The 71,692-nt window shown below is 48.6% G+C and overlaps 1 protein-coding gene across 15 annotated transcripts; it reads left to right on the forward strand.

Annotated features, from left to right (window-relative positions):
• The first annotated feature begins 19,935 nt into the window (after positions 1–19,935).
• On the forward strand, positions 19,936–33,649 carry LOC109746790 (uncharacterized). 15 transcript variants are annotated; one of them, XM_073502499.1, is made up of 17 exons: positions 19,936–20,530; positions 23,710–23,826; positions 24,452–24,536; positions 24,633–24,699; positions 25,708–25,844; positions 26,792–26,885; positions 26,959–27,714; positions 27,804–27,851; positions 28,460–28,808; positions 28,929–29,030; positions 29,118–29,176; positions 29,273–29,382; positions 29,929–29,987; positions 31,085–31,274; positions 32,083–32,389; positions 32,465–32,688; positions 32,781–33,649. In XM_073502499.1, the coding sequence occupies exons 7-11, from the start codon at positions 27,641–27,643 to the stop codon at positions 29,130–29,132; spliced, it is 588 nt and encodes a 195-aa protein (XP_073358600.1). In that variant the 5' UTR covers positions 19,936–20,530; positions 23,710–23,826; positions 24,452–24,536; positions 24,633–24,699; positions 25,708–25,844; positions 26,792–26,885; positions 26,959–27,640; the 3' UTR covers positions 29,133–29,176; positions 29,273–29,382; positions 29,929–29,987; positions 31,085–31,274; positions 32,083–32,389; positions 32,465–32,688; positions 32,781–33,649. The 15 variants fall into 15 exon arrangements, with proteins under 15 accessions (XP_073358600.1, XP_073358589.1, XP_073358599.1 ...); XM_073502488.1 differs by lacking the exon at positions 31,085–31,274 and having other exon boundaries at positions 24,633–24,770; positions 27,804–27,985; XM_073502498.1 differs by lacking the exon at positions 31,085–31,274 and having other exon boundaries at positions 24,633–24,770.
• The last annotated feature ends 38,043 nt before the right edge of the window (positions 33,650–71,692 follow it).

Below are 71,692 nucleotides of genomic sequence, written 5' to 3' on the forward strand. Positions count from 1 at the left end.
CCAAACATACAAATGGCGCATCCTGCCCACGGTGCGCCATTACTAGTTGTAACTAGTAATGGCGCACCTGGCCCAGGGTGCGCCATTAGTATAAAAAGTTTTTTTTTAACTAGTGCGCCTGTCCAAACATACTAATGGCGCACCACCAGAAGGTGCGCCATTAGTAACCTGGATTACTAATGGCGCATCTAGAGTTGGTGCGCCATTAGTAAGTGGGCAGCAACAAGATATTTTGGACAGCCTCTCCTACCCACACTCACTTTCTCCCCACTTCATTCTCTCCACCTCCTCCTTGTCTCGGGTGCCTCCTCTTTTTCACCTCATTTCCACCATAGATTCATTCAATTTAAGTGGTTAAATTACCTTGTTTTGATAGGTAAGTAAGGGGGGAAGCTATATTTATGTTGTTCTCCCTACAACAATGTGCACATGCACTTTTTATGGCCTAGCTAGATCTATGTATGTTCGTGGTGTTGCATATGTTTGTGGTGTTGCATATGTGTTTGTGTTTGGAGGTGTACCGGTATTTGAAATGCGATAGTTGCCAATATTTTGCCGGAATGTTGATTCATTTCCGTTTCGGCGAGAATTTTGGCATTAAGCATTCTTTTTGGTCCTATTTTTAGGGAAAGTCATGCCAAATTTTTTCTTGGTTCTAAAATATCGTTTTGCTCTACCCCGCAGGTGACCATGGTCCGCATGATGACCGAAGGCATCGTGAATAGGTTTTTGAGGTCCGCGAAGGCCGAGATGCTTCAAAAGAACGAGACGGAGATAAGATGTCTGTGTCGAAGATGCAAGCTGAAGAGCCTTATTGCGGACCCGGAATCCTGGCAGGTGCGGGACCACCTACTCTTGCGTGGTTTCATGGATGGCTATCGGTGGCAAGGTGATGAAGATGACTACGAAGTCGTCCATGGGGGCCGGGCAAGAAATGAGGAAGGGCAGCAAGACAACCACCACGGCTCGGGCGGGCGAGAAGACGAAGAATCCCCAGGAGATGATCACGACGGTGATGCTGTACACAGTCATGATGTAGAAGATGCAGGACATGATGATGAGGAAGATGCCGGAGAAGACGACGGGCATGATCATGAAGATGATGATGCCGGCGGAGCAGACGACGCTGTACCATCGATGGGCTGGGTGCAGGACCCTCATATTCAAGAGCTGCTTCTCAAGCAGACGGATAACGCAAGAGCTGCCGCCCGAGAGAAAGCCAAGATGGATCAACTTGAGTTAGACGCGGTTACTCCATTGTATGAAGGATGCAGGCCCGAGGATACTCGCCTGAAAGTAACGCTCATGGCTCTGGAGATGAAGGTAAAACACAAAATGACCGACGCATGCTTCGACGAGAACATGTCATTCTGGCACGAACGTCTTCCCAAGGGGAACAAGTGCCCGACCAGTTTGGAGGAGGCGAAGAAAATCATGTGTCCTCTGGATTTACCGCACGTGAAATACCATGTGTGCATGAACAATTGCATCATTTATCGGGACGAGCACGCGGAGTCTACCATATGTCCGGTGTGCGGCGTCACTCGATACAAGAAGAGGAAGAAAGCTCCTCAAAAAGTGGTGTGGTACTTTCCGATCACTCCTCGTCTGCAGCGGTATTTCGCGGACCCTAAGGTAGCAAAGCTCCTGCGTTGGCACGCGTATAGGGAGGAGAAGAAGCGAGAAGATGGCGCAAATGATCCGGAGATAGATAAAAAAGACAAGATGCTGAGTCACCCTAAGGATGCGAGCCAGTGGCAAGCGTTGAACTTCGAAGACCTAGAATTTGGGAACGATCCAAGGAACATCATGCTGGGCGCGAGCACCGATGGAGTCAATCCGTTTGGCAGCCAGAGAAGCACACATAGCACCTGGCCTGTGTTTGTGTGGATGTACAACCTTCCCCCCTGGTTGTGCATGAAGAGGAAGTACATTCACATGAGTATGCTAATCGAAGGACCGAAACAACCAGGGAATGACATCAATCTATATCTGGGGCTGCTGAAAGAGGAGCTAGACACGATGTGGAAAACGCCAGCCAATACGTGGGACGCCGCAGAGAAAGAATATTTCCCTATGAGAGCCGCGCTGCTCACGACGGTGCACGACTATCTCGGTTACGGAAATCTCGCAGGGCAGGTGGTCCACGGAATTTCTGGATGCGTCAGGTGCATGGATGACACAACGTATCGCCAGCTAGATAGAGATCCCGGGTCTTCGAAAACCGTGTTCATGGGACATCGAAGGTGGCTTCGCGACGATGACCGGTGGAGAAAACGCAAGGATCTATTCGATGGTGAAAACGAACCCCGAGGACGCCCGCATACGAGGAGCGGCGAGGAAATAGACGAGCTGTTGAAAAATTGGAAAGACTGCCCACTGCCGGGAAAGAAGCAAAAGGCGCCAGAGCCGGGAAAGAAGCGAAAGGCGCCAGAGCCGCTGCTGAAGGTATGGAAAACGAGGTCTGTTTTCTGGGACTTGCCGTACTGGAAGATCCACCGTGTGCCTCATAGCCTTGATGTCATGCATATCACGAAGAACGTGTGCGAGAGTCTGCTTGGTACCCTGCTCAACATGCCAGAGAGGACCAAAGATGGGCCGAAAGCAAGGGCAGACTTGAAATCAATGGGCATCAGGCGGGAGCTTCACGCTATATATGATGATGATGATGATGAGGCGAAGCAGGACACGGAAAGTCGTCGCAAAGGCAAAAAGGCCAAGAAGACCGGAAATGACTACCCTCCCGCGTGCTTCACTCTAAGTCAGGAGGAGATCGAGCAGTTTTTCACCTGCCTCGTAGGAGTAAAACTTCCTTACGGTTACGCGGGGAAGATAAGCAGATACCTAGACCTAGTGAAGCTGAAGTTCAGCGGGATGAAGTCTCACGACTGTCACGTGCTGATGACGCAGATACTTCCAGTTGCAATCCGTGGCATCATGGACGCGCACGTCCGTGAAACGCTATTTGGCCTATGCAACTTTTTCGACGTCATCTCTCGGAAGTCTGTTGGCGTGAGGCAACTCAGAAGGCTACAGGAAGAGATCGTGGTGATACTATGCGAGCTTGAGATGTACTTCCCGCCCGCATTCTTCGACGTTATGGTGCATCTGCTGGTCCATATCGTGGACGATATCATCCAACTCGGGCCGACGTTCCTGCACAGCATGATGCCGTTCGAAAGGATGAATGGTGTCATCAAAGGATACGTTCGCAACATGTCACGTCCAGAGGGAAGCATAGCCAGGGGATTTTTGACTGAAGAGTGCATCTCCTACTGCACGAATTATCTAGGCATCGAGAACCCCGTTGGTCTGCCCGTCAACAGGCACCTCGGCAGGCTCGCTGGATGGGGTCACCGTGAGGGTCGCCGCGAAATGCATGTCGACTTCGAGGGTCGACTCGCCGACTTTGAAAGAGCAAACCTAGTCGCGCTACAACACATAGACGTGGTCGATCCTTGGGTGGTAGAGCACAAAACCTTTATTAAGAAGACGTACAATGACCGAGGCCAACAGAGGACGGACGGAGATATACTCAAAGAGCACAACTCATGTTTCACGCGTTGGTTCAAGCAGAAGCTTCTGTCGTACCCTTTACATGAGGATTCTTCCGCGGAAGAACAACTCATATTCGCCTTGTCATAGGGTGCCGAGCACAACCTGATGACCTATGAGGCGTACGATATCAACAGCTACACATTCTACACCGAGGCCAAGGACATGAAGAGCGATGGTTATCAGAACTCCGGGGTAACGATGGAATCCTACACCGGTAATGACAAGGACAGATACTACGGAAGGATCGAGGAGATCTGGGAGCTGAGCTACGCTGGAGAGAAGGTCCCGATGTTCCGTGTCAGATGGGCCAAGAGCGTCCTAAAAGAAGACCGGTATTTCACCACCATGGTTATACCCGAAGCCAAATCCAAGACCGCAGGCGCAAACGTCACCGCGAAAAATGAGCCATGGGTACTGGCTTCCCAAGTGGACCAATGCTTCTTCATTACCGACCCGTCAAAGCCCAGTCGTGTTGTCGTGAGGAGAGGCAAAAGGAAGATCATCGGAATGGATGGAGTAGCCAATGAGCAAGACTTCGACAAGTACGGCGACCCGAGAATCGAACATGACGACGATGATGAAGTACCAGCATACACCACAAGAAGAAGCAGGACCACCCTACCTAAAGGACGTCCGTTCCACAGAAGAACTCCATTTGCGAAAAAGAAGGGCAAAAGATTGTGAACAGATAGCTAGCTAAGAGATCGATTGTATTTAAATCGTAGCCTTCATTTCTCGATTGTATTTCATGGGCACTTTTTGAACTATCATGAGTATTTTCAAATTTCATGAACACTCGATCTCGATCCCCCTCCATCTCGATCGCTATCCCACCTCGCCAGATCCGGTCCCCCTCGCCGCCGAGCACCCCCCGGTCCACCGGCCCCCCGCACCCCGCGCACCCTCCCCCGCTCCACCGGCATTACTGTTTGATGATATTTTTTAAAAAAATATTACTGTCTTATAAAAAAATATTACTGTTATGATTTAAACAAGTTTGAACATATTTAAACACAAATAAATATGAAACAACATTTTAAATGCATAAAAAAAATTGTGGAGCCTGGGAATCGAACCCAGGACCTCCTGGTGTGAGAACTAGCTGCTAACCAGTCGAGCTAGTAGAGGGAACTTGGTGTGGACCAGGTCAGGTGGAAGATAACCTGTTGGCTCGAGCAGAAATAAAAAAACAATACTAATGGCGCACCAGGGTGAGGTGCGCCATTAGTATGGATGTACTTATGGCGCACCGAGGGGTGGTGCGCCATTAGTATTGTGCCCTCGCCCTCGCCTATCCCCGGCCCAAACCTATCCCCTCTCTCTCCCTCGCCCTCGCCCTCGATCCCCTTCCCCTCTCCTCTCCCGACGCCGCTGCCCCGCCGCCTCGCCACTGCCCCGCCGCCTCGACGCCGCCCCGTCGTCCTCGTCTCCGCCCCGACGCCCCGACGCCGCTGCCCCTTCCCCTCTCCTCTCCCGACGCCGATGCCCCGACCTCCTCCTCGCCCCTCGACGTCGTCCGCGCCACCGCCGCCCCGTCGTCCTCGTCCTCGCCCTCCTCCTCGTCCGCGCCACCGCCGCGCCGCTCCGACCTCCTCCTTGTCCCCTCCGGCCTCCTCCGCCTCCTCAGGTACTGCCCCACCTCTCCCTCCCCCTCCGGCCTCCTCCTTCCTCTCCCTCCACCACATTTGCAGGCAGCTACTGAGAGTTAGGTTTAAAGTTGTTGAACGCTATTGTTTTCATTACTTATCTCTATATAAATAGAGATTATTGATGGTGCTTTAAAAAACTCTAAGCATTTTGATTGATCACAAACTAAAAAAATAGACGATTATATATGTGAACCTCATGTAGTGGGAATGTCGCAAATAGCAAGTTATACATTTTCAAGGCAATTTTATTTCCAACCAAACGGCATGCACACTGGTTGGCTCATTTACCCTGGAGATGAATTCATCCAGATCATCTTGTAGACCATCCATCACTTTGTTTTGCCTACAGTTCCAGTATGTACAAGTACAACATGACACTGTTTTCTTTGCTTGAAACCATCCATCACTTCACTCAGCGGGATGAACATGCACATAGCAGAAGTAAAAGTCAAGTTGGGAGTTGTATATTTTAGACCAAAAAGGATCTTTATTTATTTTCTTAAAAGGTTCCTTTATAGTTTTTTTTGTCAGTAAGAGTAAGTAGGAAGACAAGATTATGGTGGAAGTTCTTTTTCTCTCTTTCTCTATTCTTGTGGACTGCAGGAGTGATAAATGGTTTCTTTTGTTTTAAGCACTAAAATATTACTTGAGCACACGAGCGATAATATTTTCATTTGGTTGATAAATCATCAAACTGTTTTCTTTGCTGGAAACCATGTGTGCAATGTAGGCCAATTTTACAACGTGAGCAATAGCATCAGCAAGGAAAGTAATATGTAATTACAGAGAGCTAAACCCATATATGTCCTCTCAAAATCTATATTCCAATGAACTGTCATTGTCTTACTATCCTTCCTGTAGTATTTATAATTATTTTGAAGGAAAGCTTCACTCAACAGTTGAGAAACTTGCATGTTCCATTTAAGGGAAAATTTGAGACATGGTTTTCTATGCATTGATCTATCAATGATGTTGACACCAAGGAATAGTGTTTCACCCAGTAGCTCAAGCTTATAGTGCACCTACATTGGACAATGAAACATTGGGGTTCCTAAGAACTTTCCATTCCGGAGCATACTAAGTTAAGACTAATTTGCACAAGCAGTATCACTAAACTATTACTTTAGAACCAGAGCATGCCTTGTGCACCCAATTTTATCTTTCCCAACGAGATGTTTCTCATTACCAACTATCATGTGAAATTTGAAAAGTTACACTATACTGCAGTCAAATATTCAGCAAACGAGTCCATCAAACAAAGATCCTCTAGTAGAAGAAACTCTTCTTTTTCTATCAGTACTAAGCTACTGTTCATGTAAGTAAAACCAGCATACTACTGTTCAGTTGTATAATTGCATATGTATCGAAGCACTAGGGGGTAAACCAAGAAGGTAGATAGCACAAAATTCTTCACTAGGACAGTGACAACAGTGACTTTCTGTTATCCCTACTGTTCCCTTGGTAAAACGTATAGGATGTACTTCTCACGATCAGGACTGCAGCTAAGATGAACATGCAATCTCTCTTTTCTTTTAATTTTCAGAACATTTACAGTCTTGCTCACTACTCTGATTCTTCTTTATCAGTGGATGCAAAGTCAAAAACAAGAGTTTTTAGGACTTCATGTTTTGAAACCAGTTAAATCATATAGTTTCTTTTATTTTTTCTCATGCTCCTGTTCTCTGAACATATTAGCTGGAAGCATCACATAGTTTGTTAGCTTTTTACAGACAAGTGTGCTTTGATTTTTGTTTAAGATTGCAGCTATCTTCATGTTGTTTGTTCCATAAATATTCTTATATACCATCAAAATAACTTCTGTTAATTATGTTCAGTACTGATGAATTTTTCATTGACTATTTTGAACACTGTCATTCTCAAGTTAAGTTTGTACTCTGTAACCAAGTCCATAAGAAAAATATATCAAGACCTACAACGCCAAATTAGTTTCATTACACTGAAAACTAAGTTTCTGATTTATTTTGTTATAGAAGTGTATTTAGTTAGTTACTTACTCCTGGTAGCTAATATTTTCAGTCATTACAAATATGATACTGCTTGGAGATGATACTGCTTGGTGTATTTTCCATGTTGTGATGGAGGCCTTTTTTGCCTTGTCCACCCGAGAGGCCCTTGAGTTTGCCGGAATGTCGATTAACTTCCGTTCCGGCAAATTCGGGTACTCCATATGTCCTATTTTCAGCAAAGGTCATGCTGAAATTTTCCGTGAATTTTAGCATGACTTTGCTAAAAATAGGACATATGGGGTACTTGTGACTAATGCATGGGCCGGGGTATCTTAGTAGTTAATTAAGTAGGATCAAGTGCCCCGGCGTACTTGTGACTAATGCATGGCTTTTAGGGTGCCTCGGTGTCGATAAAAACCGAAATGATGAAAGCTTAGGCTTTTAGGGTGCCTCGGCGTCGAAAAACCCTCAATGATAAAAGCTTAGCTTTTAGGATGCCTCGGTGTCGACAAACCCTAAATCATGAGACCATGATCTTGTTCCTTGACAATAACCAACTTTTTGACCAAACTTTGTTCCTATTTAGAGAGAAACATGGCCAACAACGATGAGGCCGGGGGTTCGAGCGTCAAGCCATTCTGGATGCTGTCCCAGGAGATGGAGGAACAACCTCACTTGTATGAGGACGCCGCCTTCCCCACCGATCCTGAGACCACTGATGGTACCGCCGAGGATGACCCCACTGATGCCACCACTGATGGTGCCGCCGAGGATGCCACCACTGATGGTGCCGCCGAGGATGCCACCACTGATGATGGCGGCGCACGCACAGATGGCAGCCAACCGAAGAGGCAACGGAAGGACCGGCGCCCGACCGTGCTCCGCACCCTCAAGGAGGAAGTTACTCAAGTGGACTCCGACGGGAATCCAACGGCGCCCGAACGAATAGTCAAGGGGTACTCGCTTCAGCTCGGGTGCATTCTCCGGAGCACCGTCTCGATCAACACCGAGAACCTGAGGCATCCTGACCGAGGGAATTTGCGCAACCTCCTCTTCACGAAGCTACACGAACGATACAAGTTCCCCGCTGAATTTGAAAACACAAGCCTCAAAGGGAATAAAGTGAACAATGCTGCCCTCACGAAGATGAGCAAGGCCCTGTCTACTTGGAAAAGCAATGTGAAGAGAATGATCGAGAAAGGTGAGAGTTATGAGAAGATCAAGGAGAAAAATCCTTCGATCACCGAAGATGACTACAACGACTTCAAGATCAATTGCTCGAGCACCGCAAACTCCGAATCAAGTAAGTGGGGGAAAGAAATGCGGGAGCTGAACTTAGGGGAACACACACTCGGTCCCGGCGGTTACAGAATGGCGGAGCCTATATGGGACAAGGAGGAGGCGGACCGTGCCGAGCAAGGCCTACCGCCCCTCTTCGATAAATACGGTGACAAGCAGACCAGGAACTTTGTCAGGGCCCGGTACAAGAAGGACCCGAAAACAAAGGAGCTTACCACGGATCCGAAGACCAGGGCGCTTGAGCTTGTTCTGGTAAGGAATACACCCCCTCGTAATTAGCTCCATATGGTTGCATTCTAATTAATGAAGCCAAATTTCTAAATGGTTCACATTCCTTCCGCAGGCGACTGAAAGCAGTAGCGCGGGGTCGACTAAGAGCAACCCTTGGGACACCACTCTAAATAGGGCGTTGAATGTAATGAAGAACAAGGATAAGCTCAGTAAGCCGACGTCAGCTGGTCGTGTGGCCGGCAAAGGCTTGTCGACAAAATGGTCGTCATACTATGACACTGCTGGGCGTAAGGAGAAAAAGACCAGCTCGGAAAGCCAGGCGCGCGAGGTTCAAGAACTCAGGGCACAGGTGGCGCGGATTCCAGAGATTGTCCAAGAGCAAGTGCAACAACAACTCGGAGCGACGATCACCGCCATTGTGCCTACCTTGATCCAGGGGATTAGTGCGTGGATTGCGGGCGGCCAACAGGGGCCGCCCCCGATTCCTAGCTTCACGGCCAGCAACTCGCTGAACGCGATGGAGGGGCCATTGGTGTCTCCGGCGGAGGCGGCATTGGTGTCTCCGACGCCGGCACGGGAGCTTAATGCACCCGGGTGTACGCCGGCCGGCACCTCTGCAGCAAGCGGCCCCTCCGTTAACTGCACGCCCGCCGTTGGCGGTGCCTCGACATTAGCCGAGCTCGACGCCATCATCACGGTAACTAATTAAGCCTCTCTCGGCCGAGGACTTCATCTCCTTGCCTTTGACTGGGCATCCCTAACGCCCTACATGTTTTCGCAGGGCGCCGCCGACGTTCCGTGCACTCTCCTGCACTTCGTGAACAACGAGTTGGTCGATGTCGCCAAGGGCAAAATCGTTCAACCGGGCAACCCCTTGTTCCACGGTACCCAGATGCCACCCAACTTGTTTAGGGTTCAACTGGTTCGGGTGCTGCCAGGCTGCGACGAGGTGTTACCTCCGATTCGACCCATGGGGGCCGACGATGATGACGTGATGAACCTCAGCGCCTGCCTGAGCTGGCCCCTGCTTTGGCCGAAGAGCCAGATTCGTTTGGGGACGGGGGACACCACCCCAAAGACAACACCGCCAGTCGTGCCGGCGCCAAGTCGGCCCCATGGCAAGACCGCCGCAACGGTGCCGGACATCCCTATGCCACTGGATCCAAACATGCATATGGCACAGGATCAGAACGACGACGACGACGATACATTTGCCAACGTCGATCAGTACTTTGCCGATCATGGGGACGGTGGCGACTTCATGGGGCCTCCTTCTCAAGAACCCAACCCAACAAAAGACGTGTGCGATCTAGCTGGTACCGCGGAGAAGCCAAGTTGCAACAGGCGTCGTCTGCAGTTCAGCTCTCAGGAGACGCCTCCAGCTGCCAACTTCACCGAGCCTCAGATAGGCGAGGTGCCAAATATGATCAGCCCCAACACACTCAAGAAGGCGGTCTGTGAGCAGAACTCGGTCCCATTACAGGAGATCAAGAAGAAGGCACGCAAAAGAAAGACTAACAAGGGTGCGGGCCAGCCGGCACCGAGTACGATCCGTGCTCAGGACGGGCCACCTTCAACTGCAGATATCTCGAGGAGGGTGCATGTGGCGGGTAGGCCGATGCTACCGAGAAATATGCTCGATGCTGCAACCGGTGCTATGCGGAGTCTGCATGACAGTGTGCTTTCTTTGGAGAAGCGGCGTCTCCGAGAGAAGGATGTGGCATACCCGGTTTTCGCGGCCAAGGTGCCAGAGGGCAAGGGCTTTGTGGATAACTCCATCGGGGGTACGATCGTCCTGCGGTTTGATGACATCCACGCTATGTTGAACCTTCATCCGCTGCACTACACCTTCGTTCGGCTATTTTCGCTGAGTATGGAGATGCGGATCATTCGCGACAAGACCCCGGACATCGTGATAGTCGACCCCTTCTACATGCGTGCCAAGATCTTGGGCAGCGCTGGGGACCGGCAAGTCGCGAGTTCTTACCTCAAAGGCGTCATTCTGGCAAACCAAGATAAGGACAACTTCCTCGTGCCTTACTTTCCCGAGTAAGTCCTCCCCTCAACCGCCCCATAACATATGAATTCTTAGATTTCGATCGTTTTTCTTTTAACATTCCGTGTTTTCTGCAGTGACACACATTGCACGCTCATCCTCCTAAGCCCCAAATATTCCATGGCCACGTATTTCGACCCGGACCGTCAGTCGAACGTAGACTACACAAATGTCAAGAAGGTTCTTGATGATGTTCTCCCCGGCTACGTCAAATCTGGAGGCACCTTCACCAGGCCTATTCGTAAGTACGGCAAGCACGTGTTCTCCCACAACACGACGTTCTACTGCGTCAAGCAGCCGCCTGGCGGTCAGAAGGATGCCTACTACGCCATCCATCACATGCGGGCGATCGTGCGGGACCATAATCACCTTCTCCTACCAAATAATCTCAAAGATTGGGCCACAAGCTTGGGGGCAATCCAGGACGCGGACATCAGACAAGAATTCTTTCGCATCCAGTCGGAGTTTGCGGAAATCATCCATCAAGATGTCCTTCATACCTCGGGGCAGTTCTACCTCAGAAATCAACCGTCCAACAGTGACATCGACACAATCCTACAAATGCAGGCTGACAACGCCCGTTGTTTCATGACTCCCACGATAGACGGCGGCTTCATCCATGCTCCGGTCCCTTGAGTCGAGTCGAAAGCAGTGATGCTGTGTCTAGTTCTGAAACATCGATTGGCTCATGTTGTAATTAAACTTTAATGAACTTGTAGTATGTCTCTTTGGTTTCGAGAGTCGTTCAACTTAGATGTAATCGATGCTATTAATGTCTTGCTTTTCTCTTCCGATCGTTCTGTTGCATACTTATATATTGCTTATGTATTGTCTGTGAATTGGTACTAACGTTTCGTTTGGCTACTGCATAGCGATGCCGTGGTATGTCGTGTACAAGGGTAAGGTTCCCGGAGTCTACGACGACTGGGAGGAGTGTCGGAGACAGGTTCACCGATTCAGCGGTAACAGTTACAAAGGGTACGCCACTAGGGCCGAGGCCGAATCTAGATACGACCGCTATCTAGCGGGAGAGGGGAGGGAGCGTTGGAGGAACCGGATGAAGACGAGTTTCATCGTGATGATGCTCATCGTGATGACCGCAGCTCTCTTCTATGTGATGGTAGTTTAGATGATCGATATCGACTTGTAATGTGAAGACAAACTCGCGGTCTCGAGACTTGTAATATAATGTTCTATCTTTGTTCGGTCTTTTCAATTCGGAGACTAATATGATGAATTGTATTCGGAGACTAAAATGATGAATTGTATAATCTTCTATTGTGTTCGATGAATCTGTTGTTGATGTGTGCTGTCTATATTTTGTCCAATTATACATTTTGTAACCTGTGCAAAAAACAGAAAATTAAAAAATAAAAAAACCTAATATTCATACTAATGACGCATCACATCATAGTGCGCCATTAGTATGCCAGAGCATACTAATGGCGCATCACTAAACAGTGCGCCATTAGTATGCCGAAGTTACTAATGGCGCATCCCGTTGCTGTGCGCCATTAGTATGCCAAAGCACCTGGGTATAGATGGCACCCTGGGAGGCATACTAATGGCGCACTGTTGTATATACTAATGGCGCATCTGGGGTGCGCCATTAGTATACCAGATACTAATCGCGCACCAGTGGTGCGCCATTAGTAAAATATACTAATGGCGTGCTACTAATGGCGCACCACTAATGCGCCATTAATGGCCAAATTAGGTGCGCCATTAGTAGGCCTTTTCCTAGTAGTGCCTATTTGGAGAGGGAGAGGGAAGGAAGAGGAAGGAGGGAGGAAGGAAAGGAGGGGCTGGCCCCCCTCCCAATTCGGATTGAGCTTGGAGGGCACGCCCCCTCCCTTGCTCCTTTCCACTAAAGCCCATTAAGGCCCCATATACCTCCCGGGGGGTTCCGATAACCTCCCGGTACTCCGGTATTATCCCGATCTCACCCGGAACCATTCCGGTGTCCAAATATAGTCGTCCAATATATCGATCTTTACGTCTCGACCATTTTGAGACTCCTCGTCATGTCCTTGATCACATCCGGGACTCCGGACTACCTTCGGTACATCAAAACACATAAACTCATAATGTAACTGTCATCAAACTTTAAGCGTGCGGACCCTACGGGTTCGAGAACTATGTAGACATGACCGAGACACGTCTCCAGTTAATAACCAATAGCGGAACCTAGATGCTCATATTGGCTCCCACATATTCTACGAAGATCTTTATCGGTCAAACCGCATAACAACATACGTTGTTCCCTTTGTCATCGGTATGTTACTTGCCCGAGATTCGATCGTCGGTATCTCAATACCTAGTTCAATCTCATTACTGGCAAGTCTCTTTACTCGTTCCGTAATACATCATCCCACAACTAACTCATTAGTTTCAATGCTTGCAAGGCTTATAGTGATGTGCATTACCGAGTGGGCCCAGAGATACCTCTCCGACAATCGGAGTGACAAATCCTAATCTCGAAATACGCCAACCCAACAAGTACCTTTGGAGACACCTGTAGAGCACCTTTATAATCACCCAGTTACGTTGTGATGTTTGGTAGCACACAAAGTGTTCCTCCGGTAAACGAGAGTTGCATAATCTCATAGTCATAGGAACATGTATAAGTCATGAAGAAAGCAATAGCAACATACTAAACGATCAAGTGCTAAGCTAACAGAATGGGTCAAGTCAATCACATCATTCTCCTAATGATGTGATCCCGTTAATCAAATGACAACTCATGTCTATGGTTAGGAAACATAACCATCTTTAATTAACGAGCTAGTCAAGTAGAGGCATACTAGTGACACTCTGTTTGTCTATGTATTCACACATGTATTATGTTTCCGGTTAATACAATTCTAGCATGAATAATAAACATTTATCATGAAATAAGGAAATAAATAATAACTTTATTATTGCCTCTAGGGCATATTTCCTTCAGCTCCTACTGTGTTGACTCGAGGGGGTCGTTTTTCGTGTCGTTTGTGCGGCACTAAGCAACGGCAGTAGAAGCGGTAGTACCGCTCAAGAGCGGTAGTACCGCCCTACCACCGCGGCAGTACCGCACTGGGTCCGTTTCCTGCTCACACGCTAGCCCTCCCAGACTGCACAGCAGTACCGCGAGGGGGAGCGGTAGTACCGCTGGTCCCAGCGGTAGTACCGCTGCCTCCTGCGGTAGTACCGCCCTCTGCGGGGCTGTTTTGGGGGGTAACGGTTGGATTGTTCCCCCCTCTATAAAAGGAGGTCTTCTTCTCCAAAGTTGACCCACCTCTTCCCCCAAAAGCTCCATTGTTGCTCCAAGCTCCATTTTCGCCCGATCTCTCTCCCTAGCCAATCAAACTTGTTGATTTGCTCGGGATTGGTTGAGAAGGCCCCGATCTACACTTCCACCAAGAGAAATTTGATTCCCCCACTAATCCCTAGCGGATCTTGTTACTCTTGGGTGTTTGAGCACCCTAGACGGTTGAGGTCACCACGGAGCCATAGTCCATTGTGGTGAAGCTTCGTGGTGTCGTTGGGAGACTCCAATTAAGTTGTGGAGATTGCCCCAACCTTGTTTGTAAAGGTTCGGTCGCCGCCTTCAAGGGCACCAATAGTGGATTCACGACATCTCGCATTTTGTGAGGGCGTGAGGAGAATACGGTGGCCCTAGTGGCTTCTTGGGGAGCATTGTGCCTCCACACCGCTCCAACGGAGACGTACTTCCCCTCAAAAGGAAGGAACTTCGGTGACACCTCCTCGTCTTCACCGGCTCCACTCTTGGTTATCTCGTGCCTTTACGTGTGCAAGCTTATTTGTGGTGTATCCCTTGCTTGCTTGTGTGCTTGTTGTTGTTGCATCATATAGGTTGCTCACCTAGTTGCATTTCTAAACAACCTACTTTGATGCAAAGTTTAATTTGGTAAAGAAAAGCTAAAAATTGTTAGTTGCCTATTCACCCCCCCCTCTTGTCAACTATATCGATCCTTTCACTAACACAATATATGAAACCCCTAAATTAACCCTACAAAATCCCCAACCCCCCCCCCCTTCAGAAAAAAAACAAAAATCCCAGCTCATAAACTGCTGATGCGTGGAAGCCTTTTGGTCCCGGTTGGTGGCACCAACCGGGACAAAAGGCCCCCCTGCCTGGGCAAGCCGCAGCGGCCACGTGGAGCCCCATCTGTCCCGATTGGTATAAGAACCGGGACTAAAGGTGTTGGGCTTTAGTACCGACCCTTTAGTCCCGGTTCCCGAACCGGGACAAATGGGCCTCATGAACCGGGACAAATGGCCCTTTTTCTACTAGTGAGATCATTCCAAGGTTTGATGGTGACGGTTGCAACTCTGGACATTTTGGTACTTAAGGTACGTGCACTAAGATTTTATAACTGTCATCGACAAGGTTAGACTGGCTCTTGCAGGGAGCAGCGACAATGGATCGTCGATGACTCATTCCGGTAGCGGTAGTGGTAGTTTGATGGTGTAGGGTACTCGATGTAATTTTTATGTTTAGTGTGCTTTGTAACTCTTTTAAACCTTCCTAATAAATGCGGGTCTTTTTGTTAAAAATAAGAAAATGAGTTGCCAACTTAGTTTTTATATTTTAACCTACTTTCATGCTTAATTTTCTTTTTTACTGTTTTTTCTTTCAGTGCCTATCCTCCTGGGTCTCAACTGTAATAATATAGTCAACTCACATTTTGCCCATCAACCCTCGAAAAGGTGATTCATCAATTGTTTTATGTCGTGATCTATCCTACCGGGTCCCCATCTCATCCCTCTCTACCTCTTGGGATGTCGGCATGATACCGAATGACATATTTACCCCCCCCCTCTCTAGCGGCATGATATTGCCAGTTCATGACAACCTACCTCCTCTCATCTCTTTACCCGGACGACGACGACTCTGATCCCTAGCTCCGCACGCCCATCAACGATGAGCACAAGATGGGCAACGAGCCTCAGCCTCGAGATTGTCGCGCGGTCGTGGCGCCGCGAGGCTGTGGGAGGCCAGCACGGGTTCACCGACATGCTTTTATCTCTCTTTCGATGATGAGATTGACGAGAATGCTATGGTAGAGCTCGACACGAGATTAAGGAGAAGAAGAGAAGTAGCCGAAGGAGGGCGGGGAGACTGTTAGCTTAATCTAATCTAATCCATGTAGATTTTCAAAAAAGGAGGATGACCTCGGCCTCTGCATCAACCTAATTCATGTAGCTATGGGATAAGCCATTCTGTGAGTAGATCAATGAGGTTAAACTGGAAGTACTAATAAGTATAGTTTGTGTTTAAGTCTGGTTAGGATTAGTAGAACGGTGATCAAGCTTTAATTTTGTGACACTTAACTGATGCAACAAACAACCACACCAAGAACCACAACATACATCCTCAGATATCTGGCTATCTCTAGGATGCTCTCATCAGGGAAAAGAACCTTCTGCTACTAAGAGCATCTCCAGCCGTGGCCCCAACAGTCCCCCCAGGCGAATTTTTAGTGCCGGCGGCCGAAAATAGGCCCAATCGCGCCCCCAGGACCTCATTTAGCGCCGGTTTGGGTCAAATTAACAGCCGGCGATCCCGAGCCGAACCCAAGCGCCCGGGTGTCGCTTGGGGGCGCCGGCAGAAGCGAAAAGGGGCGTGGGGCCGCTCTGTCGGCGAGAGGAGGCCCTTTTCCCAACATTTCCTCCCACTTCCCCCCCGGCTTCCCTCTCATTCTTCATTCCTCCCGCCAAACTCCGCCTCGTCCCTTCCAAGCCGGCCGCCATGGCGCCGAAGAAGTACATGTTCCCCTGCGCCGCCACGGATACCACAGCCGCCGCCGCCGCCCAGCCGAAGTAGAGGAAGCAGAGGGCGCCGCCGTCCAAGCCCTCGGGGATGACCAACGCCGACTAGAAGGCGGAAGTGCAGAGCCGGGAGGCCGTCACCGCCGATACGCGCAACAAGGCCAAGAAGGCCCGGGAGAGGGCGGCGCTCGCGGCCGCGGCCGCGGCGGAGCAGGCGAAGCGCTCAGCCGAACAAGCCGACGCGGCTCGCGCGGGGATGATGAATCCACCCGGCGGCCACGGCCCGCACACGACCTGGAGCCAGCAAAGCGTCGGATCTCCGGCCGGCTTCTCGTCGTCGCCACAACCATGGAGTTGCACGCCGTCGCCGGGCTATGCCGACGGTGACATACACGGCGGTTTCAACCCCAACGTCACGTTCCCCCATGGTTGCCCGGTCCAGCGCACGCCCTCGCCCGCATTCGCCGGCGTGCAGTACCCTCCATAAACGTACTCGCCGTCGGACTACGCAGCCTTCCCGACGCCACCTCTCCGCCGCGGCCAGCTGCTCTACTCACAAGCCTCCTCGTCGCATCTTGGCGACGTCGACGCGACGGAGGCCGACATGGAAGACATCATCGCAGTCGGCTCGGCTGCCGCCGCCGCTTCCCCCGGGTTCACTACCCAAGACGACTCGATTAATCTCGGCGACATGGACGGCGAGCTCGACTATGGCGAGGAAGAGCCGGAGGAGGAGGAGGAGCCAGCGCCTGCTCTGACGAGGAAAGGCAAGAAGAAGAAGAAGAAACGAGCGGCCAAGACCGGCGAGCCGCGCATCAAGTGGGCGTCCAAGGAAGATGAGTGCCTCGCCGAAGCATGAAAAGTCGTCTGCCTCGACCCGATCACCGGCACGAATCAGAACATCGACACGTATTGGTACCGCATCAAGGCCGAGTTCGACGAGCGCAAACTCGTCGACCCCTACTTTAAAAGCGTCTACATGCAGCGCGGGTCGAAGGCGACGGCGAACCATTGGGGGCTCATCCAAACGGAGTGCAACAAATGGCATGGGATCGTCGAGGAGGTCACGGCTCGCCCGGATAGCGGCACCAGTGTCGAGGATCAGGTACAACACGCCGTCCTCTCCCTATTCCTTTCGCCATGCGCGCGCCCATGTGCGCGCCCACGCCGACTAATATTCGTTCTTCGGCGCAGCTGCTGCGCATGTTCGCCATGTTCCGCGACGACAACAGCGACCAAGAGTTCAAGTACCTCCACGTCTTCAAGCGGATCGACAAGTGCGAGAAGTGGGCGGATATTCGGCGCACCCTCGCCAAGACCAAGGAGACGTACAAGCCGGACGCGCCGACCCCGGGCGCGGCCGACGGGCGCCCGGACGGCAACAAAGGGGCCAAGAAGGCGAAACACGCCGAGTTGGCTGCCGCACGCGTGCAAGAGTCCATCGAGCATTGCCTCGCCGACGCCAAGACCAGGGCCGCCCTGCGAGTAGAGAAAACTAAGGCGTGGGCTGCTTTGATGACAAACAGCGCCGTCAAACTCGACTTGCTCTGGACCAACGTCGCCGCGAAGAAGAGGAACACCGACCTGGCTTTCTTGATGGGCGGCGCTGACATGCTCCAGAGCGGCGACGAGAAGCTCAAGGCGTGGTACCTGGCGGAGCGCGGCCTCATCCTGAACCAGATACCGGCGACGCCTACGCCAACTCCCACACCGACACCAATGCCACAGCCCAGCCCGAGTGATGATGCCTCCGCGACGCCCAGCAGCACAGATGCCGTGCTGACCAGTCCAGAAGCCGCGCCGACGCCTCCCAGCCCGCGCGCAGACGCCGACGCCGGAGGCCGACCCCGACGTTTGATGCATTCCTTGTGTGTCCTTTCTTTTTGTGCAGTGAACTTTTCATTTGATCGCCGAACTGTGGCACGGTGATGATCGCCGAACTGTTTCGTCGATCGCCGGATTATGGCGTTTTTTTGGAGCGGGATCGGATCAAGTTTGAATATGGGGGCGTGGCTGGGGCCTTAGTCGCCCCCCAGAGCCTAAAAATCGCCGGGTGAACGCCCGAAAATGCGCCGGCCTATGCGCTGGGGGGGGGGGGGGGGGGGGGGAGGGGCAAACGAGTGGAAATGCTGTAAGCACCGAAGAACCTCCAACACAAATAAGCAGAGAACAACAAAAAGACTAAAGTGTATAAACCTGAAAGCCACGCTGAAATAACCTTGCCGATTAATTTTGGTAAGTGTCCGTGTACATGCGTATGAATGGCTTGCATGCCGTAGCATTGGTTTGTGTTCGGGTCGGCTTAATTAGTTCACCGAGCCTAATTACGAAGCAGCACGAGTCCATGATGTTAAATATCAAAATGTTGATAAATAAAGAAAATGAAAGGAAGGCGCGATACCAGTCCTTTCCTAGAAGTTTTTTTTTTACTGCATATGTTCTTGGTTTGTTGATGTGATTGATCCATGGGTGAAAGCCAATAGAGGATGTAGCTGCAACAGAGAAGTTAGAGATAAATGTAGGCCTACACTTAGCAGTACGATATATTTTAGAGATAGCTTTGTCGAACAACAACAGCATGTAGACTCGGTTTGAAGTCAGGTGCGAGCTCATTGAAAGCTCTTTCAGCTTTTGGATCTAGAACCCCATGTCATTTTCATTGCTTCTTCTTTGCTAATGTTATCGTACTGCTAGGATCATTTGGTAATTATGCTTTAGCAGGAGGCAAGGATTGACACCAGCCAAATTCCTTTTTTGAAACAGTATAGAAGGCAGTGACTTAAACTTCAAAGTATATTTGGATTTTGAATAGAAATTTGAACCATAGTTTGCATTGAGCTATATTTCTTCAACATTGTATAAAGTGCTACTCCTATTCAACTTGAAATGAAGCGAGTGTGATTGTGTGCAGTGTGTGCCTGTGCTTGAGCATGTGTGTCGGCAGACTGTAGGCTGATACTCTAATAATATGACTAGCATTTTCTTTCCTTTCCAAATGATAAGTGTCACATGTTAGATGCGTGTCACTCCGGTCCTAACGTTTTTCGATGGCAATTTCAGTCACGCAAGTATGACATATTCCAGTGGCACACAACAAGTTTCTGTTAAAAATAAACCGAAGCACGAAAGTTGTCATGCTTGCCAACTAAAGTTGACATCCTCGCGTAACTAAATTTGTCATCGACAGAGTTGCCATATGCTCATACCTGACGTGTGACACTTACCAGGGTCTTTTTTTTAGTCAGTATACTATGACTAGCAAATTATCCTCCGGGCACGAAAGTTCTATCGAACTCTTCACTGTACAAGTCGTTCCAGCCCAGTCCGGCCCATAATCAGATGAGAGTGAGACACTGATGCATGGGGTCACTTGGTTTAGTTAGCTTCCAGGTCGAACCAGACCACACCACGCAAACCCTCACACCTTTCTCTCAGCTCTCGCACCAGCCGTTACCTCGCCGCCGGCGCCACCGCGCCGTCGCGCCGCCATGCTCCGCCTCCGATGCTGCATCCTCACCCAGCTCCTCTCGTCCTCCTCCGCTTCCCCGGTCTCTCCTCTCCGCGGCCGCTGCCCCTTGCATTTCCCCAGGCTGGACCTCGCCGGCGGCTGCTCCGCAACAGCCTGGTGTCCGAAGCAACGGCTGCGCCCCCTTCCCGCGCCGATCCCACGGTGCGGCTTCTTCCTCGAGCTGCTCGGGGCCTGCTTCGACGGCGGCGCCGTCGCAGGAGTCCTTGTCCATGACGAAGAGGTTGAGCAGCTTGAGGATGCATTAGAAGAAACCCCGGCACGCCATGGCCGGACGGATCGATTGATTGAGCAGGCGGCTCCTGGATGTATTAAACCACGTGGGGAAGAAGCCCAGGCGCTCCTCGAGGAGGCAGTCAGCATAGGGGAGGAATCGGCCAGGGTCGCGCGCGAGGTAGGGGCTCTGGTCCCGGTGGTGCTTGAGGAGGCGAGCGGAAATGGGGAATGAGCTCCGTCTTCAACCGGAGCTGAGGTAATATTTCGTCCTTCCCCTCCCCCCTCCCCTCCCACCTGCTGACTTAATACATGTGCAATGTCTACTGGTACATTATCTTCAGAAATTAATGTTCCCCATGGCTTGAAAATCTGTCGGAATCCTTTCTTGATCTGTAAATATGGAGTGCTAGAAGAGGATGCCTGCTTTCTTTCAAATATGTTCTCGATTTTAGAAATTATCTGTATAATATGACATCCTCAAGTGTGGGACCATACGATTCTGGACTTGATGTCTATGTAAAATAGCTTTGGAAACAAAGTTATATGTCATGTACGAGAGGACGGTATTTTTCCTCTCCTCGGATATTCTGTTAGCTTGAAATAATTCACAATTGTATATATCTCTGGATGTAAATAGTTTCAGCTCAAAAAAGAGTGTAGGATGTCTTTTTTTATCCAGTAGGAAGCATGCATTTTCTTGCAGCAAGAATCTATGGTCCGATGACTTTGTAATGGGAAAATATCAAAGCTATTGTTGCCATAAACTAATTAGTGTATGTGTCTCAGCTTAGACCATGCTGCTCCATCGTCCATTTTCTTTGCTCTAGACTTGGCTAAGAGAAAGAACCATGCAAATATCTAGCCTTTGCCATGTTCGGTTGCTCCGCTCAAATCTGGTGTGCCATGTTCTTGTGTTAATAAAAAGGTTGACTGATGTGATGTTCGGTTTTATTAGCGGAGCACTTCCTTTTCTTTCGTACTGCATTTTAGTGCATGTGTAGACTAGATGTTCTAATCCCCTTCCCAATATGATTTAGCCTAACTTGGGTACATTTCATGGTCTCATGCTGGGCATACTAATTCTTTGGGTCTGGTCCCAGTGGTCGGGCGAGGTTCCTAAATTTTAGCTTGGCTGGAAGAAGCACATTTTCTCAGCTCTTGATTAAACCAATTAATGTCAATTTTTTTGTGAAAACATCAAGGAGAAAATTGAATCAGTAAATTTCTTTGATCTAACTAAATTCTTTATTACTTTCCACATTAATATATCCCACATCTTAGCATTACAGTTATTTTGGCGATTACTTTCTGTTTGATGGACCATGGATGTATGGCAGACATGTAGCCATTGGCAGATATTCATCAGCCTCTCTGCATTGACCAGGTCATTACCAGCCGGCACTAGCTAGTTCGAAATCTCCAGAACTTCTTCAATCTCTGTTTTTTCTTCTTTTGAATGTTTCATCTCTGTTTTGTTTTTGTTATGGTGTGTGTGTGCATCATATCTTCTAAGTACAAAATATCCGTTTGGGTTGGGCCATGTCCTATACGTGCTAAATCGTAACAAAAGGATGGCAAAACAATTAATGTACAAAATAGAAACCTGTATTTGCATGAATATTTCAGCACTGAAGAAAACATCCAAATTCACAACCACATAAAAAACCAAACAAAACATGAATGACCCCTTCTGGAAGGAGAGATATGGTTCAGGTGGATTTCAGTAATTCACAAAACATCCTTATGCAACAAGCAGTCAAATTTCTTTATTGATACACAAGCATATGGTTTGCCTCTTCTGCTATGTATCTATATATATACATCCCTTAATTCACTAAGCTCCCTCGGGGTTGAAGCCTCCACATTCAATTGAGGTCTCACATTTGGAATTCGATTGATGATTTTTACTTGGTCGTACCACTTGCTGTGTGGTGAGATTTTTCGGTGGGTGGGCCCCTTTGTAACTGTCACACTACCATGGGTCTTGCCAGTCAAAATCGATACGCAGCGTGGCGGCGTGGAGTGCTTCGGGTGAAACGTGTCCACCAGTTGGTTTAGGCCGCCTGTTTACAGGAGGAGGGGTGGGTTGGAGACAGCTTTTGGCTGGCCGGCGCTGACGTTGCGGCTGCTGTTGGTGGTGAATGGTGGCTGCTGTGGTGGGTTATCTCCGGCCCTGCTGTCGGTGCTGGTGTGCCAATTCAGTGCCTCCTTCCTGGTCCTTTGCCGCATCTTCTCTTTGTACGCCTCAAATCTACTTTGCCTCGATTCCGTCTGCTTGTCGTCCGCTGTGACGTTCTTGGCCCGACAAGGTATGCCGTACTTGCCTTTCCGTTTATCATGTTTCCCATTGACCTGGGTCAGTGTTGGTGCACTGATGGTGCGTTACCGTCGGGCCTTCTTCATTGTACAATTTTCTATTGGGCTGCGATGGTGCCGGTGGATCTTGGGTTCTTGATTCTTTCAGTGGGATTTGTCTTGCCGTACTGTTATGGTTGGGTAGCTATTGTAGTTGTTGTTCCTTGGCAAGGGGTGCTTGTTGCGCTGTTATCTGGATTGTTGGGGAATGCTTGCGTTTTTAGCCTGCACAGATTCTTGATTTTGGTAAATAGCCAGGGGAACAAGTTGTTGGTTTTAGCAGGCAGCCATTAGTCTCTTCATTGTTTTTTGATATGTGGGTAGGTGTTTTATTTGGGGTGTTGTGTGATTGATCTGGTTAGCTGGATTGATGCTGGTTGTAGTTGTCGTTTGCTGATAAGAAGTGCTTTTCAAAACTATACTTGTTTGATGATGTAATACTATCTGATTTTGTTGAAAAATAAGTATAGTTCTCTCAGTCTGTACTAATGCTTTGTTTTAGCGAACAAACCATTGTTTTTTTAACAGCCAGAAGTAGCTTCTCTGATTTTGTAACATGGGACTAGGTGGCATGGGGCAAGGCACAACCTTCAGTTTCATTTATCCCTATATTCAGTGAATTCAGATATGGATCACTATCCTGAATAACTCTTTTTTAAGAGAAGTATCCTGAACAGCTTGGGATTTGTTACGTACCAATGTTCATAGGTTGGTAACTTGGTATGCTAGATTCAAGTACGCCCTTCAGTCACAGAAGTTGTTCTCTAGAGTTGGGTAAATAGTTTTAGGTGACACCTACTACATAGTTAATCAGGTATAAAAATATATATTAAATGGTGTTGTGATAGTTCGACATGTATTTTTTTATGGTCCATTTGTGTGTACTAACAACAAATTCAGTGAGCATGGGCATACTACATTTGCAAAAACTTCATCCAGCTGACATTGTTGTACAGTAACATTTTCCTTGGTGAATCCATACAAGCAATGTCCTTGGCATGTATTATGCCACTACATGCTGATTCTGGAGGTTCGGCTTTGGTTTACGTACTAATATGCGTCTTTTGGTTTGTTTACCAGATGATGTATGACATGCTATAAGAGACAATCCTACATATGTGGGTAGAATAACAGAGGGTGTAACATTTCCAGCAAGGTTTTTAGTATTAAAGAGGAAAAAATCTGAAGGCACACAAGGTAGATACTGCAAGGGCCAGTTAACTTCAGAATAAAAATTTTGTTAGCCTTTCAGTATGCATGCACATTTAGACAGATAGATATGCATCACACGACCACTTGCAAATTTAGACTTAGGAGAAGCCTTTTGTAATATATTTGATGACGTCTTCTCCCCAAGTGAACATAGTTTTACACTTTTATGAATCAACTTGCCTTCCATGAGAGATTTCTTCAATACTTAATATAGACCGAAATACATTTTCTGCACTTCTGCTATCCTCTTGTCCTGTGGTACCAATATAAAATCCATTTTACGCACTGTGTGCAACATTACTATTACCTATAAATGGGTGACCATTCCTCTATTTAGTTAAATGTTTCAGCTCCTTCCAATTTAATTTTAGGCATGTCTTATTTATCTTACACATTGTATTATTATTTCAAATGCATGAAAATATGGTATAGCAAATCATCCATGCCATTAGAAAACTCACACGATCAATCTGAGGATTTGTGCATCCTTGGCTGTTAAACTGCACTGACATGTAATTGAGAAAATATGTACTCTCTTTGATGACCTCTTCATCAAATGTGCAAGCAACATTTCTTATAAGATTTTTGCTGTGTGCTATCTAACATGCAGATTGTTCCTGGAAAACAATATGAAGACCAGAAAACTTTTGCAAGCATGTAGGGTTCATGTGTGTCATTTCAAACAAACTAACTCAGTGAGTTATTAAGTGTTTGTTATTATTTGTCCTTGATGTGAATTTTTGCTCTTTATTTTTGTCCACATGATACTGCGGTGTTTGAAAGAGCTCCAGTGTGTGCAGGATAAGTTGGTCGTGTGGGGCTTATAAAGGGGACACAGACCGTGTGGAGCTTAAAAAGGTATAACGTGAGGACACTAGGATATTCACAAAACGAGCTGAACTAGCTAGATTCGAGGAAATGTGTGGGAAGTATGTGCTCAGTTTCTTTACACCTATATTCTTTCAGTTTCTTTACACCTATATTCTTTCAGTTTCTTTGCATATTCAGAGTTGAAGGCCTATGTTTTTTTAAGGTGATTCGCGAGTTTCATAAACTTTGCTGAATCGACCAGGAAATACACGCAAGGAATGCAAACAATATATGGTTCTGATGCTGCGATAATTTTCTTCTTATGATGTTCCATCTGAGTAGTCACGACCTTGTATAATGGCGAAATTTGATGAAGATTTAAAAAACAAAGAAATGAAATGAAACTGAACGAGGGACATAAAAGTGAAAAGACGACCCAAATGAAAAGAAGACCCAGTGAGGTTCCAAGGAATAGTTATTTCTAATTATAACTGCAGTTATCTGAAAAACATAAATGAAAATAATTGATTATGTGATGGATTAATGTTGAGTTTTAGTTGCCTGGTTTGATACTGATCATGAAAGGGCTTATACTTCTATTTATATGTTCGGCTAACTTGTTTTGTTCCTACAATATTGTTTCTCTTTGGCAAACATAACTACGTAAGTATTATTTTTCCGTGGACCTGTCAATTTTCTGCCCCGAAACTCATTCGCCCACATAATTCATTTTCATGCATTTTGGTATTATCTGCAGTGTGAATGAGATACATTGTTATGCATAGATGAAATGTTGTACAATCCATGAGCTAATCTATCTCTATGCATATATAGTTAGTTGGCATAGAGTGCGAGTGTTTCATACAACGGACCTCCTCTTCCTTTAATTGTTGTCTCCTTTCCAATCTTTGTTTTGTCTTTCCATTAGATTTTGGCATGCAATTGTAAGAAGGTTTCTTTATTATAGTTATGTTGTTGGAGATGCTTGTGAAGAGTGAGAGCTTGCCCACCTACCTATGTTGATGTGAATTTTGACTAATCTATTTTCTTTTGCAGACGTTGATGCGAGCATTTCCGCTTATTTGAAATGTTTTTCTTCGGCATCTTACACTTTGTTGTTCTCGCTCAGTTGGTCATCCAGTAAGGATGTGACAGAGCCACGGAGGGTCCTTTCTATATGCAGTGATGCTAAGGTATTATCTGAAAAATGTCTTCAAGTTTACTTTATCTTAATTTCTGTTGATCTTTGGATTCTTAGGTATTACCTACTTGGATGTTGCATTCATATCGTGCTTGATTCCTACTAGGTGGAATTGTGGATTTTGAGCTCCTTTGCTTTGTAAGATGAGCGAATTGCGGTCCACTGTTTCATGAAGTAGCATGTCTGACTGTATTATACTACTATTTCTTGTTTTTTGATGGTCTTTCCTTCGTGAAAGCATCAAAACTGAACCAAGTTTGGCATACTCGAACTGTGTCTGTGGCATGTAGTTCTAGGCTGTTTTCATACTATAAGTTATACTTTTGCTTTGGATAATTGTAAAGACGGTGTGCAGCATGAGCATGTGTGGTTTTGATTTTTGAACAATTGTAGTATTAAAATCATTATTATGCTAAATGCTTGCATTGCTTACTTCTTTAAAAGGAAGTTGTTGCTTCTGTATTGTTCATTTCCAGTTAATTAGTATGAAATTTCCGCTTTCCAAGTTAAAGAAAGTAAGAAGCCAGTCTAAAAGGGGAAAATCTTGGCATGTCAAAAGTAAAGTAACAGACAGTATGGACTGCAATGCTATTGCTTTGAAATTTTACCAATTACCATAGTTATTGTTTTCTTCTTATTATTACCACCGATGTAGTTCATATAAATAATTGTTGCTGTTATTTTTCTCTTGTTTATTGCTTCAACTTTTGTTTGAGAACGCTAGACCTTGCAAATTGCAACCGCTCATATATGTCTTACACTTCTTTAACCACAAATGGGTTTATGTTTCTAAAATAGTGCTATAACTCGGTGGGTGTATTCAACATTAAGGATGAAGGCCATGGTTTTTCGGCGCAGCAAAGCGTGCTACCCCTTAATAGTATTCAGTGAACCTTCGTGACCTATATATTTCTTATTTCATTGTGATTGTAAACCTAGGGATTTGGGAGTCTTTCGTGGATGAGGCTTGAAATGATGTGAACAAAGAGGATAATACATCAAGCAGAGCTGAATCCAAACTGACCAAAAGCAGGTTGGCCTTCAAGATCATCGTTTTGTTTTATCTACTATAACTAAATTTACTTGACATGATTTGTTGCGTGCAGTGAGAACTTGAAAACTTTTCCATTTGCATTACACGGTGGTCGGAGCCGCCGTCCATGTTCAAAACCAAGGTGCCGCAGAAAACGGCTACGGCTGAAGATAGGCACGGCTGGGAGGGATCATCATCATAGTTTAAGGGCAAGAGCAAGCATGAAGTTATTCCTGACTCCGCTCTCTTTATCCTTGATGAATTGCGAGAGGAGAAAACACAGAAAGTCGAGATGAGGGGCTGGCAAGACAGCTCCAGGAACAACTAGGCATTTCTCTAAGGGCAGGAACAACTACGTAGTAGACTTGCAGGATTTTCATTTCACTTTTTTTATTTTCTTTTTAAAACAAGTCCGTCAGCTGCTCAGATGGATGCACTAGTTTTTCTTCTGTGATGAGTCTCGCTGATGGAAGACACTAGTTTATCAGTCGGAGTCCGTCAGGTACGAGTGTGAGCGCCCCGAACGTGCGCGATCCATGAGGGCACGGAAAACCACCCGTACCACTGTACAGAAACCACGAACCACGTCACAACAATTGCTCTAATAACCGAGAACATCGACCCGTCAACACCGGCAAATCAGGAGGCAGCTTTGCCATATCTAGGGACGGCTCCATCTGGGGGAGGTCGGGCGGGCGGGCTTGTGCGCCCAATCTCAGATCTATGGCTTGTTTCTTTCTTGATATATACTATATATGCGTAGTGTCATTGTGGATGTGGGGCCACGCGGCGTGATACGCGTTGTTAAATTACCGCCTGAAGTGGCCAGGTACAGGCAGCTAATCTCCTCGTCGTCCTCTCCTTTATAAATCGAAAAATTCCCCTTGCCCCCGGCACAAAGGTCCTCTTCTCTTGTAGGTCGCGCCCTCGTGAACCTGGACGCCATGGGTGCTTCTCTTTTGAACGGTAAGACTCCTCCATCAGTTCCATACGAATCCTTTGCTGCATCTTTGCAGGTGCTACCTCGATTTCAAACCGCAGATTGTTCGGATCGTGGGTCTCCGTGTACCCTTCTCCGATCCCCGTTTGGTACTCAATCCGTAAGTGCTCCATAGATCCGCTGGGATGGAGAGAATTGCAATTCTCTTACCAGTCAGGAAACCCTTTTAATCTTCCCAAGGTGGTTCGGGTTGGCGTCGATTCGGTTGAGCGGGATTTTTACCAGGGGACGGGAATCCTCTCCTTAAAATCCCGCTCAATCTTGGACCTTGACAAGGGGATTCAATTCCCTTGTTAAAGTCTTGCTAAAGATTGAAGTTGATTTGACCGGGTTAGGATTTCGAATCCTTTGTCAAAACTCGCTTAAGATTGAGCGTGATTCCATAAAATCCTGCTCAATCTTGAGGGAGTTTTGACAAGGGGATTCAATTCACCTGTTACAAAATCCCCCTCGATCATGAGCCAGTTTTAACGAGGGGATTCAATCCCTTTGATAAATTTCATAGCTAACTTTGCGTCTGACAGGATGATTTTACTAAGAGCTTTTACTAACACAAATCCCGTGTACCCTGCAGATCGACCCAGGACTTCTGCACTGAATGGGCCTATCTGCACTACAATGCACCATCCACAAAGAATGCCAGGTGGGTTTCTGGTCCACTATGCCATGGAAGCCCATTTCCGGCCGAGCTGCCCTCCTCGTCGGCCGAGCTGGGATGGTGCACTCTGCACCGGCCCAGCATCAAAAGCCCTTCGCAACGGCCCGACCTCTTCTATCAATCGAAGCGACCTGGGTGGCGGCTCCTGCTTCGCTCTCGCAATCTTCCCTCCTCCTCCTCCGAAGAGCGACGGCGGCGGCTGCGGGCGAACGGCGGATCCACCGGCGGAAGGCGAACAGAGAAGCCACAGGGAGAAGGCAAGAAGGTGCGTGCGCAGCATTCCCCTTCCCGCCCCTTCTCCATGGTTCCCTAGAACGGTCGATGATCTACTCCTGCCGATCCCGTGGAACCCTCATGCTTGAATCTTCTGAAATCTCGTTCCTAGGGTTTGGAAGAAGGCAATCCGCGAGTCCACCCGCAGAAGGCTAGCCGCGAGTCCACCTGCAGAAGGCTAGCAGCGAACCCACTGGAAGAAGGCAACCAGAAGGTGCGTTCCTCTCTGATATGCTTCATCTCCCAACCCTCCCATGATTACTCTGAACTTTCTGCTGATCTACGCCTGATGTTTCGCTAGAACCCCCTTGGTTGAATCCGTTCGGAGCCTGCTCTAGGGTTTGGAATCACGAGAACAAGGTGCGTTGTCGCAGGGTCTTCCGCCCTGTATGTTTCCTAAAAAGAAAATCACCCAACATCTGCTGATGTGCTCCCGTGTTAATTTCATAAATGCAGGCGTCTGAACTGTCGGGCCGCCCTACTGGTCATTTGGGTTTGAGTGCACTTTGCTATCTCTTGAGCCGTCCTGCTGGTCATTTGGGTTTGAGTGCACTTTGCTATCTCTGGTATGCTGTTTCCCTTTCTCCTGTAAAATGTAAAATTTGTTGCCTTGTGGTGTGATGACCCTGCATGCTGCTATGTTCTTTTGTGTAGACAGCTGATGTGACTTAAATTTGTTGCATGGCACTGTTATCTGCATTTATCCTTATTACCACAATAAATTCGTTGGAGCCTACATTTCTGAATCTGCATAATAATCCCCTTTCCCCCATTAGCACACTTTTGGATCTGTTTGAACCTATGTGAAGTAGCTGGAGCTGCAGTACTGTTGTCTTTTATTTCTCCAATGTGTCATTTAGTACATGTGCTTTACTGTTACTTGTTGGCTCCATCTTGCAAGTTCAGTTTTGGATGGCACTATTATCTGTATTTAGGAAGTCCTATTGGATGTACAAGTTGTTCCAATCTCTCTTGGTTGCCCTTCTTGTGACTGAACTGTTTACCGTTGATGCACTTGTTGAGCTTGTTGACTTGCCGTATTGTTGAACCTCTGTTTTATCCAAAATGCATTCCCTTTTGCAGATGTACTAATGCTACTTTCATAAATATAGGTGTCTAAACTACTGGATTTGAGTCTGTCCAAGGTGTTCTGAGTGAATATTGCAATCTGGTACGTTTTCTTCCTGTCTGCTATCAAACATAAAATGTGCTGCCTTGTGGTGCAGTTTACCTCATTGTAGGCTGTGTCCTCAAGGCTATATGCGTTTAGAAGTCCTTTCGGGTGTTGTCACCAAACTTGATCAGACACAATCATGTCTTTCTCATCATGCAAACTTGATCTGCTGTGAAGTAACCAAACTTGCTGTTCTGTTTTGAATGTGCAAGAAAACTTTATCTAGTTTGTTGCTTGATCCTCTGTGAAGTAACCAACCACCCAATACCTGCAGGGTTTTGAGTTTATTCTGCTTGTGGTCATTTGTTTCTAGATTGTGTCATTTGGTGCCTCATGGTGTGGTCTAATGTTATTTGTTTGCTCCATCCTGAAAATTTAGTTTTGGATGTTCAAGTTATTCCTAATGTTTCCCTAGAACCCCCTTGGTTGAATCGTTCGGAGTCTGGTCTAGGGTTTGGAGACACCAGAAACAATGTGCGTTCGGGCAGCATCTTCTGTTCTGTATGTTGCGTAAAAAAATCACCAACATCTGCTCCCGTGTTAATTTCATAAATACAGGCGTCTGATCTGTTGAGCCGTCCTAGTGGTCATTTGGGTTTGAGTGCACTTTGCTATCTCTGGTATTCAGTCTCCTGTAAAATGTAAAATTTGCTGCCTTGTGGTGCGATTACCCCTGAATGCTGCTATGTGCTTTTGTGTAGAATGGATGATGTGACTTAAATTTGTTGCATGGTACTATTATGCGCATTTATCCTGATTACCACCTTAAATTCGTTGCAGCCTACATGCAAAATAATCCCTTTTCCCCATAAATGCACTTGTTGGATCTGTTTGAACCTCTGTGAAGTAGGAGTAACTGGAGCTGCTGTACTGTAGTCTTTTGTTTCTCCAATGCATCATTTAGTACGTGTGCTTTAATGTTACTTGTTGGCTCCATCTTGCAAGTTCAGTTTTGGATGACAGTATTATCTGTGTTTGGGAGGTCCTATTGGAGTACAAGTTGTCCCAATCTCGACTTGTACTGTTGAACCTCTATGTTTGTCCAATATGCATTCCCTTTTGCAGATCTACTCATGCTAGTTTCATAAATATAGGTGTCTACTGTCTAGTCTACTGGATTTGTGGCCGTCCAAGGTGTTTTGAGTGAATTCTGCAATCTTCTATGTTTTCTTCCTGTCTGCTATCAAACGTGAAATGTGGTGCCTGCCTTGTGGTGCGATTCTCCCCATTGTAGGCTGTGTCCTGAAGGCTGGCAATATTATATGCATTTAGAAGTCCTTTCAGGTGTTGTTTCTGTCTCTCCTGATTTTATCTGTTGAACCTGCATGATAATCCTTTTTCTCCCATAAATGCAAACTTGATCTGCTGTGGAGTAACCAAACTTGCTGTTCTGTTTTGAACATGCAAGAAAACTTTATCTAATTTGTTGCTTGATACTCTGAAGTAACCAACCCCCCAATACCTGCAGGGTTTTGAGTTTATTCTGCTTGTGTGGTTTAGTGCCTCATGGTGTGATCTAATGTTATTTGTTTGCTCCATGCTGAAAATTTAGTTTTGGATATACAAGTTGTTCCTATCTCTCCTGCCTTGCTTGTGTCTGAACTATATACCCTTGTTGAATCTGCCTGAACTTTTATGAAAGTAACCGGACTTCATGTCTTGTTGAACTTGCTAGAAAACATTTATCTCCCTTGCTTGTCTGAACTGTATAATACTTTTTTCCCACTTGTTGAATCTGTTTGAATCTTTATGAAGTAACTGGACTTGCTCGGAAACATTTATCTGCTTTAATTTAATGAAAACTTGGTGTTCTGTTTTGAAAGTGCATGGAAACTTTCTTTTAGGTTGTTGCATGATCTGCTTTTAAGTAACCAACCCTCTGTATCTGCAGTGTTTTGTTCCATTTTGCTTATGCGGTCTTTTCTCTCTGTAATGTGGCCATTTAGAGCCTTATGGTGTGATTTAAAGTTATTTGTTGGCTTCGTCCTGAGGGTTTAGTTTTTCTTATATTCTGAATGAATGTTATCCTTTGTGGAACAGTGGTCAAAACTGTTCGTTGCATTTTGATTTATGCTGTGCTTCTATGTAGCAGGTTCTTACTAATGGCCGCTGAAATTCACCGAAACCAGTCACTACTTGACATGGATGCATTTATCGCCGCTGAGCGTCATGCACATGCCCTTACAGAGGAGAGAGCCAATAGTCCTCAGAACAGGCAGAGGTCCATTCGTGATGTCTTCTGCATCAATCTGTCTGCAGATCCATCTTCTGAACAACTAACTGCGTACTATGCGGAAAGCAATGCACGTTCACTCAATATCTCTTCATTAAGAGTGCCTGGAAGGTTGAGAGATGGCACTCTTATCGAAGTACCAGTTACTCCGGCAACACCGAAGAATGTGAATTTCTGACCTAATCTACTATTGGTATTTGTTTTTTCAAATTAGTGCTAATAGCAAATATTGATTTCACAGATTGAGGACACGAGTCATCACATCGTGCCTTTCCATCGAGAGTCAGATAGAGCTGTGGCAGAAGTTTTAGTGGAGGATTATAGTGGATATGCTGTTGCGTCCAGATTTATCCCGCCTAAAGTTAAGAAGGCAACAGTACATTTTTGTCACTTTGGTGGGGCCAAGCTGGCCGCAAGGTTTCAGCCAGTGCATCCAACCAAGTATGGTCCAGCTTATGCGCATCTGTAAGTTCCTTCTGTTTTTTTCCACTGCATTTAATGCGTTGACACTTTTTCTTGTGGTGGATTGATGTTTATCTGAATTGAAATTTTGACAGCGACAAGGTCAGGCTTGGAGTTGGCATTGTCCCTCAGATGGTTACTTTTCTGGAGAAGCTTAGCAAGAACCCTGAGCAGGCTGCTACCCAGTATGGGTATATCATGTTGGCGACCCTTTATGTTTTGGTCTCTGAAGGCCGGAGGTTTTGGGTTATCCAGGAATGGAATGTAGCGAATATCCAGGGTTTCAAACAGGAGCTTTTGCCCCGTCGCTTTTTCTTTCTTGTCAAAAAATGGCTTGCTCTTAGCAAGTGTTGTTATTTGGCTTATCTGGTTATCCTTGAGAGGACGCGGCTTGCTGTGAATGCAACAGCTGCTTTAACTTCAAGTGATGCAAAGGCTAATGCCGTGGAGGAATGGTGAAGATGTCGATGCAACTGGACTGGTGTTCTATCAACCTGGAGTCGACATAGACCTCAACTTACTTGCAGGTGGTCAGTTGCTTCTCCTAAGGCACGACTCTGTCCTCTGCGACAAAGTTCTCATGCGTTCCAACGGTTATGATGGCTACTGGGCGAAGGACATCCAAATCGAGGCGTCAGAAATACCTCTGGATCCTGATAAGTGGGAGTTGCTCTGATAGCACATCCAAGTCTAGACCACCAACTTCTTTTTGTGTCGGTCTGAAATTGTTTTGTCATTCGTATACTTCTTCTGCCCTGTTGAGGGTTCTAATCATTGTTGTTCAGCTCTGATGTGTTCCTGTAGTGCCCTCGTTGTGGCTGCTAGCGTGTATCTTCTTTCTTGACTAGTGTATGTTCCTGTACTGGTCCTTACTGTAGTGCCCTTACTGAGGCTTTATATCCATGTACTCGCTACATCGTGAATTAGTGAATATATGAAGGCAGGATGAATATATGAGGTAGAATGTGCAGGGTTTCTCAGTTTGTGTAAACTAGTTCTACCATCAATGACATCTTGTGCCATGGTCAATGAGAGTGTTGCCGGTTGGTGCGCTGTCCTCAGAGAAACATCCCTAGCCTGTTTGCTGTCCCATTGACTAACAGTCCTCTACAGTTTTAAAGAGACCTTTGTGCCTTCAGCCTTAAGTATTTCCTTTTTGTGGGATAATCATCTCCTTAAAAATTAATGAGAGATATGCGTGTAGTGAATATTGCCAACTTTTGAGTGAAATGCTTCTTCTTGTACCCCCTGCGGTTTGGGAGTCTTGGCGACAATGTCATCACGTGACATCTTATTTCCTGGGCTGGGGGCGTCGCTTTGGAGTTGATTCCGGCTGGGGGTTCTTGTGGTTGGCGTTGGTCGTCGGTGGTTTGTTTGGCAACAACAATGGGTTTGTAGCTCAAAAAAACAAGAGAACAGTATACTTTCGTCCCTCAACTTCTAGCGAAGTCTAGATTTGGTCCTTCAACTATAAAACCGGACAACTTGCACCCTAAACTCTTTAAACCGGATAAGTTTTGTCCTAGAGCCGTATCCACGCTGAATCAACATGGTTTTACCAGTACAAAGTGAAACGTGGCCAAGGTTTTAGAGGTACAAAGAGAAGAAAACACTTGCAGCGCTCATGGTGTTGTGCGTGCCGCTCGCATGGGCCATGCTGCTGTCCAGGATAACACCCATCAGGATCTCCTCCGGCACCTCCGGCTTCTCGTACGCGCATCGGCATGGCCAATGGTGCCGAGGACTGTTCACCACGGCAAGCTTGGGCAACGCACGGCTGCGGTGGCGACGGTCAGCAGGTCCAAAGATGTCTCGGCACGGTGAGCCTGGCCAAGGCGCGGGTGGGTGTCGACGAGCAACTTGGCAGCAGGGCAGGGCAGACGACAGCGGTGCGGTAGCTCGAGCGGTGGCCGACAGCGGCCATGGGAGTGGGCGGGCGTTGAGGCTGCCTTGTTCGAGGAGCTCGTAGACAAGGACGCGCCGACGCGGTCGGGTCCGGCGACGTAGTAGCCGAGCAGGGCCATGACTTGCTGGCTGGGTTCCCGACGCAGAGACCGCGCGGAGTAGTCTGAGCTTCTCGTCCTTGCTGTACAAGACTACAAGTATGAGTGCAGCGTCGATGTGACCGGCAAGTGGCCGAGCTGCTTGAGCAACCCGGAGGACGCCACGGCTGCCACTACGCTCGGCGCTGCAATCAGCTCGCCATGGCTGTTGGGTGGAGCGAGCGCGAGCGCGAGAGCTGAGGGAAAGAGCACCTGGAGCGGGCGAGTGTATGCTGTCGGATGCGCACGTGGTCTTGAGCGCGTCGCCGGTCACCGCCATGAGCTCCCGCGCCAGCGACATGCAGACTTTACTGCCGTCGTCCTCGCGCTGGTGAGCCCGGCACGGTACAAACGTGTTCGTGTCGCCAGAGCACGATCTCGGTGTCAACGTCGGCGGCGTGGGCGGTGCGCTGGGGGACGCGAGCCGTAGCAGCCTTACGGAGGTCGCCAAGAACCAGACCCACCTCGCCGGAGGCTTCCACGCCCATGTCCTCCTCCTGCTGCAACACGCACGTCAACTGCTCGACAAAATGCCCAGCCGAATTAGAACAGGAAGGAAGAACAAGATCCGCTAGGGATTGCCGCGTGGACACAGACCCAATCAAAACCATGCCACATAATCGTGCAATCGGGAGAGGGACTTAGCTTGTCTGGTTTCAGGAGTTGGGGTGCTAGTTGTCCGGTTTAGTAGTTGAAGGACCAAATTTAGACTTCATCAAGAGTTGAGGGACGAAAAGTATACTTTTCTCAAAAAAAAACAACAACAATGGGTTTATGGCATGGTTGCGGTAGTTGACTCTTAGGCACGTTCGCAGATCTTTGAGGTCTGTTTTTTGTTGTGGAGTTGGAGCTACGGCGGCAGGGCCCATGCAGTGACGATGACGAGCGATGGGTGGTTCGGCTTGGTGTTACTCTACGGTGCCAACCTGCATATTTCTCTTTCGTAGCACGCCCTCTGCGCCAAAGCTGCCTTGTTGTTAGTGTGACTGTTTGGTGCTTCTTTGTTGTGGCGAGGGATTATGATCCGGATATTCAGGATTCAGATTATGACATAGAAGATGGTGATGACGACTTGCGTGACCATAATATTGATGACACTGCAGAATCAGAAGGAAGGGAAATGCTGATCCACAAGGAAAGGTAAAGCAAGTATTGGAGGGAGAAGAAGATTTGGACGAAGAGCTCAATGCACCTGATCCTGATGATGAGATAATTCAGTTCAAATTCAAGACTTTTGAAGATGGAGGTATGCAAAATCCTAAATTCCATGTTGGCTAACTGTTTCCAAATGTTGATTTGCTGAGGACCAGAGTATATATGTCAGCATGCCTAAGAACAATAGGGAAAAGGATTGGGGCAAGATGTGGAGAAGGTTGCCCATGGTATTTGTGGGCTGCCTATGACAACAGAAGCAAAGCATTTCAAGTGAAGACACACTTGTCAGAAGAAGTGGAATGTAAAGGCTTTCACTTGCAAGTTCTTGGTTGAGAAATCTATAGAATCGTATAGAGCAGATGATAAGATGACTTTAGGAACTTTACCAGGACAGTGCAAAAAGAGTGGAACTTGACCCCTAACAGATGCAAACTTGGGAGAGCAAGGAAATTGACAATGGATATTATTTATGGGGATAAGAAAGCTCAATACAGTCACCTCTGGAAGTTTGGACATGAACTTAGGAAAACAAAACCAGGTAGCACTTTTTATCTTAACATAGATGCACAGAGAAGGTTTAGGAGTTGTTACTTCTCTTTTCATGCTTGCAAAAGAGGATTCTTAGCTGGTGTCACATGAAGACCAAATAGGGTTGCCAGATATTAACAACAATAGGGCTTGACCCAAATGATTGTATCTTTCCAGTTGCCATGGCTGTTGTTGATGTTGAGAACATTGAGAATTTGAGGTGATTTCTGCACATGTAGAGAGAAGCAATCTCAGAGATCAACTGTCCATGAACCTCTGTCACGCTCTGCCTTCATCACATCACACGCGGAAAAGATGAACCAGAGGCCTATTCCACCAACCACTGGCACAAAAAGGGTAAGCCTGCAAGGGAAATTAGAGGTTATGAGACAGTTAAAGCTCAAGGCAGCGACGGGCTACAGAGAGTTTGTTGACCAAGCAAAGTTTGATGGTGTCATGGGAGAACTGGAGGAAGCTGAGTCATAAAGAAAGGAGGAGTTAGAGCAAAAGGCAGAACAAGCACAAGCAAGGAAGATTGCTGCTGCTGAAAAGAAGAGAGCTGCAGAAGAAGCGTGGCAGGTTGCAGCTGAAGCTAGAAGGGTTGCAGCTGAAGAGAAGAAAAGAGCAGCTGAAAAGAAGAGAATAATAGCAGCTGAAGAGAAGAAAAAGACAGATGAACAGAGGAAAAGATCTGGTGCAGCTGTAGCTGAAGTGCTGAACATAGCGCTAGTGGGAGTGGAGCACCAAAGAGAGTAGAAAGTTCTTTTATGTTCATGGTTACCATTTTGTGTTTTCCAAAGACACTAGTTCTTTTACATTCGCAAAAAAAGAGAGAAGACACTAGTTCTTTTATGAATGATTTGGGCGATAGTGATCTTATTCCTTGAGGATTGTGGCCATTTTATGAATGTTCTTTATTGGTGCCGCATTCTTGTGCTTTTTGACATGCAATTTTATGGTATGGTCTTACATGAATTGTATGAATGATTCTAGAAAATTTGAACCACTTGTTTGTGAGAATTCGACTGCTAATATTCTGGGTCAACAGTGTTCTCCTCTATTCCTTTTATTTTTCTCTTTTGCAAGCATCATGTGGTGGGGAAAAATCTAGACACATATATCTAGTTGGATATGAGTGATCATGAGTTATTATTGTTGACATCAATCTTGAGGTGAATAGGTTGAAAAGCGAAATTATAAGCCCCTATCTTTCTATGTGTCCGGCTGAAACCTTTTGCTCCATATATATGGTGTGAGTGTTAGCAATCATAGAGGACTAATGATGGTTGAGTATGTGGACTTGCTAAATAAAGCTCCGACATGAGACCCTGAAAAGATGATGAATTGCAATTGCATTGTTGACTGAGAACATAGTTTGTTAGTTTTTAAGAAACTTTATTCCTTATACTTTGATGTTGTGATGAATTGTTACTTGCTCATGAGAAGTTTTGTGATAAAGTTTATTGCTATTATAATAATGATCATGATGCTATTATGTCTGTATTTTGTTTTTATCGACCTCTCTCTCTCTCTCTCTCTAAAACATGTGGACATGTTTATAGATATCGGCTTTCGCTTGAGGACAAACGAGGTCTAAGCTTGGGGGAATTGATACGTACATTTTGCATCATGTTTTACTACTATTATTTATAGTGTTTTTAACCAATATAAACTTTGTGGAGCGATTCTAATGTCTTTTCTCTCTTGCAAGATTTACTTAAAGAGGGAGATTGTCGCCAGCTGGAATTCTGGACCTGAAAAAACTACGTCAGAGATACTTATTCTGCACATCTCCAAATGAGCTAAAATTTCACGAAGATTTATTTTGGAATATATAAAAATTATTGGAGAAAAGAAATATCAGAGGGGGCCACCTAGGTGCCCAATGTTGGAAATATGCCCTAGAGACAATAATAAAATGGTTATTATTATATTTCTTTGTTCATGATAATTGTCTATTGTTCATGCTATAGTTGTGTTATCCGGAAATCGTAATACATGTGTGAATACATAGACCACAACATGTCCCTAGTGAGCCTCTAGTTGACTAGCTCGTTGATCAATAGATGGTTACGGTTTCCTGACCATGGACATTGGATGTCATTGATAACGGGATCACCTCATTAGAAGAATGATGTGATGGACAAGACCCAATCCTAAGCATAGCACAAGATCGTGTAGTTCGTCTGCTAGAGCTTTTCTAATGTCAAGTATCATTTCCTTAGACCATGAGATCGTGCAACTCCCGGATACCGTAGGAATGCTTTGGGTGTACCAAACGTCACAACATAACTGGGTGGCCATAAAGGTGCACTACAGGTATCTCCGAAAGTGTCTGTTGGGTTGGCGTGAATCGAGACTGGGATTTATCACTCCGTATGACGGAGAGGTATCTCTGGGCCCACTCGGTAATGCATCATCATAATGAGCTCAATGTGACTAAGTAGTTGGTCACGGGATCATGCATTACGGAACGAGTAAAGTGACTTCCCGGTAACGAGATTGAACGAGGTATTGGGATACCGACGATCGAATCTCGGGCAAGTAACGTACCGATTGACAAAGGGAATAGTATACGGGATTACTTGAATCCTCGACATCGTGGTTCATCCAATGAGATCATCGTGGAACATGTGGGAGCCAACATGGGTATCCAGATCCCGCTGTTGGTTATTGGCCAGAGAGCTGTCTCGGTCATGTCTGCATGATTCCCGAACCCGTAGGGTCTACACACTTAAGGTTCGATGACGCTAGGGTTATAAGGAAGATTTGTATGTGATTACCGAATGTTGTTCGGAGTCCCGGATGAGATCCCGGACGTCACGAGGAATTCCGGAATGGTCCGAAGGTGAAGATTTATATATGGGAAGTCATCATACGGTCACCGGAAATATTCGGGGGTATACCGGTATTGTACCGGGACCACCGGAGGGGTTCCGGGGGTCCACCGAGAGGGTCCACCTGCCCCGGAGGGCCTTATGGGCTGTAGGTAGAAGGGAATCAGCCCCTAAGTGGGCTGGGCGCCATTCCCCCCTAGGGCCCATGCGCCTAGGGTTGGGGGGGGGTGTCGTGGAATTGTCACGGCAGATGTCCTCGGGCTAGGACTTAGTCGTGGAGCCATCGCTACTAGGAAGCTCGAAGGGGTTAAGCGGGACAAGGAACACGAGGGTTTATACTGGTTCGGCCCCTTACGGTGAAGGTAAAGCCTACGTCCAGTTTTCGGTGGTATTGATTAGGGTTTCGATGACCAGGGAGCTTAACTGCTATGCCTGGCTCTCGACGAGATTGTTCTTGTCCCTAAGCCGCTGTCGGGTCGTCCCTTTATATAGGGAGGCTGACGCCCTACAGCTCTCAGAGTCCCGGCCGGCTCATAAGAGTGTCCGGCTCGGACTCTTAACTATTCTGCCTTACACTACAAGTTCTACCATAATAATGATTGTAACTACGGGCCTTAAGCCATATCCGGGTCTTAAGCCCATCTTCGGCCCACCGTCTTTAAGCTTGGCGTCGGGCTTCTGGCAATGACCATTAGAGTAACCCGGCCCCTCCTGGCGGGTGACTCTAAGGTCTATATCCTCAACATTAGGCCCCAGATTGATTTGAGCCGGCTCATGTCAATCTTCAATCCTTTCGACAGAAAATCGCCGGCTTACAATTGTGTGAAGGCCATAACCCGGCGTGACGTCATCCTCTGGACTCCGGATAATCCGCCGTGACGTCATCTTCCATTAAGCCCGTTTTTTACTCCGCCAGATCCGCAACGGATCTTTACCTTTACTGTCATCCCAAAAATCGAGGCGTTTCGTGGGGAGATAACCACGCCGTGGTCTCCTTGATTCTCGCGCCCACTTATGAGCTCACCCTTATAAATAGGCCGGCCCGACGGGCTTCTCCGCCACCCTTCTTCCTCCTCGCGCCACTACTCCTCTACTCGAGCTCGAACTCTGCCGCCGCCGCCTCGCCCCGGTCTTCGTCAACCTCGGCCGCTGCATCACCCTGACTCGGTCCAGACAAACGGCGACAACCTCCGCTCCTCTTCAGCATCGGTGAGTCCTCGCTACTCCATAGGGCAGATCCGCACTAGGGCTTCACAGTTCTTCCTCTGTTCTTCGTAGTTCCTCGCGGCCCGCAGTAGATTTGAATTTTACTGCCTCTTTTTTATCTTAGTATAAGGTAGAACTAGTGCGGCGGCTGTTTAGCATTCATCTCAAATCCAAGTAAGCCTCGTTTTACTGCATAAGAGCCTTGTTCGAGCTTAAGAACTTCCTCGCGTCTGTTTCTAGGTCTAGAAACTTTTCTTTTGCCCGACCATTTTGATCCAAAATAGTTACTACAATGTGTGAAACCTGTTTTACCACACTTAGTAAAAAACTGCAATCATTGAATCACGGCGGCTTACATTTCCGGTTTAAAGAAAATTATGCGCCATAAAATTGTCCGGCTCAGCTGTGATAAGGCCGTAGACAATCAAATTACTCTTAATACCTCTACGGCTTGAATAACCCGCTGTACTTAGGTATATACCATTAGTCCCCTTCACAAGCCGCCACCTTGACTTTGAACTGTAGATTTCCTCCGGCTTATAATTAATCCGGACGTTTTCCTTTTGTCCTAGACTGCCGACTTTCACCATGCCTCCCAAAGCTCCCAAAGCTTCCATCACTTGCAACTGGATGAGGTCCAATGTCACCAGTGAGACCCTAGCAGATTTTGTCAAGTCTGGATATCTGCCCAAGAAGGACGTCATGTCCTACCGTGCCCCTGATCTGTCAGAAGAGAGACCACAACCAAAGGACGGGGAGGTAGTGATTTTTGCGGATCATATGAGCCGGGGCTTCGCACCGCCCGGCTCAAAGTTTTTCAGAGACGTTCTAAACTTCTTCGACCTGCGGCCTCAGGACATAGGACCCAACTCAGTGTCCAACATCTGCAACTTCCAAGTATTCTGCGAGGTTTACCTTGGAGAAGAACCTAGTCTGCTGCTCTTCAGAGAGCTTTTTTACTTGAACCGTCAGAATGAGTGCGCCAATGGGCCAAGTCTGGAGTTAGGTGGCATCTCCATCCAGCGGCGAAGGGACTGCCTTTTCCCATACGCAGAGCCGCCAAGCCACCCCAAAGATTGGAATCTGACGTGGTTCTACTGCCAAGACACGTCGCCGGCTGATGAAAGTCCGTTGGCCGGCTTTCGCCCCTCTCGTCTGGAGTCAACACACCCACTGTCTGACAAGCTGACGCAAGCGGAGCGCCAGCCTCTACTCCCCACCATAAACAAGATCAAGGCTCTTTTGGGAAATGGTCTCAACGGAATCGATCTGGTCCGGGTCTGGATCTCCTGGCGGGTGATCCCATTAAGCCGCCGTCCCGGCTTAATGTGCGAGTACACAGGACAAAAGGATGACCCCCAGAGACACAGCCGCAATGATCTTCCGGAAGATGTTGCAGAGGAGATGACCAAGGCTCTCTTGAACGAGAGCCTGGCAGACTGCGGGAGGACCGGGTTAGCCCCCTTCTGCAAAACCAACCCAGCCCCAGCGGTAAGCCACTGCTTTAAACATTTTATCTTTGTCCACAGATAACCTTCATCTGGATCTTTAATAAATCATCATTGTATTTTTCAGGCTGACGACAAGTTCTGGCGGGTCAAGTATGACCATGACGCGGCGAAGAAGGCCAGAAAGGCGAAGAAAGCCCCCAAGAAAGCCGCTCCCCATAAGAAGGGAAGTAGGCCCACTGCTTCGGAGCTGTTGCAGCTAAGTGACAGCTCCGAGTCTGAGGTAATTCCTAAACCTGTAAGCTCTTGTTATACTTGTTGTTTTAGTTCTGTTCGCCTTATCAATGTTGTTTATCAGGAGGACACCGGAGCCAGTAACCCGGTGGTTGAAGAGGTAACAATACTTTCCTCCGACTCGGAGCCCTTGCCACGGCTGAAAACCCGAAGAGTAACCCGGAAAGTAAGCTTTTCCCATCCTTTAGCTTACCAAGATCCTCAATTTATTTTGAAGCGACAGGTTCATGAGAGCCGGCGGCATACCCGGACCAACAAGGACACTGACCTCTCCTCCGGGTTACCTGATGCATCAAGGAAACGCCGGACCGAGGTGATCACAAAATTGTACCCTTTTCATCCTTTTGCGGGTGTTATACGCCAACCGCTTAATTCTTCTGACTCAAATTATCAGGAGACTTCCCCTTCTTCCGGTGATTCTATGCAGTCGAATCTACCGGCTTTCAAGACCGTGCCCGGGTAATGATAACCATCTCACGTTGTTCTGATCTTTACTCATACTTTTGTACTAACCTTTGTTGTTCTTTCAGTGCCCAGGCAAAGCTCACCAAGAGGGCGAAGAAAACCAAGTCGGCCGGAGAGCCGGATTTGCCTGAACCGGAGGTGACGGTTCAAGAACCGCCAGCTGCCTCCGCCCCCGAAGCCACCGCTCCAATCGACAAGGCACCTGTAGAAGCTTCTGCTGACCCGGAGGCCTCCGGCTCGGCTCAGCCAACAAATGACCCGGACATGGAAATCACCCGGACGGAATTTGTTGAGCCGGGGAGGCCTACGGCACTGGCCAAGTGCTCTGCCAAGGGGGAATTACTGCAGCCCCGCCGGGTCAGTCTGGATCTAACTGACTATGCCAACCTGAGCATCGGAGAGCTCGTCTCCGGCTATGTCAGCCAAGTGCACAAGAGCCGGGACGCAGAGGTTGCCATGGTGACCCAGATCCAGCAGAAATCTGAGGTATTATCCTTCTGTCCTATTACTTACTGCCTAGTTACCTTTACCATGCTAGCCCCCAAGTCGACGACTTATGATTGAATATGTTGTAGACTTAAGTTCCGGCTTAGCCAATTGAATCGGTAATTTGTAGATAAGAACATTCGATACACATTAGCCCCCAAGTGCCAAGTGTCTTTGCTTGGAAAACACTTGGGACTTATCTTCCGGCTTACTTGCATGAACCGGAAAGTTGTAAATAGAAACGTTGAACATGCATTAGCCCCCAAGTACCAAGTGTCTTTGCTTGGAAAACGCTTGGGACTTTAAATTTGTATAGTAACTGTTCATGCCATAACCCGGACATTTATACAGGCTGCTGGCAAGAAGCTTGAGGCTGACCTTGCTGATCTTAAGAACCGGCTGAAGATGCAAGAGATGGAGACCCGGAAGGCAAATGCCAAGTTCGTGTCCAGCATCGCCGCACAAGAGAAGCTGAAGACAGAGTTTGACGCTGAACGAAAGGCGTGGGCCGAAGAAAAGGCCGCATTGGTGAACCGGGCTGATCAGGCGGAGAGGGCCCTGTCAGAGAAGACGGCCGAACTCTCCGGCTTAAAGCGCCAAGTGTCTCAAATGGTTGCTGCAATCTTCGGTTAGTCATCCGTCGGCTTTCATTCAGTTTAAAATTTTAATGCCTCATAACTCACCCTGGTCGGCGGCTTGTCCTGCTCTATGAAACAGGTTCCAGAAGTGCCAACCTCAACCAGAGTGTGGTAACCAAGCTAAAGGCCGTGTACACCCTAGTGGAGCAACTCTACACCGGGTCACAACGTGCCTTAGCTGTGGTGGCCTTATCCAACGAGGTGCCGACTCACTTGGCGGAGGTTCTTCGTCGGCTCGCCGTTCTGCCTCAACGTATCCAAGAGCTGCGACGGGCCTCTGCGAGATCCGGAGCGATCGCCGCGCTGAGCCGGGCCAAGGCTTTCCTGCCGGAGCTAGACCCGGCAGACATCGCCCTCGGCTATCCAAGTCTGAAGGAAGACGGCACGGCTTTCGACCAAAAAGACTTCGCCGCCTGCGTGAAGATCGTGCGCCCGGTGGCAACTCTTATTGGAAACGACACAGATCTGACCAAGTACCAGCCGGGTTATAATGCGGAAAATCAGAGGATTCCAACCCCTCGCTATGAAGCTCTGAGTTTAATTCCGCCGGCTCGTCAGCACACCTTCGCCCCGGAGATTGACCCGGCCGGGTTAATTGACGAGGAAGCCCAATTCGAAGGGCTGAGCGGCATCGACTGGAAGTCGTCGACTTTCCAGACCTTGGGAACAGCCAGAGGTGAAGAAAGAGATGAGCCGGAGACTTCCACCCAGCAAGCGTCTTAACTTCTGCAGCCGGCTTACCAAACAATGCTCCACCCTTTTGGACTCGATGAGTCTTGTAATAGAGTAGGTGCAACACTTTATCTTTGCCGTGCCATCGTGCATGTATTGAATGCTGAAGTCTATTGAAGTTGTCTCTTGATATTTCTCCGGGTCATTCATTCTCCTTAGTCTCAAATAATTGCCTTGAACTATCCTGCATAAAAGGACAAATTGCAAGTCTCTAGGCGGCTTACCGCGCTGAGAATCATCGGTTTTAGATATATAACCCGGATATGAATCAAAAAAGATTGACCCTTAATTATGTCCTTAATATAGCCGTGATAACACACTTAGCGGCCTGCAAGCATATTTCCAGTTTAGATAACCCGGGTAATAAGGTTGGTACCTTAACTCCGGTGTATCTGTCTTAATGACACCTATTGTGTTCAACCAACACTGGAAATCAAAATTTAAACCGGCCAAGCGAGACCCGTCTGTACACACTCTGACATAATCAGAGAAAACTTGTGATAAAGCGGAAGAACTTGGGGGGCTTCCGGTTCGAATTCGACCAGAGACCCGGCCCAAAGGGGTTAAGCTAAGATTCAGATACGATCATATAGCCCCCAGTGGGTGTGGCGATGCCAATCAAGAGGGTACCGACAGCTATGTTCTCTTTGGTTCGAATACGACCCATGTTTGAACAGGAAGCCCCCAAGTGATTTTAAGAATTGTTTAACGACGCTGATTCTAATACGATCCACGTCGGTTCTCAAAGGGGTTAAACTATGATTCAAATATGATCAGAGAAAACCTCCCAATGAGCTCGGCACTTTGCCAATCAAATGGGTATCGACAACTATGTTCTCTTTGGTTCGAATACGACCCATGTTTGAACAGGAAGCCCCCAAGTGACCTGATTACCTGCGGCTAGATTTGAATATGATCATAAGCCGGATCCTCCTTCAAGTTACCATGTTAATCTTGCAAAGAAAGCACATGCACATTTGGAGGAGAAAAAAGGACAGAGGTCCTGCTTTATTGCTTTATCATAATATATACATGGCTGAGAGAAATATGTACATTATGAGAGCCGGTGGCTCAAGTGTAGTAAGGCCGAAGCTGGGCTATGTTCCACGGCCGACGGGTCTCTTCCTCCGACTTACGTGAATCCTTGTACTCCCGAACGTCAATGAGGTAATACGACCCGTTGTGCAAGTTCTTGCTGACCACAAAGGGCCCTTCCCAAGGCGGGGATAACTTGTGCGCATCAGTTTGATCTTGGATGAGCCGGAGCACGAGGTCCCCTTCCTGGAAGACCCGGGATTTAACCCGGCGGCTATGATAACGGTGCAGGTCTTGTTGGTAAATCGTTGAACGGGCTGCTGCCACATCACGCTGTTCGTCCAGCAAGTCAAGAGCATCTTGGCGCGCCTGTTCATTATCCGCCTCAACGTAAGCCGCCACTCGAGGTGAGTCATGACGGATGTCACTGGGGAGGACTGCTTCTGCCCCATAAACCATGAAGAAAGGTGTAAAACCTGTAGACCTGTTGGGAGTAGTGTTGATGCTCCATAACACGGAGGGCAACTCCTCCACCCAACAACCCGGCGTCCGTTGCAAAGGGACCAAAAGCCGGGGCTTGATGCCCTTCAGAATCTCCTGATTAGCTCTCTCAGCTTGACCATTGGATTGAGGATGAGCCACTGAGGAAACATCAAGTCGGATATGCTCTCGTTGACAAAACTCTTCCATGGCGCCTTTGGAGAGATTGGTGCCATTGTCAGTGATAATGCTGTGCGGAAAACCAAAGCGAAAGATCACCTTTTTCATAAACTGAACCGCCGTGGCCGCATCACACTTGCTAACGGGCTCCGCCTCAACCCACTTGGTAAACTTGTCAACTGCCACCAAAAGGTGGGTCTTCTTATCCTTGGACCTTTTGAAAGGCCCAACCATATCAAGCCCCCAGACCGCAAAGGGCCAAGTAATTGGGATCATCCTCAGCTCTTGAGCCGGTACATGAGCCCGTCGCGAGAACCTTTGGCAACCATCACACTTACTGACCAAGTCCTCTGCATCAGCATGAGCCGTCAACCAATAAAAACCATGACGAAAAGCCTTGGCCACAAGAGACTTTGAGCCGGCGTGATGGCCACAATCCCCTTCATGGATCTCACGCAAGATTTCTTGACCTTCCTCAGGGGAAACACAACGCTGAAACGCTCCCGTAACACTGCGGTGATGCAACTCCCCATTGATAACAATCATTGACTTAGCCCGCCGGGTTATTTGCCTGGCCAAAGTTTCATCCTCAGGCAACTCGCCCCGGGTCATGTAAGCCAGATATGGCATTGTCCAATCTGGTATGATATGGAGAGCCGCCACCAGTCGTGCCTCCGGGTCAGGGACAGCCAAGTCTTCTTTTGTAGGCAACTTAACAGAAGGGCCATACAAGACGTCCAGGAAAGTGTTAGGCGGCACCGGTTTTCGCTGAGAGCCCAGCCGGCTTAAAGCATCCGCCGCCTCATTCTTCCTGCGATCGATGTGTTCCACTTGGTAACCCTGAAAGTGCCTAGCAATGGCATCAACCTCGTGGCGATAAGCCGCCATGAGAGGGTCCTTGGAATCCCACTTTCCTGATACTTGTTGAGCCACCAAGTCTGAGTCGCCGAAGCACCTTACCCGGCTTAAGCTCATCTATTTAGCCATCCGAAGACCATGGAGTAAGGCCTCGTACTCAGCCGCGTTGTTAGTGTAAGGAAACAGCAACTGTAGCACATAATGGAACTTGTCACCTTTAGGGGAAGCCAACACGACTCCGGCCCCCGAGCCCTCCAACTGCCTGGACCCATCAAAGTGAATAGTCCAATATGTGTTATCCGGCTTCTGCTCGGGCACCTGTGACTCTGTCCAGTCATTGATGAAATCCACCAAGGCCTGAGATTTAATAGCAGTGCGTGGCATGTATTTGAGACCATGAGGTCCAAGCGCTATAGCCCACTTAGCTACTCTCCCCGTGGCCTCTCTGTTTTGAATGATATCACCAAGAGGGGCAGAGCTGACTACGGTGATGGGATGACCCTGAAAATAATGCTTAAGTTTCCGGCTCGCCATGAACACGCCATACACAAGCTTCTGCCAATGCGGATACCGCTGCTTGGACTCAATGAGCACTTCGCTGACATAATAAACCGGCCGCTGAACCGGATGCTCCCTACCCTCCTCCTTGCGCTCCACCACAATAGCCACACTGACGGCTCGTGTGTTCGCCGCCACATATAATAATAAGGGCTCCTTATCAACCGGAGCAGCAAGGATTGGAGGCTCTGCCAGCTGCTTCTTCAAATCCTCAAAGGCAGTATTAGCTGCATCATTCCAGACAAAGTCATCAGTCTTCTTCATCAACTGATATAATGGCATGGCCTTCTCACCCAGACGGCTTATAAACCGGCTTAACGCAGCGATGCGACCCGCCAAGCGCTGAACGTCATTTATACACGCCGGCTTAGCTAGGGAGGTGATGGCCTTGATCTTCTCTGGGTTAGCTTCAATGCCTCTGTCAGAAACCAAAAAACCCAAGAGTTTGCCTGCAGGAACACCAAAGACACACTTGGCCGGGTTAAGCATCATCTTGTAGACCCGGAGATTATCAAAGGTTTCTCTCAAATCATCTATCAGGGTTTCCTCCTTTATGGACTTAACCACAATATCGTCCACATAAGCATGAACATTGCGCCCAATCTGTTTATGAAGACAGTTCTGCATGCATCGCTGATAAGTCGCCTGTGCACACTTGAGTCCAAAGGGCATGGACACATAGCAGAAGGCTCCAAAGGGAGTGATGAACGCCGTCTTCTCCTGGTCCTTAACCGCCATTTTAATCTGATGATATCCGGAATAAGCGTCCAGGAAACTTAAACGCGCACAACCGGCCGTAGCATCAATAATTTGACCAATACGGGGAAGGGCAAAAGGATCAGCCGGATACGCCTTGTTCAAGTCCGTGTAGTCTACACACATCCGCCAAGTGCCGTTCTTCTTGAGTACGAGCACCGGGTTAGCTAACCACTCTGGGTGAAAGACTTCAACAATAAACCCGGCCGCCAAGAGCCGGGCCACCTCTTCACCAATAGCTTTCCACCTCTCTTCATTAAACTGCCGAAGGAACTGTCTGACCGGCTTAAATTTCGGATCAACATTGAGAGTGTGCTCAGCGAGTTCCCTAGGTACACCTGGCATGTCAGAAGGTTTCCATGCGAAGATGTCCCTATTCTCACGGATGAACTTGATGAGCGCGCCTTCCTATTTCGGATCCAAATTTGCACTGATGCTAAACTGCTGAGATGAATCTCCTGGGACAAAATCAACGAGCTTAGTCTCATCAGCCGACTTAAATTTCATCGCCGGCTCATTTTCCGTAGTCGGCTTTTTCAGAGAGGTCATATCTGTTGGGTCAACATTATCTTTGTAAAACTTCAACTCCTCTGTTGCACAAACAGATTCTGCATAAGCTGCATCGCCTTCCTCACATTCCAAGGCCACCTTCCGGCTGCCGTGAACCGTAATGGTCCCATTGTGACCTGGCATCTTGAGCTGTAAGTACACATAACACGGCCGTGCCATGAACTTGGCGTAAGCCGGCCGTCCAAATATAGCATGGTACGGGCTTCTTATCTTGACCACCTCAAAGGTCAATTTCTCCACCCTGTAGTTGTTCTCATCTCCAAAGGCCACTTCCAATTCAATCCTGCCGACTGGATAAGCCGACTTACCAGGTACCACACCGTGGAAAATAGTGTTGGACTGGCTGAGGTTTTTATCAATCAACCCCATACGACGGAAAGTCTCATAATAGAGGATGTTGATGCTGCTGCCTCCATCCATGAGCACCTTAGAGAACTTATATCCTCCCACCTGAGGAGCCACTACTAAGGCCAAGTGACCCGGATTATCCACCCGGGGAGGGTGATCCTCCCTACTCCACACTATAGGCTGTTCAGACCACCGCAAGTAGCGTGGAACCGCCGGCTCAACGGCATTTACTGCCCTCTTATGAAGCTTCTGATCTCGTTTACACAGACTGGTGGTAAACACATGATACTGTCCACCGCAAAGCTGCTTTGGATTGGTCTGATAACCCCCCTGCTGCTGCTGATGACCCTGGCCAGACTGCTGATTAAAGCCCCCTTGACCGTTCTGAGGATTAGAATTTGAGCCGCCGCTCGGGCCATGAAAACCGCCGGCGCCTGAGCCGCCGCCCGGGCCATTGTAGTTCTTAAAGGCCTTCATGATTGCACAATCCTTCCATAGATGAGTCGCTGGCTTCTCTCTAGAGCCATGCCTTGGACAAGGCTCATTCAACAGCTGCTCCAGTGTCGGTCCTGACCCGCCGCCTCGGGGAGGGGGCCTCCCCTTGCGTCGCTGGTTATTGCCTTGTGCGCTGGCATTGGCTACAAACTCTAGGCTGCTATCTGCCTTGCGCTTGCCTCCTCCTTGGTTCCCCGGGTTATGCTGAGGACCCTTGCCATTGCCATTCTTCTTTCCCTTCCCTGTCCTTTCATCATCTGAAGGGGGATCCTTGGTACCATCAGAATCGGCGTACTTGACAAGAGCTGCCATTAGTGTACCCATATCACTGCAGTTGCGCTTAAGCCGCCCGAGTTTCATCTTCAGGGGCACAAAACGACAATTCTGCTCCAGCATTAAAACTGCTGAGCCGGCATCCATCTTGTCTGACGAGTGTATGATCTCCTTAACCCGGCGAACCCAATGTGTCGTAGACTCACCCTCCTGCTGCTTACAGTTAGTCCAATCCACAATTGACATAGACTGCCTACAGGTATCTTTGAAGTTTTGGATGAACCGGGCTTTCAGCTCAGCCCAAGACCCGATGGAATTCGGCGGTAGCCCTTTTAACCAAGTGCGGGGAGTCCCATCCAACATCATGGTGAAGTACTTGGCCATTGCCGCCTCACTGACCTCCAGTAGTTCCATGGCCATCTCATAACTCTCGATCCAGGCTGCGGGTTGTAAGTCAGCCGTGTAGTTGGGCACCTTCCTAGGGCCTTTGAAGTCCTTGGGTAAACGTTCATTGCGGATAGCCGGCACTAAACAGGGGACACCTCCCGTCCTGGTACGGATACCCACGTCGACGGAAGTCGTCGGATAAGCCGGGGGGGGGTCTAGTAAGCCGTCAATTGAGGCACCTGCTCCGCCTCTTGCCGCGCTCTATCTTGGTCTGCTGCGTGACAGGCTCCGTTATAAGACAGGCCATGGCCAGGGGGCGGGTCATGGCGTCGGACGTTACTTGAGCCGGTCGCTGAGACCATGTGCCTGCTGTAACTCGGGCTCCGGCCCGGACGAGGGGTCGAGTGGATCCTATCCCGGCTGTAGGAGTACGCCTCTTGCTGCGCCAGTGCCGTCTGAAGGAGTTCCCTGACCCGGCGGGTTTCAATAGCCGTCGGAGAGTCGCCGTCAACTGGGAGAGCCGCCAGCCGTGCTGCCGCAGCGACCATGTTCTCCAGCGGGTTATTATAATGACCCGGGGGTGTTGGCACATACTGAGGCGGGGCAGGGGGTACCTGGGGAGGCCCCATCACTCGTGGCTGAACAGGGGGCCCAGACCCGGGCGCTATGACCCCTGGCGGGTTACTAGACCCTGCACCTTGCATGCTGAAGAGGTTGCGTGGATCGTAAACCGGCGGGAGCCGAGATTGGGTCTTTTGATGCCTCCTTCTCATGACCTCATTGGACGCGTTCTGATCCATCGTGAGCTGGAAGGACTGCGCCTGGATCAACTGAGTTTGGGCATCGAGAGCCGCCCTCTCCGCAGCCATCCTGATCCCTTCCGCTGCAAGGTCCTCCTTAGCTTTCACTAGATCCAATTTTAACTGTGCCACCTCCGCATCATGCTGAGCTTGATCCGCCGGGTCAACCGTGGCGGTTAACATGGCCGTCATCTTGTCCGTGAGATCCATCAGTACCTGAGCCGGAGAAGGCACCGGGTTTCCCTCTCCAGCCGCGGGGTTCTGAACAGGCTGTGCACCGGCCATAAAGATTCCCACCCGGCTTGGCGGCTCAAATAGGTCCGGAATACTGTCACCATCGGAACAACCCATGAGCCTGCCATCTTGAAGTTGATACAACGAGTTTGACTCATCGGTGGCCGACTCGCCGTCAGAGCCGGCGGCCGTCTCATCACCAGATCCAGATCGATCAGAGAGTCCTCCGTGGATACACCCCACAAAAGCATGCCTTAAGGCAGGCCGGGCCCGGGCGGTCATGCGCGCTGAGCCACCTTAATGAGATCGGCGCAGAGATCCGGCTCAGGGCCCGGCTCACCAATCTTGCCAATGAAAACATGAATTCCGCCGAAGGGGATCCGGTACCCGTACTCAATTGAGCCGGCGTCGGGGCCCCAGTTTGCATCGTCGATGTAGAGCTTGCCGCGACGACTCTTGGTCATCTGGCCCATAGCGTATCCCTTGAGCCCTTCGAAGCTGCCCTTCAAGAACTCAAATCCACCGTGCGCTGGCCCCACGGTGGGCGCCAACTGTCGTGGAATGGTCACGGCAGATGTCCTCGGGTTAGGACTTAGTCGTGGAGCCATCGCTACTAGGAAGCTCGAAGGCGTTAAGCGGGACAAGGAACACGAGGGTTTATACTGGTTCGGCCCCTTACGGTGAAGGTAAAGCCTACGTCCAGTTTTCGGTGGTATTGATTAGGGTTTCGATGACCAGGGAGCTTAACTGCTATGCCTGGCTCTCGACGAGATTGTTCTTGTCCCTAAGCCGCTGTCGGGTCGTCCCTTTATATAGGGAGGCTGACGCCCTGCAGCTCTCAGAGTCCCGGCCGGCTCATAAGAGTGTCCGGCTCGGACTCTTAACTATTCTTGCCTTACACTACAAGTTCTACCATAATAATGATTGTAACTACGGGCCTTAAGCCATATTCGGGTCTTAAGCCCATCTTCGGCCCACCGTCTTTAAGCTTGGCATCGGGCTTCTGGCAATGACCATTAGAGTAACCCGGCCCCTCCTGGCGGGTGACTCTAAGGTCTATATCCTCAACAGGGGGGAACCCTAAAGGGGGCGCCCCCCTTGCTTGGGGGGCAAGCCCCCTCCCCCTTGGACGCCTGTGACGCCCCCGGTTTGACCGTACACTAATCATGCACGCAAATGTGTACGATCAAGGTCAGGGACTCACGGGAAGATATCACAACACAACTCTACAACATAAATAAGTCATACAAGCATCATAATACAAGCCAGGGGCCTCGAGGGCTCGAATACAATTGCTCGATCACAGACGAGTCAGCGGAAGCAACAATATCTGAGTACAGACATAAGTTAAACAAGTTTGCCTTAAGAAGGCTAGCACAAACTGGGATACAGATCGAACGAGGCGCAGGCCTCCTGCCTGGGATCCTCCTAACTACTCCTGGTCGTCGTGAGCGGCCTGCACGTAGTAGTAGGCACCTCCAGTGTCGTAGGTGTCGTCGTCGACGGTGGCGTCTGGCTCCTGGACTCCAGCATCTGGTTGTGACAACCAGATAGAAAAGAAAAGGGGGAAAAGAGGGAGAGAAGCAACCATGAGTACTCATCCAAAGTACTCGCAAGCAAGGAGCTATACTACATATGCATGGGTATATGTGTAAAGGGGCATATCAGTGGACTGAACTCCAGAATGCTAGAATAAAAGGGGGATAGCTATTCCTGTCGAAGACTACGCTTCTGGTCATCTCCATCTTGCAGCATGTAGATGAGAGTAGATTGAAGTCCTCCAAGTAGCATCACATAGCATAATCCTACCCGGCGATCCCCTCCTCGTCGCCCTGTTAGAGAGCGATCACCGGGTTGTATCTGGTACTTGGAAGGGGTGTATTTTATTCAGTATCCAGTTCTAGTTGTCATAAGGTCAAGGTACAACTCCGGGTCGTCCTTTTACCGAGGGACACGGCTATTCGAATAGATAAACTTCCCTGCAGGGGTGCACCACATAACCCAACACGCTCGATCCCATTTGGCCGGACACACTTTTCTGGGTCATGCCCGGCCTCGTAAGATCAACGCGTCGCAGCCCCACCTAAGCACAACAGAGCGGTCAGCACGCCGGTCTAATCCTAAGCGCGCAGGGGTCTGGGCCCATCGCCCTATGCACACCTGCATGTTGCGTACGCGGCCGGAAGCAGACCTAGCCTAGTGGCGTTCCAGTCCAATCCGGCGCGCGCCACTCAGTCGCTGACGTCAAGAAGGCTTCGGCTGATACCACGACGCCGGGATACCCATAACTACTCCCGCGTAGATGGCTAGTGCGTATAGACCAAATGGCCAGACTCAGATCAAATACCAAGATCTCGTTAAGCGTGTTAAGTAACCGCGAACGCCGACCAGGGCCAGGCCCACCTCTCACCTGGGTGGTCTCAACCTGCCCTATCGCTCCGCCACAAAGATCCACTTGCGGGTACTCCTACGAGCCGACCCGACTTTAGTCACCACACGTATCATGCATATAGTATATAAGTATATACCCGTGATCACCGCCCAGGTGATCACGACCCGATAGTATAGCACAGCAGACGGACAAGAATGTAGGGCCACTGATGGAAAACTAGCATCCTATACTAAGCATGTAGGATTGCAGGTACAGGTATCAACAGTAGTAGCAAGGATAGGCTATGCATCAGGATAGGATATCGGAAAACAGTAACATGCTACACTACTCTAATGCAAGCAGAATAGAGAAGAGTAGGCGATATCTGGTGATCAAGGGGGGGGGGCTTGCCTGGTTGCTCTGGCAAGTAGGAGGGGTCGTCAACTCCGTAGTCGAACTGGACAGCAGCAGTGTCGGTCTCGTAGTCTACCGGAGAGAAGAGGGGGGAAGAAACAGTAAATACAATGCAAACATAAGCATGACGATGCGTGACATGACAATGAGCGGTGCTAGGCGTGTCCTAACGCGACAGTAGGTGGTACCGGCGAAGGGGGGGAACATCCGGGAGGTATTCCCAATGTTTCGCGTTTTCGGACAGACGGACCGGAGGGGGAAAGTTGCTAGTTCGATAGGTTAGGGGGTTGTGGTGGACGAACGGACTGCGTATTCGGATTCGTCTCGTCGTTCTGAGCAACTTTCATATAGAAAACATTTTCATCCGAGTTACGGTTTAAAAGATATGAATTTTCAAAGTTTATTTGAATTTCTGGAATTATTTAAATTAAGCAAAAATGAATTATGACGTCAGTATGAGGCAATGCTGATGTCAGCAGGTCAACAGGTCGGCTGACCAGTCAAACCAGACAGGTGGGTCCAGTGGGACCCACATGTCAGCCTCTGTTAGTGTAATATTAATTTAAACTAAACTAACAGTCTAATTAGAGGGGTGGGCCCCATATGTCAGTGAGTGATTAGTTAATCTAATTATTTTTATTTATAAAACATTTTTCTTTTTCTCCTTTTTTTAATTTTGCGGCGGGGCCCGCATGTCAGTGGCTGGGCCTGCCCAGTCAGCAGTTGACTGGGTCAACCCAGTCAACTGGGACCCACGGGGCCCACTGGCAGTGGCCCTGGGGTGGCCCCAGGCCGGCCACGTCGGCGGCCGGCGCCGGAGCAACTCCGGCGACCAAAACAGCGGCGGCCCCTCGCCGGAGTTGGCCGGAATCGCGCTACGGGGCTCGGGGAGGAGCGGGGCTAGGCCCATTCGAAAGGGCTCGCAGCGCCGCATCCAGGGGTGGCCGGGGCTTCGCCGGACTTGGCCGGAATCGGCGCCGGCGAGCGGCGGAGGCGGCGGCGCGCACGGGTGCCCGACGGAAACGAGGCTACGGCGGGCTATCGAGCAAGCGGAGGGGCTGGGGGGCATCTACGCGAGGTGGGGAGTGCAACGGGCTTGAGCCCGTGACCAACAGGTCACCGGAGCCTCGCCGGCGGCGAGCTCCGCGGCGCGGCGTTCGGGCGCGCGTGGGGAAGCAGCTAGGGGGGCGCGCGAGAGAGAAAAGACAGGGGAGGAGGGGGGAAGGCTCACCGCGCGGCACACGGAGGCCGGTGAGAAGCTTAGGAGCAGCAGGTCGGCGCCGGGGAAGAAGGGGGTCGCCGGCGTCCGAAGTTGAAGATGAGCTCGGTGTGCTCGTTGTAGGGGCTTCGGTCTCCAACGGGCTGCACCAGACGAAGTAGCGGGCGACGGCGGTCCTTGGAGACAACGTGGGGCGGCGAGGTGGGCACGGTGGCCGTGCGAACGACGGGAACGGCGGCGACCGCGTCGGGCGTGGGGAAGGAGAGGGTGGCGCGGATCGGGGGGGGGGGGGAAGAGAGAGGCGCAGGGGCCGAGAGGAGAGCGGGGCGAGTGGGAGAGAGGCCCGAGGAGGCGGGGGTGCTGGCGCCCTTATCCTCCCCGTCGCTGGCGAGGTGGTGCGGCGGGGACTGCCCCTGTTCCGACCCCGGTCGGGGGAACAGGGAGGGGGCGAGCGGGAGAGGTGGGCTGGGCCGGGGGTCGGCCCAGTCGGGCCAGGGGTCCAGTGGGGGGGAGGGCCTTCTCCTTTTTTTTCTTTTTTTTTGTCTGTGTTCTTTTGCATTTTCTTTTTATTTGTTTATTTTCTTTTCTGTTTTATTTCATTTAAAAGTATTTAGGTATTTTATAAAAATGTGTTTTCTCCACCATAATTACCAGTGTATTATTTGGCACCCACCGAACATTTTTGTTTAAATTTTTGAAAACTTTTATTTTCCACTTTGATTTTAATTGAAGTTTGAACTAGGAGTTTGAAAAGAAATGTGATGCAATTGTGATCAAGCCCTGTTTAGCAACATGATTAGCCTAATCTCAGAGAGTTACTGTAGCATGATTCTCGGGGTGTTACAAATCTCCTCCACTACAAGAAATCTCGTCCCGAGATTTAGGAGGTAGAAGGAAACAGTGCGGGGTATTCTTCGCGCAGACGATCCTCTCGTTCCCAAGTGGCCTCATCTTCAGAATGGTGCGACCACTGGACTTTGAGAAACTTGATCGCCTTCTGACGTGTGCGGCGTTCAGCTTGGTCGAGAATGCGGACCGGATGCTCCTTATAGGAGAGGTCTTGCTGCAATTCGAGCACTTCATGATCCACAGCTCGGATTGGGTCCTTGAAGCAACGGCGGAGCTGTGACACATGGAACACATCGTGAACCTGAGAAAGGTTCGGCGGTAGCTCCAGTTGGTATGCCACTTTTCCACGCCTTTCGAGAATAGTGAATGGGCCAATATAGCGAGGAGCTAGTTTGCCCTTGATCCCGAAGCGGTGAGCACCCTTCATAGGTGTGACTCGAAGATAAGCCTTTTCGCCAGGTTGATAGACCATGTCTTTATGATGACGGTCATACTGACTCTTCTGACGTGACTGAGCAGTCTTGAGATTCTCGCGAATAATGCGGACTTGTTCTTCGGCATCTTGGATAATATCCGGGCCGAAGAGTGGACGTTCCCCAGTTTCTGACCAGTTCAGAGGGGTTCGACACTTTCGTCCATATAACACTTCGAAGGGGGGCATCTTCAGACTAGCTTGATAGCTATTATTATAAGAGAACTCAGCATACGGGAGAGATTCCTCCCATTTCTTGCCGAAGGAAATAACGCAAGCTCGTAGCATGTCTTCGAGAACTTGGTTGACACGTTCAACTTGTCCTTGCGATTGAGGATGAAACGCAGTACTGAATGACAGATGAGTTCCCATAGCTTCTTGGAAACTTGCCCAGAATCTTGAAGTGAATAAGCTGCCACGGTCTGAACTGATAACCAATGGAATACCGTGGAGTGAAACAATCCTGGACATATAGAGCGTTGCCAACTGGCTAGCAGTGATCGTTTCTTTGACTGCCAGAAAATGTGCAACTTTGGAAAGTCGGTCAATGACGACAAGAATAGCATCATTACCTTTCTGTGATTTGGGAAATCCAGTGACGAAGTCCATCTCAACATGGTCCCATTTCCATTCAGGAATAGAGATAGGTTGCAGAGTTCCAGCAGGCCTTTGATGTTCTGCTTTGATACGACGGCAAACGTCACACTCAGCAACATAACGAGCAATGGCTTGCTTCATATTAGACCACCAGAATCTCTGACGGATGTCTTGGTACATCTTTGTACTACCAGGATGGATACACAGAGGTGTATCATGAGCTTCTTTCATAACTTCCTGTGTCATATCCAGGTTTTTCTCTGCACATGGCACCACTAGGCGGCCCTTGAAGTATAAGGTGCCATCTTCAGCAATAGTGAAGAATGAGGGCTTTCCTTCTGCGAGGTAGCGCTTAATCTTGTGGGCTTCAGAGTCATACTTCTGTAGCCTTTTGATGCTGTCCTCGAGATCTGGTTTAGCAACTAGGGTATTGAGGGAACCCTGGGTAACAACGTGGAGGTTCACCTTGCCAAACTCCTTAGGAGGGGGAGCGAGTGCACCCGGAGGAACAATATGGAGGTTCAGCTTCCTGAATTCTTCAACAAGCGAGGGCTGAACTTTATGAACCTGGAGGTGGTTGCAGTAAGACTTGCGGCTCAAGGCATCAGCCATTACATTAGCCTTGCCTAGCGTATAGGAAATACCCAAGTCAAAGTCTGCAACAAGCTCCATCCATCTCTGTTGACGGAGGTTCAGATCTGGCTGAGTAAACAGATATTTCAGACTTTGGTGGTCAGTGAAGATCTCGCAACGATTACCGAGAAGGTAATGTCGCCACTGCTTCAGCGCATGAATGACAGCAGCAAGTTCGAGGTCGTGAACTGGGTAGTTCTCTTCGTGAGGGCGCAATTGCCGAGAGGCATAAGCAATCACTTTGCGGTCTTGCATTAGGACACAGCCTAATCCTTGACGGGAAGCGTCACAGTAAATGATAAAGTCCTTCTTAGTATCAGGTGGAGCTAGAACTGGAGCAGAAGTCAACTTGTCTTTGAGTGCCTAGAAACTTTCCTGACATTTGTCTGTCCATTGGAACTTGACACCCTTATGCAACAGGTTAGTCAGAGGCTTGGCGATCTTAGAGAAGTTCTCGACGAATCGACGGCAATAGCTGGCGAGACCGAGAAAACTTCTGACTTGCTTAACGTTCTTGGGAGGAGTCCAATCAAGAATAGCCTGAACTCGCTCGGGGTTGACAGCAATACCATCCTTAGAGATGACATGCCCAAGATAGGTTACTTCCGGTAGCCAGAATTCACATTTGGAGAACTTGGCATATAGTTGATGCTCTCGTAGCTTCTCCAGCACAAGTCGAAGATGTTCGGCATGTTCTTCTTCGTTGTTGGAAAATACCAGGATATCATCCAGATAAACCACGACGAACTTGTCGAGGTAATCCATGAATATATAGTTCATCAGACGAGAGAAGGTGGCTGGAGCATTGGTTAAACCGAAAGACATGACGGTGTACTCGTATGAACCATAGCGAGTCACGAAGGCGGTCTTTGGGATATCCTCTTCTCGAACACGGATCTGGTGGTAGCCCAACCTCAAGTCGAGCTTAGAGAACACTGACGAACCCGCTAGTTGATCATACAGATCATTGATCCGAGGAAGAGGGTACTTATTCTGAATGGTAGCTTGGTTTATAGGACGGTAGTCTTGAACTAACCGGTTTGTCCCATCCTTCTTCTTGACAAAGAGAGAAGGTGCTCCCCAAGGAGAGCAACTTGGGCGAATGAATCCTTTGCGAAGAGATTTGTCGATTTCCTCCTTAAGCTCAAGGAGTTCATGCGGCGGCATTTTGTAGGGTCGCTTGGCTATAGGAGTGGTGCCTGGTTTCAAGTCGATGATGAATTCGACAGCTCTAGCAGGGGGAATCCCTGGAAGTTCTTCAGGGAAGACGTCGAGGAATTCACGCACGACGGGAATGTTCTCAATGCCCTCGAGTGGTGCAGCGTTCAATGCATTCAATGCATAGAGCCTTGCCTCGGCATTTTGCACCAGATGAGCTTGGTAAGCAACTATTTCATCTGAAGGGTGTAGCAGATGGACGGTCTTAGTGGCGCAAACTATAGAAGCAGTATGCGCTTTCAACCAATCCATACCCAAAATGAGGTCGATGTTAGACGACTTCAGGATAATGGGAGAGGCATAGAATTCCAGCCCTTCGATTTCCACGGGGACATCGATGCCAACCAAGGAGGTTTGACACTGTCCCACGGGGGTTTTGACCAATACAGAGGTGTTCATCTCCTCACATTTAACGTCGTGCTTGTATGCAAAATCTTCTGACAGGAATGAATGCGATGCACCTGTATCAAATAAAACGGATGCTGGTACTGAATTTACGAGGAGTGTACCCATCACAGTAGCAGGCTGGTCTTGAGCTTCGTTGAGATCAACGTGGTTGGCATGAGCACGACCATAAGACTTAGCATTGTTGTTGCGGGGCTGATTGTTACCACGGCCAGTTGCTGGAAGGGCCAGTTGATTCTGGTTCTGGTTGCATTCTTTAGCACGGTGTCCTGGTTGACCACACCTGAAGCACAAGCCATTATTCGGAGTGGGAACAGGAGCTTGGGATGGTGGAGCTGGAAGTCTTGCCTGCCTAGATGGTGGTGGAGGCAGACGAGGTGCAGCATATGTCTGCCTTGGGGCAGATGCATTTGGACGGTACATGCTGTTCGGGATCCATATCTTACGCTTCTGTGAGGGCGGGCCCGAAGATGAGCCCGTGTCACGGTTGCGCCTGTGAGAGCTCTGGTATTCCTGCAGACCAGTTTCGACATTGATGGCCTTGTTCACCAAGGTGGAGAAATCAGCAAAGTCATGCACTAGAAGTGCGAGCTTGATGTCAGCTTGAAGGCCATCACGGAACTTCTCCTGTCTGCGTGCATCAGTTGCAATGTCTTCTTCAGCATAGCGGGACAAGTCCAGAAACTCCCGCTGATAAGCTTCGACAATTTTGTTGCCTTGGGTGAGGTTGCGGAACTCACGCTTCTTCCGGTCCATGACTCCTTGAGGAATGAAGCGAGCACGGAAAGCAGCTTGGAAGTCTGGCCATGTGATGATTGTTCCAGCTGGCAGAGTACGCCTGTGGCTGTCCCACCATTGAGCTGCGGGTCCCTTCAAGAAGAAGGAAGCAAAGGTGACATAGCTGGCAGGGGCTACATCAGCAGACTCCATCTCATAGGTGATGTCACGGAGCCAGTCATCAGCATCCAGAGGCTGAGTTGAGCTGCGGTAGATGGTTGGGTTGAGGCGTATGAAATCTTGAAGAGTCACTTGAGCTGGCTGCTGGTTCATATTGGGGCGAGGAAACTGGGCCATCATATTTTCCATGAATTGGCGGTTCAGTTCAAACTGTTGGATCATACCAGCCATGTACTCAGGTGGTGGTGGGGCATCGCCACCACGACCACGACCACCTGGTCTAACCATCCTGCTAATATATAACCGGGGTAGATCAGCATTGAGAATATGTGCTAAGACAAGAATCATTCATGATGAAACATGCATAACAAAAGGAGCACGATAGCTACTACATAGTAGTCGGCATAGCTTACAAAAGGGGTCATGCACAGAGTTCAGTACACAGAGTTCAGTACATAGACTAATACATCATAGGCGGCACACAGGCTCGCGGCGACTGCAACTAATACTACTAGCAAGCCTACATCAGTCCCAAGAGGTACTGTGGAGGTAATCGTAGCCCGACAGCTGGTAGTGAGGCAACGGATAGCCCTCCACGTCAGCAGACTGGGGGCCGCGGATACTCAGGTGTAGAGCCCGACGCTCAGGTGGCAGAAGAGGACCAAGTGCGGGGGAGTAGCCTCCCACCTATGGCCAACCGACACCGTGGGGCATCACGGTCCTGGCTGGGTAGATCGCAGTACGCGGTACCTGTCCAGATCGGACAAAGGGGTGCAGCAGCGTCAGAGCACGGTAAAGGTGCTGACGGGTGGTGTACATCTCGTGGCGAAGAGCTCGGTTAGCTCGATCCAGCCCATCAGCATGCAGAACCAGGTTCTGATGGTAGAAGGGCTCTCGGGTGACAGTGGAGTAGGCAGCAGTATAGTATCCCTACGCACCATCATCGGATGCGATAGCAATGTGCCTGAAAGGGGAGGTGTCCAACTCCCGATACTCTCCACGAAGACGTGTCAGAGCAGCATAGGCAGCATCGTGGACAGCCATATCGATGGTCACACCAACTCCATGTGCGGTGTGAAGCACAGTAGTGGAGTCATACTCCCGAGAGTAGAGGTGGACGATGGCACGGTACTGCTCCTGGTTAAAGTCCTGGTACTCCTCGTAGACGGTGTACTCAGGGTGCCAGCGATAACCCAGATAGGTCATCATCTCAGCTAGCACCGTAGGTGATCCCGAGGCACCAATGGCCGTCGTGTGGCGAACGACCTGCCTCGTGGGTTCCATCTGAAAGCAAAGACGTTTCAAAGGAGTCAAATGACAGTGTGTGAATTGTTCAAAATACTATTCTAAGAAACAACTATGGCTTATCCAACTTTGGGGTGAATGCGGTCACGGGATCCTAGTGTTAAAGCTAGTAAATTCGTTTAACCCGAGTAGAAGAGAGTTCAGAGTCCCAGAGTAAAGGTCGAGGAGTAAAAGATCCTAGTACCACCCAATGGTGACGTGGTCCCGTAAGACACACAGCCATGTTTGTAAAAGTTTTGTAATGTCTAGACTCGACTTTGGCCAAGGAGTGTGGAAAGGGGGATTCCTACAGGCAGTCGGCTCTGATACCAACTTGTGACGCCCCCGGTTTGACCGTACACTAATCATGCACGCAAATGTGTAGGATCAAGGTCAGGGACTCACGGGAAGATATCACAACACAACTCTACAACATAAATAAGTCATACAAGCATCATAATACAAGCCAGGGGCCTCGAGGGCTCGAATACAATTGCTCGATCACAGACGAGTCAGCGGAAGCAACAATATCTGAGTACAGACATAAGTTAAACAAGTTTGCCTTAAGAAGGCTAGCACAAACTGGGATACAGATCGAACGAGGCGCAGGCCTCCTGCCTGGGATCCTCCTAACTACTCCTGGTCGTCGTCAGCGGCCTGCACGTAGTAGTAGGCACCTCCAGTGTCGTAGGTGTCGTCGTCGACGGTGGCGTCTGGCTCCTGGACTCCAGCATCTGGTTGTGACAACCAGATAGAAAAGAAAAGGGGGAAAAGAGGGAGAGAAGCAACCATGAGTACTCATCCAAAGTACTCGCAAGCAAGGAGCTATACTACATATGCATGGGTATATGTGTAAAGGGGCATATCAGTGGACCGAACTGCAGAATGCCAGAATAAAAGGGGGATAGCTAGTCCTGTCGAAGACTACGCTTCTGGTCATCTCCATCTTGCAGCATGTAGATGAGAGTAGATTGAAGTCCTCCAAGTAGCATCGCATAGCATAATCCTACCCGGCGATCCCCTCCTCGTCGCCCTGTTAGAGAGCGATCACCGGGTTGTATCTGGTACTTGGAAGGGGTGTATTTTATTCAGTATCCAGTTCTAGTTGTCATAAGGTCAAGGTACAACTCCGGGTCGTCCTTTTACCGAGGGACACGGCTATTCGAATAGATAAACTTCCCTGCAGGGGTGCACCACATAACCCAACACGCTCGATCCCATTTGGCCGGACACACTTTTCTGGGTCATGCCCGGCCTCGTAAGATCAACGCGTCGCAGCCTCACCTAAGCACAACAGAGCGGTCAGCACGCCGGTCTAATCCTAAGCGCGCAGGGGTCTGGGCCCATCGCCCTATGCACACCTGCACGTTGCGTACGCGGCCGGAAGCAGACCTAGCCTAGTGGCGTTCCAGTCCAATCCGGCGCGCGCCACTCAGTCGCTGACGTCAAGAAGGCTTCGGCTGATACCACGACGCCGGGATACCCATAACTACTCCCGCGTAGATGGCTAGTGCGTATAGACCAAATGGCCAGACTCAGATCAAATACCAAGATCTCGTTAAGCGTGTTAAGTAACCGCGAACGCCGACCAGGGCCAGGCCCACCTCTCACCTGGGTGGTCTCAACCTGCCATGTCGCTCCGCCACAAAGATCCACTTGCGGGTACTCCTACGAGCCGACCCGACTTTAGTCACCACACGTATCATGCATATAGTATATAAGTATATACCCGTGATCACCGCCCAGGTGATCACGACCCAATAGTATAGCACAGCAGACGGACAAGAATGTAGGGCCACTGATGGAAAACTAGCATCCTATACTAAGCATGTAGGATTGCAGGTACAGGTATCAACAGTAGTAGCAAGGATAGGCTATGCATCAGGATAGGATATCGGAAAACAGTAACATGCTACACTACTCTAATGCAAGCAGAATAGAGAAGAGTAGGCGATATCTGGTGATCAAGGGGGGGGGGCTTGCCTGGTTGCTCTGGCAAGTAGGAGGGGTCGTCAACTCCGTAGTCGAACTGGACAGCAGCAGTGTCGGTCTCGTAGTCTACCGGAGAGAAGAGGGGGGAAGAAACAGTAAATACAATGCAAACATAAGCATGACGATGCGTGACATGACAATGAGCGGTGCTAGGCGTGTCCTAACGCGACAGTAGGTGGTACCGGCGAAGGGGGGGGGAACATCCGGGAGGTATTCCCAATGTTTCGCGTTTTCGGACAGACGGACCGGAGGGGGAAAGTTGCTAGTTCGATAGGTTAGGGGGTTGTGGTGGACGAACGGACTGCGTATTCGGATTCGTCTCGTCGTTCTGAGCAACTTTCATATAGAAAACATTTTCATCCGAGTTACGGTTTAAAAGATATGAATTTTCAAAGTTTATTTGAATTTCTGGAATTATTTAAATTAAGCAAAAATGAATTATGACGTCAGTATGAGGCAATGCTGACGTCAGCAGGTCAACAGGTCGGCTGACCAGTCAAACCAGACAGGTGGGTCCAGTGGGACCCACATGTCAGCCTCTGTTAGTGTAATATTAACTTAAACTAAACTAAAGTCTAATTAGAGGGGTGGGCCCCATATGTCAGTGAGTGATTAGTTAATCTAATTATTTTTATTTATAAAACATTTTTCTTTTTCTCCTTTTTTTTAATTTTGCGGCGGGGCCCGCATGTCAGTGGCTGGGCCTGCCCAGTCAGCAGTTGACTGGGTCAACCCAGTCAACTGGGACCCACGGGGCCCACTGGCAGTGGCCCTGGGGTGGCCCCAGGCCGGCCACGTCGGCGGCCGGCGCCGGAGCAACTCCGGCGACCAAAACAGCGGCGGCCCCTCGCCGGAGTTGGCCGGAATCGCGCTACGGGGCTCGGGGAGGAGCGGGGCTAGGCCCATTCGAAACGGCTCGCAGCGCCGCATCCAGGGGTGGCCGGGGCTTCGCCGGACTTGGCCGGAATCGGCGGCGGCGAGCGGCGGAGGCGGCGGCGCGCACGGGTGCCCGACGGAAACGAGGCTACGGCGGGCTATCGAGCAAGCGGAGGGGCTGGGGGGCATCTACGCGAGGTGGGGTGTGCAACGGGCTTGAGCCCGTGACCAACAGGTCACCGGAGCCTCGCCGGCGACGAGCTCCGCGGCGCATTCGGGCGCGCGTGGGGAAGCAGCTAGGGGGGCGCGCGAGAGAGAAAAGACAGGGGAGGAGGGGGAAGGCTCACCGCGCGGCACACGGAGGCCGGTGAGAGGCTTAGGAGCAGCAGGTCGGCGCCGGGGAAGAAGGGGGTCGCCGGCGTCCGAAGTTGAAGACGAGCTCGGTGTGCTCGTTGTAGGGGCTCCGGTCTCCAACGGGCTGCACCAGACGAAGCAGCGGGCGACGGCGGTCCTTGGAGACAACATGGGGCGGCGAGGTGGGCACGGTGGCCATGCGAACGACGGGAACGGCGGCGACCGCGTCGGGCGTGGGGAAGGAGAGAGCGGCGCGGATCTGGGGGGGGGAAGAGAGAGGCGCAGGGGCCGAGAGGAGAGCGGGGCGAGTGGGAGAGAGGCCCGAGGAGGCGGGGGTGCTGGCGCCCTTATCCTCCCCGTCGCCGGCGAGGTGGTGCGGCGGGGACTGCCCCTGTTCCGACCCCGGTCGGGGGAACAGGGAGGGGGCGAGCGGGAGAGGTGGGCTGGGCCGGGGGTCGGCCCAGTCGGGCCAGGGGTCCAGTGGGGGGGGGAGGGCCTTCTCCTTTTTTTCTTTTTTTTTGTCTGTGTTCTTTTGCATTTTCTTTTTATTTGTTTATTTTCTTTTCTGTTTTATTTCATTTAAAAGTATTTAGGTATTTTATAAAAATGTGTTTTCTCCACCATAATTACCAGTGTATTATTTGGCACCCACCGAACATTTTTGTTTAAATTTTTGAAAACTTTTATTTTCCACTTTGATTTTAATTGAAGTTTGAACTAGGAGTTTGAAAAGAAATGTGATGCAATTGTGATCAAGCCCTGTTTAGCAACATGATTAGCCTAATCTCAGAGAGTTACTGTAGCATGATTCTCGGGGTGTTACACCGCCGCCCCCCTCTAGATCTCATCTAGAGGGGCCGGCCCCCTTCCCCCTTCTCCCTATAAATAGAGGGGTGGAGGGAGGGCTGCAGCACCACATCCAAGGCGCAGCCCCTGCCCTCCCCAACACCTTTCCTCCTCCGCGTGAGCTTGGCGAAGCCCTGCCGGAGAACGGCTACTCCATCACCACCACGCCGTCGTGCTGCTGTTGGAGCCTTCTTCCTCAACCACTCCCTCCTCCTTGCTGGATCAAGGCACGGGAGACGTCACCGGGCTGCACGTGTGTTGAACGCGGAGGTGCCGTTGTTCGGCGCTTAGATCGGAATCCACCGCGATCTGAATCGCCACGAGTACGACTCCTTCATCCGCGTTCTTGCAACGCTTCCGACTCGCGATCTTCAAGGGTATGAAGATGCACTCCCCTCTCCCTCATTGCTAGTTACTCCATAGATTGATCTTGGTGATGCGTAGAATTTTTTTAATTTATGCAACGATCCCCAACACCCAATAGGCATCAGGGTGCGCTTACCCCCTGGCGTGCCCTGGTGGGTAGTAGGGCCCCTAGCCAGCCTCCGGTGCTCATCTTCTGGTATATAAACCATTTTCCCTAGAAAAATAAAGAGAGGACTTTCGCGACGAAGCGCCGCCGTCTCGAGGCGGAACTTGGGCAGGAGCACTTTTGCTCTCCGGCGGAGCGATTCCGCCGGGGATACTTCCCTCCGGCAGGGGGAAACCGGAGCCATCGTTATCACCAACAACCATCTCGTCGTGGGAGGATCAATCTTCATCAACATCTTCACCAGCACCATCTCATCTCAAACCCTAGTTCATCTCTTGTGTTCAATCTTGTATCAAAACCTCAGATTGGTACCTGTGGGTGACTAGTAGTGTCGATTACATCTTGTAGTTGATGCTAGTTGGTTTATTTGGTGGAAGATTATATGTTCAGATCCATTATGCTATTTAATATCCCTCTGATCTTGAGCGTTAATATGATTTGTGAGTAGTTGTTTTTGTTCTTGAGGACATGGGAGAAGTCTTGTCATAAGTAATCATGTGAATTTGATATTTGTTCGATATTTTGATGATATGTATGTTGTGATTCCCTTAGTGGTGTTATGTTAACATCGACTACATGACACTTCACCATATTTGGGCCTAAGGGAATGCATTGTGGAGTAGTAACTAGATGATGGGTTGCTAGAGTGACAGAAGTTTAAACCCTAGTTTATGCGCTATTCCGTAAGGGGCCGATTTGGATCCATATGTTTAATGCTATGGTTAGAGTTTATCTTAATTCTTCTTTCGTAGTTACGGATGCTCGCGAGAGGGGTTAATCATAAGTGGGAGGCTTGTTGAAGTAAGAACAGCACCCAAGCACCGGTCCACCCACATATCAAACTATCAAAGTAGCGAACGTGAAACAAACAAACATGATGAAAATGACTAGATGAAATTCCCATGTGTCCTCAAGAACGTTTTACTTATTATAAGAGACCGTCCTGTCCTTTGCAACAAAGAGGATTGGGCTACCTTGCTGCACCTATTGTTACTTTTGCTACTTGTCACTCAGTGCTTGCAGAAAATAACTTGCTGAAACCTACTTGTCATTTCCTTCTGCTCCTCATTGGGTTTAACACTCTTACTTATCGAAAGGACTATGATTGATCCCCTATATTTGTGGGTCATCACAGTGCATGTACCAGCGCTATGGAACCCCAGGTAAGGGGATCTTGCCCATCGACATCCTACTGTGGGCCATGAAGGAGGCGGACTCGGCCGATTCTGGGTAGCCCACCGCTATATCGTTCCAGAAGAAGCTACGGATAAAACTAGAGTGGTGCGGCAAGAGGACGACGATGACTTGCAGATCATTGCCCCACCAGCACTGCTTGGTCGCCGCCTTCCACCTCCCATCATTGTCATCGATGAAGACGAAGACGAAGATGAAGATGAGGTGCGGGAGCTGCCAGATTGTACTCAAGTCAAACAGGAGGTACGACGGTCTGGGCGCTTTGCAGGGCAGGCTCATAAGAATCTGAAATTGTAAGTTTCAGGTTCAGTTATCGTCAGTGTTTGCATGTTTACTGAGATTCGGTTTCGTCAGTGTTCTTCATTGTTGACAACTTTCAGTTTCAGTATATCTGGAACTATTTCAGACTATCTGTGCTATCTGCTATGTATGTAATCATAAGTTCTATCTATGTAATCCTAGATTCTATCTATGCAATCCTAAATGATATCTATGATGTCTGCCTATGTTTACAACCGTGATATAAAGTAATCGGAACTAGCTTCAGCAACCATTTTCACACAGAAATACATTCCTTGAGCAGATAATATGGTTCTTAACTTAGTATCCAATCTTAGCATAAGGACCATTACAACTAGGATAACATATAAGCAGTACAGATCATGGGCATAACAACACCCCACCCCACCCCAACCAAAATGATCTGAAACCATGGCAGTTCTTAGGTAGTTCATAGCTAATATTAATATTGAGATGCATATTTGCATCAGACTCACCAGTCCTAGGCCAGTTATATATACAGGCATCATATTTACTTACCAACCATAGCTACCATTTCACTTCTCCATGACAACTTCTTTGATCTTGTCCAGCTTTTCCTTGCACCCATGACCAGCCTTCAGGAGCTCAGAAATGACATGCTCCAGCTTCTTCTTCTCTTCTTTAAGGAGGTCTCTCTCCACTTGTATCTCCTTCATGGGCTTCCTGGTGTTATGAATGATATCGGCTTGACTCTGCAGGATGCACCTCTGTTCTTTTTTCAGCTTAAGCTTCTCCATTTGAAGCTCAATCTTTGCCTGCTCCTCAAGTTGCTGCTTCTTCTCCTCCAGTTCATTGATTGCATGGCTTGTGTAATCCATGTCATGGGATTTCTGTTCATCCTGATAATCAAACAACTTGGATACATCATCCACAAGCTGGCTGTACGGATTGCCAAGAGAATTAAGCTCCTTCTTCAGTTTTGTAACCTCTATCCCATGAGCCTCTTTGCCTTGGACTCTACCAACATTCTGCTCATGATACATATGCCATAGCTTTGTTAAGCACCTTTGTAGAATTACAGGCCAAGGGGCATCTACCCACTCCAAAACACCACAGTTTAGACCATCCCGAAAACATATTGTAATATTACTGTCGGCTAAATTCAGTCAAATTTACAGTGAGCTATATTGTTCAGAAGCAATCAAATTCAGAACAAGAAATCATAAACCCTAAACCTGTACATAGCTACACTAGCTAGTTCTATAAAATAACTACAAAACATTTATCTGTTTCCAGTGCTCTATACTACAATTACATACTCACACATAGCCATGGTGTTACACTAAAGCAAAATTCAGAAATACTGCAACTAAACATTACTCTGTTTCCACATACCACAAAATGAATCAATCATAACCTTGAAAAGGTAGTTCATTACCTCATTAGCACATCCTATGAATCTCCTGCCAGTGTCAGTACCTTCAAATGGAACAAACTTGCCTGGCCTCTGCCTATGCAGTATGCACTTACGGTCCGATTCAACCACAAGCCCACAGAAACTTGGGTCTATCATAGTTTCAGGAGTTTGCTGCAGCAGGAGGAGCAACATATATATCATCTACAGCCACAAAAATGGAAGAAATCAAAAGAATCTTCAAACCCTAACTTTAACCCTAGCATAGAAGAGGAGAGAGTTAGCGACTTACAAAGTACTCCATCTGCATGCTGCTGAACTCGCTCATGTACTCATCATCATCGTCGGAGCTCTCATTGTTGTTTGGCCACGACGGCATCCTCGTGGCGTCGCCGAAATGCGAGGAGAAGAAGAGAAGAGTCAGAGCAGAGAGTGAGCTCGGGGAGAGTGAGAGATGGTGGGAACGGCGAGCAGGTCGGGACGCTTTGACCTGGTCTGGCCCGGTCCGACCGAGTGGCGCCACTCACGGCCGCCTGGCGGCACCGTTAGCTGTTAGGCACACCGTCGGCCTGACATGTGGGCCACTCCCATCGAAAACGAGGTTAAAACGCTTGAAATGGTCATCAACCAGACTTGGTAGTTTTTAGACACAAAATTAGAAAATTTTGGTAGTTTTTGGTCAGTTTTAAAAAAGTGATAGTTCTGTGGTACGGGAACGCCTAAAGTGGTAGTTTTTTTGTCAAACACTGCATTGGTGACCTGTGTTTTGGTAGTAGAGTCATTGCGGATACTCCCTCCGTCCTTGAAAGAGTGTACTTCCAAATTTGTTGGAGACTCAAACTATCTCAAAGTTTGACCGAGTTTGTGCAAAAATATATCAATGTTTTGAAACCAAATAGGTATATGATGAAAATATATTTTATCATTAATCTAATGCTACTAATTTGATGGCATAAATATTGTGAATTATTGTATACATACGGTCAAACGTAAAACAGTTTGACTTTTCAATAAAGTTGGAAGTACACTCTTTCAAGTACGCACGGGGGGGGGGGGGGGGGGGTGGGGGGTGGGTGGGGGGGTGGGGGGGGTAAGTAGAGATCTATTAACCTTGCGCTCGTGTGTGTGTGAATTTCGGTAGTACCTAATTTTCGAGTTGTTTCTCATGCATGATCAAAGAACGTTTCCATTCACCATGTGACACATGTGGTAAGCAATTCAAACTATTTATGAAAAAAAAGAACGTTTCCATTCAGAAATGTGACGTTTTTTCTTCTGTAGATGGCTAAAAATGCAGCGTGCATGTGAGAGTAGGTTCCAACCCACAAGAAAGGTCGCCATGCGGGAGTAGGATGGGGGCTCTCCAGAAATCGATCAGGAGGTTCAAGAAAGGGAAAACTTTGTTTTTGCCACTCTAGTTTTTACCCACTTTACTTATGGCACTCTAAAATTTGACATCTCACTTTTGCCACTCTTAGCTTTTGACAATACACCACAAATGCCATTCAGTGGCAAAAACGGTAATTTTTCATTTCACTTTTGCCACTCTTAGGTTTTGCAATGTATCACAATTGCCACTCTGAAAATTTTGCTTTTGCCACTGAATGGCAAAATTGTTATATTGTCAAAAGCTAAGAGTGGCAAAAGTGAAATGTTAAATTCTAGAGTGGCATAAGTAAACTGGGCAAAAGCTAGAGTGCCAAAAACAAAGTTTTCCCTTCAAGAAAGACGTGTTGATGAAGTGATTAGGCCAGAGTTTTTGATGAAGTTTTTTTCTTTAAGCCCTAACCGTAGAACCAATTGTTCGACGGTATTTTTTTCCATATACTTCTATCAAATAAAAAGAATTACAAATATTTACAACAAAACAAAACAAAAGAAGTCAAGCCAAAGCTTCAGCAATATCAACCAATTCCTATTTTAGGCAACATCAGCAAACGTACTAAAACTTAGGAGATGTTCGGTAGTCCTCCAGCTCCCTAAAATCTGAGAATCTGTGGAGCTGCCTTTTCCCCACTCCACCATTTTAGCTACAGCTCCACCAACTCCTGGAGCGGACTTGGAGAGCGGGAGAGTCTCCGAACAGGCCCTTAATTTAAACGTGGAGGTGATTCTCAATCCAAGTGTGTAGAATTGAGCTGAACTTTCCTTGATTCCGTGACTAATGATCTGAAGATCCTTTTTGAAGATGAGTTTTTGATGAAGTGATTAAACCATCAACAGTAAAATCATGTAAACCCATCTCTGCGAAAATCTTGTAAAACGCTCTCGGTTTTTATACTAGTATGCTTATCATTTCAAGTCCTTTATGATTAATGTGATCAATTAATCTGAAATGACCTGGGTAGTTGAGGAAAATACAAATTATAGCGAG

The sequence above is a fragment of the Aegilops tauschii genome, chromosome 6 (assembly GCF_002575655.3).
Source record: "Aegilops tauschii subsp. strangulata cultivar AL8/78 chromosome 6, Aet v6.0, whole genome shotgun sequence".
NCBI lineage: Eukaryota > Viridiplantae > Streptophyta > Magnoliopsida > Poales > Poaceae > Aegilops > Aegilops tauschii.

What these genes read in the sequence shown, in the direction of transcription:
- LOC109746790 (XM_073502488.1), top strand. Translation starts at nt 32,093, where the DNA reads ATGGCCGCTGAAATTCACCGAAACCAGTCACTACTTGACATGGATGCA. An exon ending in CTCCGGCAACACCGAAGAAT is followed by an intron (nt 32,390 to 32,464) that starts GTGAATTTCTGA and finishes TTGATTTCACAG; the next exon opens with ATTGAGGACACGAGTCATCA. An exon ending in GGTCCAGCTTATGCGCATCT is followed by an intron (nt 32,689 to 32,780) that starts GTAAGTTCCTTC and finishes AAATTTTGACAG; the next exon opens with CGACAAGGTCAGGCTTGGAG.